The 72,089-nt window shown below is 44.7% G+C and overlaps 1 protein-coding gene and 2 non-coding genes across 4 annotated transcripts; 2 read left to right on the forward strand and 1 right to left on the reverse strand.

The window, feature by feature from the left end:
- The first annotated feature begins 24,174 nt into the window (after positions 1-24,174).
- Positions 24,175-24,293, forward strand: LOC123126761 (5S ribosomal RNA). Its single transcript, XR_006461986.1, has one exon. It is a non-coding gene; the product is annotated as a 5S ribosomal RNA (ribosomal RNA).
- A 3,359-nt stretch (positions 24,294-27,652) lies between these two features.
- LOC123126758 (5S ribosomal RNA) lies at positions 27,653-27,770 on the forward strand. The gene has a single exon (XR_006461983.1). It is a non-coding gene; the product is annotated as a 5S ribosomal RNA (ribosomal RNA).
- A 716-nt stretch (positions 27,771-28,486) lies between these two features.
- On the reverse strand, positions 28,487-37,311 carry LOC123119517 (TNF receptor-associated factor homolog 1a). 2 transcript variants are annotated; one of them, XM_044539350.1, is made up of 13 exons: positions 37,092-37,311; positions 36,019-36,234; positions 33,543-33,654; positions 33,234-33,322; positions 33,074-33,142; positions 32,859-32,988; positions 32,547-32,705; positions 32,063-32,426; positions 31,633-31,745; positions 31,139-31,286; positions 30,479-30,918; positions 30,286-30,409; positions 28,487-30,173 (listed from the first exon to the last, which is right to left on the reverse strand). In XM_044539350.1, the coding sequence occupies exons 2-13, from the start codon at positions 36,197-36,199 to the stop codon at positions 28,734-28,736; spliced, it is 3,369 nt and encodes a 1,122-aa protein (XP_044395285.1). In that variant the 5' UTR covers positions 36,200-36,234; positions 37,092-37,311; the 3' UTR covers positions 28,487-28,733. The 2 variants fall into 2 exon arrangements, with proteins under 2 accessions (XP_044395285.1, XP_044395284.1); XM_044539349.1 differs by having other exon boundaries at positions 36,016-36,234.
- Between the last annotated feature and the right edge of the window lie 34,778 nt (positions 37,312-72,089).

Below are 72,089 nucleotides of genomic sequence, written 5' to 3' on the forward strand. Positions count from 1 at the left end.
TGATCTCCAACATCTCATCATTTCCATATCGAAGATGAGCCTGCATAGCAACTCTCCACAAAGCAAAATTGGTAGTGTCATCAAGTTAAGGAGGTTTGCCTTGAGGGTTATACATAGGTTTCTCTATTTGAGGTCTTGCATAAAGCCAAGGAACACTGGAGTGTTCATTACTAGGAGGTTGTTGGCCAAGTGAAGAAGTAGGCACAGCTGGCCTCGAGGCCGCACCACCAGAAAGTGGTGCAAGCATCGTGGTTAGTGTGGCTATCCTCATTTGGACCAAGGCCTCAAGAGAGGCATCATGCTCCTCCTTTTGCTTAGCAAGAGCTTGTTCCAGATCCTCTGAAGTGAAGGACTTGGCTTCCATGGAAGCCGCACCCGTATTCTTCGGATCTACAACAAGGGGAGTCCCATCAGGGTTCATCTCGCTCTAGGGCGGTTAAGCCACAAGAATAGAGCACGAGGCTCTGATACCAATTGAAAGGATCGAGATGGACCTAGAGGGGGGGTGAATAGGTACAATTACAAATTTTAATTATTACTTAGGAATTTTAGGCAATAATGCGGAATATGAAAGTGAGCGTAAAAATTGCAAGTATGATGCTAAGAGCTAAGCAAGATAAACAAGTGGCACAAATATATGAGTAAGCAAGCACAATATGATATATGTAAGTGCTAAGAGACAAGTAACCACAAGTAGGGAGTTAGGGTTAGGAATAACCGCAACTCCGAGAGACGAGGATGTATGCCGATGTTCACTTCCTTGGAGGGAAGCTACGTCACTGTTTAGAGAGGTGGATGTTACCACGAAGGCACACCAACGCCACGAAGGCTCACCCTATTCTCTCTTTGAGACAACACCACGAAGGCGTTTCTCAACCACTAGTGGTAGACCTTGGGGTGGTCTCCAAACCCTCACAAACTTTTCCGGGGGTAATCATAATGGTCGATTCCTCTCCGAAAGACTCCTACCGCCTAGGAGTCTCCAACCTCCAAGAGTAACAAGAACAATGGGGAAAAGCTCAAGACTTGCTCAAATCACAAATTCCTTTGGTGCAAAGAAGGGGAAGGAGTGGATCCATCACTTGATCGGACAACTTCTCACAAATGCTCTCAAATCCCTTGGGGATCTAAGATTTGATGTGGAGGAGTGAGAGAGAGAGCGAAATGTGTTCTAGGGTTTGTTCAAAGTGAATGGTAAACCCTCTCCCGTGGGGGAGAAGGGCTATATATAGTGTGAGTACAAATGTGGCCATTGTAGTGTAAGTGAACGGGCAGGCCGGACATCCGGCCTGGCAAGGCATTCGAAGAATAAGGCAGAAGCAGAGCAGAAAACAGAGGGGCCGGACATCCGGGGGCCAAGCCCGGACATCCGGCATATCAGGAAACCCCGGACATCTGGCACATGGCCGGACATCCAGCAAGTTTACCAAATTAAAACGGCCTCTGGATAGCACAGGCCGGACATCCGGCAGGGAAGCCCGGAAATCCGGGTGCAAGGAGAGCCCAGACATCCGGCATAGAGGGCCGGACATCTGGCAAATAGCACCAGCACAAATGCTTTCTAGATAGCTAGGTCCGGATATCCGACCTGCTGGCCGGATATCCGGCGTGAGGCCCGGACATCCGAGGTGGAGCCTGGACATCCGACAGACAGAGACAGAAACATCCCAGAGAATATAAAGATGGAACAAAAGCATATTTGGAACGGAGGTTTGTGGCAAGATCAAGCCTTAAATTAACCCTATCGATCCCCTCTTAATAGTGCGGGACCCTATACTCAATAAAACAAATATGTAATCAATTTTGATACTTCATCCTTGAGTAAAATCACTTTGTATGCTCTTGATCCACACACTTTGATGAACCGGGGACTAATACCTAAGATTTACTTGACAAACATAGTTAGTCCCCCTCATGTAGATTCTCATCAACATCAAAACATGATGTAAGGGCATGATTGCACTTTTAGAAGGGATGATGCAGCATAGCAACGGTAGGTATTTCCCTAAGTGATGAGACCAAGGTTATCAAACTAGTAGGAGAACCAAGCAACACTATGTAAATAGGACCTGCACACACAAATAACAAATACTCGCAACCCAACGTGTTAAAGGGGTTGTCAATCCCTTTCGGGTAACAACGCCAGAAATTGGCAAAAGGACGGGGTAAAGTTGTAATAGATTGGATAAATAGATCGCAAATAAAATAAAGTGCAACAAGGTATTTTTGTATTTTTGGTTTAATAGATCTGAAAATAAAAGCAAATAAAAATAGATCGCAAAGGCAAATATAATAAAGAAGAGATCCGGGGGCCGTAGGTTTCACTAGTGGCTTCTCTCGAGAAAAATAGCAAACGGTGGGTGAACAAATTACTGTCGGGCAATTGATAGAACTTCAAATAATCATGACGATATCCAAGCAATGATCATTATATATGCATCACGTCCAAGATTAGTATACCGACTCCTGCCTGCATCTACTACTATTACTCCACACATCGACCGCTATCCAGCATGCATCTAGTGTATTAAGTTCATAGAGAAACGGAGTAATGCAATAAGAACGATGACATGATGTAGACAAGATCTATTTATGTAGAAATAGACCCCATCTTGTTATCCTTAATAGCAACGAACATACATGTCGGTTCCCCTTCTGTCATTGGGATCAAGCACCGTAAGATCGAACCCATTACAAAGCACATCTTCCCATTGCAAGATAAATAGATCAAGTTGGCCAAACAAAACCCAAATATCGGAGAAGAAATACGAGGCTATAAGCAATCATGCATATAAGAGATCAAAGAAGACTCAAATAACTTTCATGGATAAAAAGATAGATCTGATCATAAACTCAAAATTCATCGGATCCTAACAAACACACCGCAAAAAGAGTTACATCATATGGATCTCCAAGAGACCATTGTATTGAGAACCAAAAGAGAGAGAGAAAGCCAGCTAGCTACTAACTACGGAGCTGTAGGTCTACAAAGAACTACTCACGCATCATCGGAGAGGCACCAATGTACATGATCAACCCCTCCGTGATGGTGTCTAGATTGGATATGTGGTTTCTGGAACTTGCGGCGGCTGAAATTTATTTTCGTCAACTCCCCTAGGGTTTCTGGAATATTGGGGTATTTATAGAGCAAAGAGGCGGTGCGGGAGGCCACCGAGGTGGTCACAACCCACCTGGGCGCGCCCTGGTGGGTTGTGCCCCCCTCGGGGCACCCCCCAGGTGCTTCTCCGGCCCACTGGATGTCTTTCGGTCCAAAAAAATCCACAAAAAGTTTTGCTGCAATGTAAAAAACATGCAGAAAACAGCAACTGGCACTAGGCACTATCTCAATAGGTTAGTACCAAAAAATGATATAAATGATTGTAAAACATCCAAGAATGATAATATAACAGCATGGAACAATCGAAAAATATAGATACGTTGGAGACGTATCAGCAACCCACAGGTACCAATCTGAGGTTTTGAGACAAAGATCGGATACAAGAGATGAACTAGGGTTTGGAGAGGAGATGGTGCTGGTGAAGATGTTGATGGAGATTGACCCCCACTTGATGAGAGGATCGCTGGTGATTGGATTTGATTTCCCCCTCCGGGAGGGAAGTTCCCCCGGCAGAACAACTCCGCCAGAGCCCTAGATTGGTTCTGCCCAAGTTCCGCCTCGAGATGGCGGCGCTTCGTCCCGAAAGCTCTCTCTTGATTTTTTTTCTCCAGGTCAAAAGACACCATATAGCATAAGGGGGCACCGAAGACCTGCTAGGGGGGCCACAAGCCATAGGGTCGCGCCCAGGGGGTAGGGCGCGCCCCGCAGGCTTGTGGCCACCTGGTGGGTCCCTCTCTGGTATTTCTTGTTGGGGAATGTAGCATGCAATTTCAAAAAAAAATCCTACGCTCACGCAAGATCTATCTAGGAGATGCATGATGTCTACTACGCAACTTTATTCTTGTAGACTCGTGTTGGGCCTCCAAGCGCAGAGTTTTGTAGGACAGTAGAAATTTTCCCTCAAGTGGATGACCTAAGGTTTATCAATCCGTGGGAGGTGTAGGATGAAGATGGTCTCTCTCAAACAACTGTGCAACCAAATACAAGAAATCTCTTGTGTCCCCAAAACACCCAATACAATGGCAAATTGTATAGGTGCACTAGTTCGGCGAAGAGATGGTGATAAAAGTGTAATATTAATGGTAGAAATATATTTTTATAATCTGAATAAATAAAAACAGCAAGGTAGCAAATAGTAAACGGGCACAAAAACGGTATTGCAATGCTTAAAAATGAGGCCTAGGGTCCGTACTTTCACTAGTGCAACCTCTCAACGATGCTAACATAGTTGGATCATATGATTATCCCTCAAAGTGCAATAAAGAATCACTCCCGAGTTCCTATTAGCGGAGAACAAAAGATGGGAATTGTTTGTAGGGTATGAAACCACCTCAAAGCTATTCTTTCCGTTCGATCTATTCAAGAGTTCGTGCTAAAATAACACAAAGCTATTTTTTCCGTTCGATCTATCCTAGAGTTCGTACTAGAATGACACCAAAGCAAATTCATATTCATAATACTCAATCCACACAAAGAACTATAGACCCCAAAGTTTCCATCGGAGAAAAGATAATAAAAATGGGCGTCAACCCCTATGCATAGATTACCCCAATATCACCGCGGGAATCCGCGAGTTGAATGCCAAGACACATATCAAGTGAATCAATATGATACCTCATTGTCACCTCAAGTATTCATACCGCAACACATATATCATGTGTTCTATTCTCTGAATATTCAATCCGACAAGACAAAACTTCAAAGGGTAAAGACTCAATTCATCACAACAAGAGTATAGAGGGGAGAAACATCATATGATCCGACTATATTAACAAAGCCCATGATATAGATCATGAGAGAGAGAGATCAAACACATAGCTACTGGTACAAACCCTCAGCCCCGAGGGTGGACTACTCCCTCCTCATCGTGGTGGCCGCCGGGATGATGAAGATGGCCACCGAAGATGATCCCCCCTCCGGCAGGGTGCCGGAACAGGGTCTAGATTGGTTTTCACGGATAGAGAGACCTTGCGGCGGTGGAACTTCTAATCTAGGGTAACCACGAAGGGTTTCGGAATATTTGGGAATTTATAGTGCAAAGAGGGGGTGTGGGAGGCCATCGAGGTGGGCACACCCCACCTGGGCGCGCCAGGGGGCCTGGCGCGCCCTGGTGGGTTGTGCCCCCCTCGGGGCACCCCCCAGGTGCTGCTCTGGCCGAATGGGTGTCTTCTGGTCCATAAAAAATCTCCGTGGAGTTTTGCGGTGTTTGGACTCCGTTTGATATTGATTTCCTGCGATGTAAAAAACAAGCAAAAAACAGCAAGTGGCACTGGGCACTAGGTCAATAGATTAGTCACAAAAAATGATATAAAGTTGCTATAAAATGATTGTAAAACATCCAAGAATGATAAAATAATAGCATGAATACTTCATAAATTATAGATACATTGGAGATGTATCAATGCATAGCAACGAGAGGGGAGAGTGTGTCCACGTACCCTCGTAGACCGAAAGTGGAAGCATTAGTTTAACGCGGTTGATGTAGTCGAACGTCTTCATGATCCAACCGATCAAGTACCGAACGTACGGCACCTCCAAGTTCAGCACACGTTCAACTCGATGACGTCCCTCGAACTCTTGATCCAGCAAAGTGTCGAGGGAGAGTTTCGTCAGCACAACGGCGTGATGACGGTGATGGTGAAGTGATCCGCGCAGGGCTTCTCCTAAGCACTACGACAATATGACCGGAGGAGTAAACAGTGGATGGGGGCACCGCACACGGCTAAGAAACAATTGATGTCCTTTGGGGTGCCCCCCTGCCCCTTTATATAAAGGAGGAGAGCGGAGGAGGCCGGCCTAGGGGGTGCGCCAAGTGGGGGGAAACCCACTTGGACTCCTAGTCCTATTCGCCCCGCCCCCCCCCCCCAACCCCCCCTTCCTTCTTTCGGAGGGGGAAAGGGGGAAGGAGAGGGAGAGGGAGGAGGAAAGGGGGGCCACGCCCCCTCCCCTTGTCCAATTCGGACTCCCCATGGGGGGCGGCACCCCCTTGTGGGCTGCCTTGTCTCTCCCCTATGGCCCATGTGGCCCATTACTTCCCCCGAGGGGTTCCGGTAACCTCCCGGTACTCCGAAAAAATACACGAAACACTCCGGAACCATTCTGGTGTCCGAATACTATCGTCCAATATATCAATCTTTACCTCTCGACCATTTCAAGACTCCTCGTCATGTCAGTGATCTCATCTGGGGCTCCGAACAATCTTCGGTCACCAAAACACATAACTCATAATACAAATCGTCATCGAACGTTAAGCGTGCGGACCCTACGAGTTCGAGAACTATGTAGACATGACCGAGATACATCTCCGGTCAATAACCAACAGCGAAACCTGGATGCTCATATTGGTTCCTACATATTCTATGAAGATCTTTATCGGTCAAACCGCAATGACAACATATGTTATTCCCTTTGTCATCGGTATGTTACTTGCCCGAGATTCGATCGTCGGTATCTTCATACCTAGTTCAATCTCGTTACTGACAAGTCTCTTTACTCGTTCTATAATGCATCATCCCGCAACTAACTCACTAGTCACATTGCTTGCAAGGCTTATCATGATGTACATTACCGAGAGGGCCCAGAGATACCGCTCCGATACTCGGAGTGACAAATCCTAATGCCGATCTATGCCAACCAAACAATCACCTTCAGAGACACCTGTAGAGCATCTTTATAATCACCCAGTTATGTTCTGACGTTTGATAGCACACAAGGTGTTCCTCCGGTATTCGGGAGTTGCATAATCTCATAGTCAAAGGAATGTGTGTAAGTCATGAAGAAAGCAATAGCAATTAAACTTAAGGATTATTATGCTAAGCTAACGTATGGGTCTTGTATATCACATCATTCTCCTAATGATGTGATCCCGTTCATGAAATGACAACACATGTCTATGGTTAGGAAACTTAACCATCTTTGATTAACGAGCTAGTCTAGTAGAGGCTTACTAGGGACATGGTGTTTTGTCTATGTATCCACACATGTATCAAGTTTCTGGTTAATACAATTCTAGCATGAATAATAAACATTTATCATGATATAAGGAAATATAAAATAACAACTTTATTATTGCCTCTAGGGCATATTTCCTTCAGTCTCCCACTTGCACTAGAGTCAATAATCTAACTCCCATCGCCATGTGATTTAACTCCAATAGTTCACATCACCATGTCATTAACACCCATAGTTCACATCGCCATGTGACCAACAGTCAAACGGTTTACTAGAGTCAATAATCTAGTTCACATCGCCATGTGATTAACACCCAAAGAGTACTAAGGTGTGATCATGTTTTGCTTATGAGAGAGGTTTAGTCAAGGGTCTGCCACATCCAGATCCGTATGGCAAGGTACTCCTGGATCACTATTGTAGCCCCTTGCCAAACTCATCGCAAGGTACACAATAGGTCTGGTATATAGCATGGCATACTTTATAGAACCTATGGTTGAGGCATAGGGAATGACTTTCATTCTCTTTCTATCTTCTGTTGTGGTCGGGTTTTGAGTCTTACTCAACTTCATACCTTACAACTCAGGCAAGAACTCCTTCTTTGACTGATCCATTTTGAACTCCTTCAAAATCTTATGAAGGTATGTACTCATCGAAAGTTTTATCAAGCGTCTTGATCTATCTCTATAGATCTTGATGCCCAATATGTAAGAAACTTCACTGAGGTCTTTCTTTGAAAAACTCCTTTCAAACACTCCTTTATGCTTTCCAGAAAATTCTACATCATTTCCGATCAACAATATGTCATTCACATATACTTATCAGAAAGGTTGTAGTGCTCCCACTCACTTTCTTGTAAATACAGGCTTCACCGCAAGTCTGTATAAAACTATATGTTTTGATCAACTTATCAAATTGTATATTCCAACTCCGAGATGCTTGCACCAGTCCATAGATGAATCGCTGGAGTTTGCACACTTTGTTAGCACCATTAGGATCGACAAAATCTTTTGGTTGCATCATATACAACTCTTCTTTAAGAAATCCATTAAGGAATGCAGTTTTGACATCCATTTGCCAGATTTCATAAAATGCGGCAATTGCTAACATGATTCGGACAGACTTAAGCATCGCTACAAGTGAGAAAATCTCATCATAGTCAACACTTTGAACTTGTCGAAAACCTTTTGCGACAATTCGAGCTTTGTAGAGAGTAACACTACCATCAGCGTTCGTCTTCCTCTTGAAGATCCATTTATTCTCAATGGCTTGCCGATCATCAGGCAAGTCCACCAAAGTTCATACTTTGTTCTCATACATGGATCCCATCTCAGATTTCATGGCCTCAAGCCATTTTGCGGAATCTGGGCTCATCATCGCTTCCTCATATTTCATAGGTTCATCATGGTCTAGTAACATGACTTCCAGGACAGGATTACCATACCACTCTGGTGCGAAACGTGCTCTGGTTGACCTACGAGGTTCGGTAGTAAATTGAACTAAAGTTTCATGATCATTATCATTAGCTTCCTCTCCAATTGGTGTAGGCATCACGGGAACATATTTCTCTGATGAGCTACTTTCCAAATTGAGAGAAGGTACAATTACCTCATCAAGTTCTCCTTTCCTCCCACTCACTTCTTTCGAGAGAAACTCCTTCTCTAGAAAGGATCCATTCTTAGCAACAAAGATCTTGCCTTCGGATCTGTGATAGAAGGTGTACCCAATAGTTTCTTTTGGGTATCCTATGAAGACGCACTTCTCCGATTTGGGTTCGAGCTTATTAGGCTGAAGCTTTTCCACATCAGCATCGCAGCCCCAAATTTTAAGAAACCACAGCGTAGGTTTCTTGCCAAACCACAGTTCATACAGTGCCATCTCAACGGATTTAGATGGTGCCCTATTTAACGTGAATGCAGTTGTCTCTAATATATAACCCCAAAACGATAGTGGTGAATCGGTAAGAGACATCATAGATCGCACCATATCTAATAAAGTACGGTTACGATGTTCGGACACACAATTACGCTATGGTGTTCCAGGTGGCGTGAGTTGTGAAACTATTCCACGTTGTTTTAAATGAAGGCCAAACTCGAAACTCAAATATTCGCCTCCGCGATCAGATCGTAGAAACTTTATTTTCTTGTTACGATGATTCTCCACTTCACTCTGAAATTCTTTGAAATTTTCAAATGTTTCAAACTTGTGTTTCATTAATACCCATATCTGCTCAAATCATCTGTGAAGGTCAGAAAATAACGATACCTGCCACGAGCCTCAACACTCATCGGACCGCATACATCGGTATGTATTATTTCTAATAAGTCATTGGCTCGCTCCACTGTTCCGAGGAACGGAGTTTTAGTCATCTTTCCCATGAGGCATGGTTCGCAAGTATCAAATGATTCATAATCAAGTGATTCCAAAAATCCATCCATATGGAGTTTCTTCATGCGCTTTACACCAATATGACCTAAACGGCAGTGCCACAAATATGTTGCACTATCATTATCAACTTTGCATCTTTTGGCATCAATATTACGAATATGTGTATCACTATGATCGATATTCAATAAACCATTCACATTGGGTGTATGACCATTGAAGGTTTTATTCATGTAAACAGAATAACAATTATTCTCTGACTAACCGTATTGCAATAAACATGATCTAATCATATTCATGCTCAACGCAAACACCAAATAACATTTATTTTGGTTCAACACTAATCCCGAAGGTAGAGGGAGTGTGCGATGGTGATCATATCAACCTTGGAATCACTTCCAACACACATCGTCACTTCGCCCATAACTAGTCTCTGTTCATTCTGCAACTCCTGTTTTGAGTTACTAATCTTAGCAACTGAACCGGTATCAAATACCCAGGGGTTACTATTAACACTAGTAAAGTACACATCAATAACATGTATATAACATATACCTTTGTTCACTTTGCCATCCTTCTTATCCGCCAAGTATTTGGGGTAGTTTCGCTTCCGGTGTCCATTTCCTTTGCAATAGAAGCACTCAGTTTCAGGCTTGGGTTCAGCTTTGGGTTTCTTCACGGGAGTGGCAACTTGCTTGCCATTCTACTTGAAGTTCCCTTTCTTTCCCTTTGCCCTTTTTCTTGAAACTAGTGGTCTTGTTAACCATCAACATTTGATGCTCTTTCTTGATTTCTACCTTCGCCGATTTCAACATCGCGAAGAGCTTGGGAATCGTTTTCGTCATCCCTTGCATATTATAGTTCATCACGAAGTTCTAGTAACTTGGTGATAGTGACTAGAGAACTCTGTCAATCACTATCTTATCTAGAAGATTAACTCCCACTTGATTCAAGCGATTGTAGTACTCAGACATTCTAAGCACATGCTCACTGGTTGAGCTATTCTCCTCCATCTTGTAGGCAAAGTACTTATCAGAGGTCTCATACCTCTAGACACGGGCATGAGACTGAAATACCAATTTCATCTCTTGCAACATCTCATATGCTCTGTGGCGTTCAAAACGTTTTTGAAGTCCCGGTTCTAAGCCGTAAAGCATGGTGCACTAAACTATCAGGTAGTCATCATAGCAAGCTTTGTCAAACATTCATAACGTCTGCATCTGCTCCTGCAATAGGTCTGTCACCTAGTGGTGCATCGAGGACATAATTCTTCTGTGCAGCAATGAGGATAATCATCAGATCACGGACCAAGTCCGCATCATTGCTACTATCATCTTTCAACTTATTTTTCTCTAGGAACATACCAAAAATAAACGGGGAGCTACATCGCGAGCTATTGATCTACAACATAATTTGCAAATACTATCAAGACTAAGTTCATGATAAATTAAAGTTCAATTAATCATATTACTTAAGAACTCCCACTTAGATAGACATCCCCCGAGTCATCTAAATGATCACGTGATCCAAATCAACTAAACCATGTCCGATCATCACGTGAGATGGAGTAGTCATCAATGGTGAACATCTCTATGTTGATCATATCTACTATATGATTCACGTTCGACCTTTCGGTCTCCAGTGTTTCGAGGCCACGTCTGTACATGCTAGGCTCGTCAAGTTTAACCCGAGTATTCCGCATGTGCAAAACTGTCTTGCACCCGTTGTATGTGAACGTAGAGCTTATCACACCCAATCATCACATGGTGTCTCGATGATACGTCTCCGTCGTATCTATAATTTTTTTTATTGTTCCATGCCAATATTATACAACTTTCATATACTTTTGGCAACTTTTTATATTATTTTTGGGACTAACATATTGATCCAGTGCCCAGTGCCAGTTCCTGTTTGTTGCATGTTTTATGTTTCGCAGAAACCTCATATCAAACGGAATCCAAACGGGATAAAAACGGACGGAGAATATTTTTGGAATATTTGGAGAATATGGAAGGAAGAATCAACGCGAGACGGTGCCCGAGGGGGCACGAGGCAGGGGGGCGCTCCTGCCCCCCTGGGCGCGCCCCTGACCCTCGTGGGCCCCCGTAAGGCGGTTGATGCCCTTCTTCGGCCGCAAGAAAGCTAATTTTTAGGAAAAAAATCACGGCGAATATTTCATTCCAATTGGAGTTACGGATCTCCATATATATACGAAACAGTGAAAGGGCAGCAGACCAGAGCGCAGAAACAGAGAGAGACGGAGAGACAGATCCAATCTCGGAGGGGCTCTCGCCCCTCCCACGCCATGGAGACCAAGGACCAGAGGGGAAATCCTTCTCCCATCTAGGGAGGAGGTCAAGGAAGAAGAAGAAGGAGGGGGGCTCTCTCTCCCTCGCTTCCGGTGGCGTCGGAGTGCCACCGAGGTCCATCATCATCACCGCAATCTTCACCAACAACTTCACTGCCATCATCACCAACTCTTCCCCCCTCTATTCAGCGGTGTAACCCTTCTTTTACCCGTTGTAATCTCTACTTAAACATGGTGCTCAATGCTATATATTATTTCCCAATGATGTATGGCTATCCTATGATGTTTGAGTAGATCCGTTTTGTCCTATGGGTTATTTGATGATCAAGATTGGTTTGAGTTGCATGTTTTATTATTGGTGTTGTCCTATGGTGCTCTCCGTGTCGTGCAAGCATGAGGGATCCCCGCTGTAGGGTTTGCAATATGTTTATGATTTGCTTATGGTGGTGGCGTGAGTGACAGAAGCACAGACCCGAGTAAGTAGGTTGTTTGCGTATGGGATAAAGGGGACTTGATGCTTTAATGCTATGGTTGGGTTTTACCTTAATGATCTTTAGTAGTTGCGGATGATTGCTAGAGTTCCAATCATAAGTGCATATGATCCAAGTAGAGAAAGTATGTTAGCTTATGCCTCTCCCTCAAATAAAATTGCAATAATGATTACCGGTCTAGTTATCGATTGCCTAGGGACAAATAACTTTCTCGTGACAAAAAACTCTCTACTAAAACTAATTTAGTTGTGTCTTTATCTAAACAGCCCCTAGATTTTATTTATGCTCTCTTTATTTTCTTGCAAACCTATCCAAAAACACCTACAAAGTACATCTAGTTTCATACTTGTTCTAAGTAAAGCGAACGTCAAGCGTGCGTAGAGTTGTATTGGTGGTCGATAGAACTTGAGGGAATATTTGTTCTACCTTTAGCTCCTCGTTGGGTTCGACACTCTTACTTATCGAAAGAGGCTACAATTGATCCCCTATACTTGTGGGTTATCACTCGGCACGACGAACTGTCACAACGGTGCATACTCAGGGAGAACACTTATACCTTGAAATTTTAGTGAGGGATCACTTATAATGCTACCGTCGTACTAAGCAAAATAAGATGCATAAAAGATAAACATCACATGCAATCAAAATATGTGACATGATATGGCCATCATCATCTAGTTCCTTTGATATCCATCTCCAAAGCACCGTCATGATCTCCATCGTCACCGGCTTGACACCTTGATCTCCATCGTAGCGTCGTTGTCGTCTCGCCAACTATTGCTTCTACAACTATCACTAACGCATAGTGATAAAGTAAATCAATTACATGGCGATTGCATTTCATAAAATAAAGCAACAACTATAAGGCTCCTGCCAGTTGCCGATAAATTTTACAAAACATGATCATCTCATACAATAACATATATCACATCATGTTTTGACCATATCACATCACAACATGCCCTGCAAAAACAAGTAAGACGTCCTCTACTTTGTTGTTGCAAGTTTTATGTGGCTGCTACGAGCTTCTAGTAAGAACCGTTCTTACCTACGCATCAACACCACAACGATGTTTCGTCAAGTTTGTTGTTTTAACCTTCAACAAGGATCGGCCGTAGTCAAATTCGATTCAACTAAAGTTGGAGAAACAGACACCCGCCAGCCACCTTTATGCAAAGCAAGTTGCATGTCTGTCAGTGGAACCGGATCTCATGAACGTGGTCATGTAAGGTTGGTTCGGGCCGCTTCATCCAACAATACCGCCGAATCAAAATAAGATGATGGTGGTAAGCAGTATGACTATCATCACCCTCAACTCTTTGTGTTCTACTCGTGCATATCATCTACGCATAAACCTGGCTCTAATACCACTGTTCGGGAACGTAGCATGCAATTTCAGAAGAAAAAAATCCTACGCTCACGCAAGATCTATCTAGGAGATGCATAGCAATGAGAGGGGAGAGTGTGTCCACGTACCCTCGTAGACCGAAAGAGGAAGCGTTAGTTTAATGCGGTTGATGTAGTCGAACGTCTTCTCGATCCAACCGAACGTACGGCACCTCCGAGTTCAGCAAATGTTCAGCTCGATGATGTCCCTCGAACTCCTAATCCAGAAAAGTGTCGAGGGAGAGTTTCGTCAGCACGACGGCGTGATGACGGTGATGGTGAAGTGATCCGCGCAGGGCTTCGCCTAAGCACTACGACAATATGACCGGAGGAGTAAACGATGGAGGAGGGCACCGCACACGGCTAAGAAACAATTGATGTCCTTTGGGATGCCCCTCCCCCCCCCCCTCGTATATAAAGGAGGATAGGGGAGGAGGCCGGCCTAGGGGCGCGCCAAATGGGGGGGAACCCACTTGGACTCGTCCTATTCGCCCCCCCCCCTTCCTTCTTTCGGATGGGGGGAAGGGGGAAGGAGAGGGGGAGGGAGAAGGAAAGGGGGGCCGCGCCCCCTCCCCTTGTCCAATTCAGACTCCCCATGGGGGGGCGCCACCCCCTTGTGGGCTGCCCTGCCTCTCCCCTATGGCCCATGTGGCCCATTACTTCCCCCGGGGGGTTCCGGTAACCTCCCGGTACTCCAAAAATACCCGAAACACTCCGGAACCATTCCGGTGTCCGAATACTATCGTCCAATATATCAATCTTTACTTCTCGACCATTTCGAGACTCCTCATCATGTCCGTGATCTCATCCGGGACTCCGAACAATCTTCGGTCACCAAAACACATAACCCATAATACAAATCGTCATCGAACGTTAAGCGTGCGGACCCTACGAGTTCGAGAACTATGTAGACATGACCGAGACACATCTCCGGTCAATAACCAACAGCGGAACCTGGATGCTCATATTGTTTCCTACATATTCTACGAAGATCTTTATCGGTCAAACCGCAATGACAACATACATTATTCCCTTTGTCATCGGTATGTTACTTGCCTGAGATTCGATCATCGGTATCTTCATACCTAGTTCAATCTCGTTACCGGCAAGTCTCTTTACTCGTTCCATAATGCATCATCCTGCAACTAACTCATTAGTCACATTGCTTGCAAGGCTTATCATGATGTGCATTACCGAGAGGGCCCAGAAATACCTCTCCGATACTCGGACTGACAAATCCTAATATCGATCAATGCCAACCCAACAAACACCTTCGGAGACACCTGTAGAGCATCTTTATAATCACCCATTTACGTTGTGAGGTTTGATAGCACACAAGGTGTTCCTCCGGTATTCGAGAGTTGCATAATCTCATAGTCAAAGGAATGTGTATAAGTCATGAAGAAAGCAATAGCAATAAAACTTAAGGATCATTATGCTAAGGTAACGGATGGGTCTTGTCCATCACATCATTCTCCTAATGATGTGATCCCATTCATCAAATGACAACACATGTCTATGGTTAGGAAACTTAACCATCTTTGATTAACGAGCTAGTCTAGTAGAGGCTTACTAGGGACACGGTGTTTTGTCTATGTATCCACACATGTATCAAGTTTCTGGTTAATACAATTCTAGCATGAATAATAAACATTTATCATGATATAAGGAAATATAAAATAACAACTTTATTATTGCCTCCAGGGCATATTTCCTTCATTTTTTCGCCCAATATTTTTTATATATTCCAAAATAATTCTCCATAAATTTTCAGGACTTTTGGAGTTGTGCAGAATAGGTCTCTCAGATTTGCTCCTTTCTGGTCCAGAATTCCAGCTGCCGGCATTCTCCCTCTTTGTGTAAACCTTGTAAAATTAGAGAGAAAAGGCATAAGTATTGTGCCATAATATGTAATATGAAGAAAATATGCCCTAGAGGCAATAATAAAAATATTATTTATTTCCTTATATCATGATAAATGTTTGTTATTCATGCTAGAATTGTATTAACCGGAAACTTAGTACATGTGTGAATACATAGACAAAAACAGAGTGTCCCTAGTATGCCTCTACTTGACTAGCTCGTTTATCAAAGATAGTTATGTTTCCTAACCATAGACATGTGTTGTCATTTGATGAACGGGATCACATCATTAGGAGAATGATGTGATGGACAAGACCCATTCGTTAGCTTAGCATTATGATCGTTACAGTTTCATTGCTACTGCTTTCTTCACGACTTATACATGCTCCTCAGACTATGAGATTATGCAACTCCCGAATACCGGAGGAACACTTTGTGTGCTATCAAACGTCACAACGTAAATGGGTGATTATAAAGATGCTCTACACGTGTCTCCGAAGGTATTTGTCGGGTTGGCATAGATCGAGATTAGGATTTGTCAGTCCGTGTTTCGGAGAGGTGTCTCTGGGCCCTCTCGGTAACGCTCATCACTAGAAGCCTTGCAAGCAATGTGACTAATGAGTTAGTTGCAGGATGAAGTATTACGGAATGAGTAAAGAGACTTGCCGTTAACGAGATTGAACTAGGTATGATGATACCGACGATCGAATCTCGGGCAAGTAACATACCGATGACAAAGGGAACAACTTATGTTGTTATGCGGTTTGACCTATAAAGATCTTCGTCGAATATGTAGGAGCCAATATGAGCATCCAGGTTCCGCTATTGGTTATTGACCGGAGATGTGTCTCGGTCATGTCTACATAGTTCTCGAACCCATAGGGTCCACACGCTTAACGTTCGATGACGATTTGTATTATGAGTTATGTGATTTGATGACCGAAGGTTGTTCGGAGTCCCGGATGAGATCACGGACATGATGAGGAGTCTCTAAATGGTCGAGAGGTAAAGATTCATATATTGGAAGGTTGCATTCAGACATCGAAATGGTTTCGAGTGATTCGGGCATTTTTCTGGAGTACCAGGAGGTTACCGTAACCCCCCGGGGAAAGATATGGGCCTTATGGGCCATAGGAGGGAGGCTAACCAGCCCACAAGGGTCTAGTGCGCCCCCCACAAGGGAGGAGGACGAGTTGGACTTGGGAAGGGGCGTCACCCCCCTTTCCTTCTCCTACTCCCTCTCCTTCCCCTTTTCCCCCTCTAGAAGAAGGAAAAAAGGGTGGGGCCGAATCCTACTAGGACTGGAGTCCTAGTAGAACTCCCCTCTCCCTGGCGCGCCCCTTGTTGGCCAGACTCCTCCTCCCCTCCTTTATATACGGGGGCAGGGGGGCACCCCAAAGGCACAACAGAAAATCCCTTAGCCGTGTGCGGTGCCCCCCTCCACAGTTTTACACCTCGGTCATATCGTCGTAGTGCATAGGGGAACCAGTGCGTCGGTAACTTCATCATCACCGTCGCCACGCCATCGTGCTGACGAAACTCTCCTTCGGCCTCAACTGGATCAAGAGTACGAGGGACGTCATCGAGATGAACGTGTGCTGAACACGGAGGTGCCGTACGTTCGGTGCTAGGATCAGTCAGATCGTGAAGATGTACGACTACATCAACTGCGTTGATGAACACTTCCGCTTTCGGTCTACGAGGGTATGTGGACACACTCTCCCCGCTCGTTGCTATGCTTCTCCTAGATAGATCTTGCGTGATCGTAGGCAAAAAATTTGAACTACTACGTCCCCAAACAGTGGCATCTGAGCCAGGTCTATGCGTAGATGTTATATGCACGCGTAGAACACAAAGAGTTGTGGGCAATAATAATCATACTGCTTACCAGCATGTCATACTTTGATTCGGCAGTATTGTCGGATGAAGCCGCCCAGACCGACATTACATGACCGCGTTCATGAGACTGGTTCTACCGACGTGCTTCGCACACATGTGGCTAGTGGGTGTCTGTTTCTCCAACTTTAGTTGAATCGAGTGTGACTACGCCCGGTCCTTGTTGAAGGTTAAAACAGCACACTTGACGAAAAATCGTTGTGGTTTTGATGCGTAGGTAAGAACGGTTCTTGCTAAGCCCGTAGCAGCCACGTAAAACTTGCAACAACAAAGTAGAGGACGTCTAACTTGTTTTTGTAGGGCATGTTGTCATGTGATATGGTCAAGACATGATGATATATAAATTGTTGTATGAGATGATCATGTTTTGTAACAGAGTTATCGGCAACTGGCAGGAGCCATATGGTTGTCGCTTTATTGTATGCAATGAAATTGCCATGTAATTGTTTTTACTTTATCACTAAGCGGTAGCGATAGTCGTAGAAGCAATAGTTGGCGAGATGACAATGATGGTACGATGGAGATCAAGGTGTCGCGCCGGTGACGATGGTGATCATGACGGTGCTTTGGAGATGGAGATCAAAGGCACAAGATGATGATGGCCATATCATATCACTTATATTGATTGCATGGGATGTTTATCCTTTATGCATCTTATTTTTCTTAGTTCAGCGGTGGCATTATAAGATGATCTCTCACTAAATTTCAAGGTATAAGTGTTCTCCCTGAGTATGCACCCTTGCGACAGTTCGTCGTGCCGAGACACCACGTGATGATCGGGTGTGATAAGCTCTACGTTCACATACAACGGGTGCAAGCCAGTTTTGCACACGCAGAATACTCGGGTTAAACTTGACGAGCCTAGCATATGCAGATATGGCTTCGGAACACTGAGACCGAAAGGTCGAGCGTGAATCTTATAGTAGATATGATCAACATAGTGATGTTCACCATTGAAAGCTACTCCATCTCACGTGATGATCGGACATGGTTTAGTTGATATGGATCACGCGATCACTTATATGATTAGAGGGATATCTATCTAAGTGGGAGTTCTTAAGTAATATGATTAATTGAACTTTAATTTATCATGAACTTAGTCCCGGTAGTATTAGCATATCTATGTTGTAGATCAATAGCTCGCGATGTAGCTCCCCGTTTATTTTTTTATATGTTCCTAGAGAAATATAAGTTGAAAGATGATAGTAGCAATGATGCGGACTTGGTCCGTGATCTGAGTATTTTCCTCATTGCTTCATAGAAAAATTATGTCCTTGATGCACCACTAGGTGACAGAACTATTGCAGGAGCAGATGCAGACATTATGAACGTTTTGACAAACTCGTTATGATGACTACTTGATAGTTTAGTGCACCATGCTCTACGGCTTAGAACCGGGACTTCAAAAATGTTTTGAACGCCACGGAGCATATAAGATGTTCCAAGAGTTGAAATTGGTATTTCATACTCATGCCCGTGTCAAGAGGTATGAGACCTCTGACAGTACTTTGCCTACAGGAGAATAGCTCAACCAGTGAGCATGTGCTCAGATTGTCTGGGTACTACAATTGCTTGAATCAAGTGGGAGTTAATCTTCCAGATAAGATAGTAATTGACAAAGTTCTCTAGTCACTATCACCAAGTTACTAGAACTTCATGATGAACTATAATATGCAAGGGATGACAAAAACAATTCCCAAGCTCTTCGTGATGCTAAAATCGGCGAAGGTAGAAATCAAGAAAAACATCAAGGGTTGATGGTTGACAAGACCACTAATTTCAAGAAAAAGGGCAAAGGGAAGAAGGGGAACTTCAACAAGAATGGCAAGCAAGTTGCTGCTCAAGTGAAGAAGCCCAAGTCTGGACCTAAGTCTGAGACTAAGTGCTTCTACTGCAAAGGGACTGGTCACTGAAAGCGGAACTGCCCCAAGTATTTGGCGGATAAGAAGGATGGCAAAGTGAAGAAAGGTATATTTGATATACATGTTATTGATGTGTACTTTACTAGTGTTTATAGAAACCCCTCAGTATTTGATACTAGTTCAGTTGCTAAGAGTAGTAACTCGGAACAGGAGTTGCAAAATAAACAGAGACTAGTTAAGGGCGAGGTGATGATGTGTGTTGGAAGTGATTCCAAGGTTGATAAGATCACCATCGCACACTCCCTTTACCTTCGGGATTGGTGTTAAACCTAAAATAAATGTTATTTGGTGTTTGCGTTGAGCATGAATATGATTGGAGCATGTTTATTGCAAAACGGTTATTCATTTAAGTCAAAGAATAGTTGTTGTTCTATTTACATGAATAAAACCTTCTATGGTCATACACTCAATATAAATGGTTTATTGAATCTCGATCGTAGTGATACACATATTGAAGCCAAAAGATGCAAAGTTAATAATGATAGTGCAACTTATTTGTGGCACTACCGTTTAGGTCATATTGGTGTAAAGCGCATGAAGAAACGCCATGCTGATGGACTTTTGGAATCACTTGATTATGAATCACTTGATGCTTGTGAACCATGCCTCTTGGGCAAGATGACTAAGACTCTGTTCTCTGGAACAATGGAGCGAGCAACTGAATTATTGGAAATAATACATACTGATGTATGCGGTCTGATGAGTGTTGAGGCTCGCGGCGGGTATCGTTATTTTCTGACCTTCACAGATGATTTGAGAAGATATGGGTATATCTACTTGATGAAACATAAGTCTGAAACATTTGAAAAGTTCAAAGAAATTCAGAGTGAAGTAGAAAATCATCGTAACAAGAAAATAAAAGTTTCTACGATCTGATCGTGGAGGTGAATATTTGAGTTATGAGTTTGGTCTTCATTTGAAACAATGTGGAATAGTTTCGCAACTCACGCCACCTAGAACACCACAACGTAATGGTGTGTCCGAACATCGTAACCGTACTTTATTAGATATGGTGCGATCTATGGTGTCTCTTACCGATTTACCACTATCGTTTTGGGGTTATGCATTAGAGACAGTTGCATTCACATTAAATAGGGCACCACCTAAATCCGTTGAGATGACACCGTATGAACTGTGGTTTGGCAAGAACCTAAGCTGTCGTTTCTTAAAGTTTGGGGCTGCGATGCTTATGTGAAAAAAGCTTCAACCTAATAAGCTCGAACCCAAATCGGAGAAATGTATCTTCATAGGATACCCAAAGGAGACTGTTGGGTACACCTTCTATCACAGATCCAAAGGCAAGATATTTGTTGCTAAGAATGGATCCTTTCTAGAGAAGGAGTTTCTCTCGAAAGAAGTGAGTGGGAGGAAAGTAGAACTTGATGAGGTAATTGTACCTGCTCCCTTATTGGAAAGTAGTTCATCATAGAAATCATTTCTAGTGATTCCTACACCAATTAGTGAGGAAGCTAATGATAATGATCATGAAGCTTCAAATCAAGTTACTACTGAACCTCGTAGGTCAACCAGAGTAAGATCCGCACCAGAGTGGTATGGTAATCCTGTTCTGGAGGTCATGTTACTTGACCATGACGAACCTATGAACTATGAGGAAGCGATGATGAGCCCAGATTCCGCGAAATGGCTTGAGGCCATGAAATCTGAGATGGGATCCATATATGAGAACAAAGTATGGACTTTGGTTGACTTGCCCAATGATCGTCAAGCCATAGAGAATAAATGGATTTTCAAGAGGAAGACGGATGCTGATAGTAGTGTTACTATCTACAAAGCTCGAATTGTCAAAAAATGTTTTCGACAAGTTCAAGGTGTTGACTACAATGAGATTTTCTCACTTGTATCGATGCTTAAAAGTCTGTCCGAATCATGTTAGCAATTGCCGCATTTTATGAAATTTGGCAAATGGATGTCAAACCTTCATTCCTTAATGGATTTCTTAAAGAAGAGTTGTATATGATGCAACCAGAAGGTTTTGTCGATCCTAAAGGTGCTAACAAAGTGTGCAAAGCTCCAGCGATCCATCTATTGACTGGTGCAAGCATCTCGGAGTTGGAATATACGCTTTGATGAGTTGATCAAAGCATATAGTTTTATACAGACTTGTGGTGAAGCCTGTATTTACAAAAGGTGAGTAGGAGCACTACAACCTTTCTGATAAGTATATGTGGATGACATATTGTTGATCGGAAATAATGTAGAATTTTTTGGAAAGCATAAAGGAGTATTTGAAAGGAGTTTTTCAAAGAAAGACCTTGGTGAAGTTGCTTACATATTGAGCATCAAGATCTATAGAGATAGATCATGCTTGATAAGTTTTTTTAATGAGTACATACGTTGACAAGATTTTGAAGTAGTTCAAAATGAAACAGTCAAAGAAGGAGTTCTTGCCTATGTTGCTAGGTGTGAAGTTGAGTAAGACTCAAAGCCCGACCACGGTAGAAGATAGAGAGAGAATGAAAGTCATTCCCTATGCCTCAGCCATTTGTTCTATAAAGTATGCCATGCTATGTACCAGACTTATTGTATACCCTGCCCTGAGTTTGGCAAGGGAATACAATAGTGATCTAGGAGTAGATCACTGGAAATTGGTCAAAAATTATCCTTAGGGGACTAAGGAAATATTTCTCGGTTATGGAGGTGATAAAGAGTTCGTCGTAAAGAGTTACGTCGATGCAAGCTTTGACACCAATCTGGATGACTCTGAGTATCGATCTGGATACATATTGAAAGTGGGAGCATTTAGCTAGAGCAGCTTCGTGCAGAGCATTGTAGACATAGAAATTTGCAAAATACATACGGATCTGAATGTGGCAGACCCATTGACTAAACCTCTCTCACAAAAAAACATGATCACACCATAGTACTCTTTGGGTGTTAATCACATGACGATGTGAACTAGATTATTGACTCTAGTAAACCCTTTGGGTATTGGTCACATGGCGAAGTGAACTATAGAGTGTTAAATCACATGACGAAGTGAACTATTGGTGTTAAATCACATGGCGATGTGAACTAGATTATTGACTCTAGTGCAAGTGGGAGACTGAAGGAAATATGCCCTAGAGGCAATAATAAAGTTATTATTTATTTTCTTATATCATGATAAATGTTTGTTATTCATGCTAGAATTGTATTAACCGGAAACTTAGTACATGTGTGAATACATAAACAAAAACAGAGTGTCCCTAGTATGCCTCTACTTGACTAGCTCGTTTATCAAACATGGTTATGTTTCCTAACCATAGACATGTGTTTTCATTTGATGAACGGGGTCACATCATTAGGAGAATGATGTGATGGACAAGACCCATTCGTTAGCTTAGCATTATGATCATTACAGTTTCATTGCTACTGCTTTCTTCATGACTTATACATGTTCCTCAGACTATGAGATTATGCAACTCCCGAATACCGGAGGAACACTTTGTGTGCTATCAAACGTCACAACGTAAATGGGTGATTATAAAGATGCTCTACAGGTGTCTCCGAAGGTATTTGTTGGGTTGGAATAGATCGAGATTAGGATTTGTCACTCCGTGTTTTGGAGAGGTATCTCTGGGCCCTCTCGGTAATGCTCATCACTATAAGCCTTGCAAGCAATGTGACTAATGAGTTAGTTGCGGGATGAAGTATTACGGAACGAGTAAAGAGGCTTGCCGGTAACGAGATTGAACTAGGTATGATGATACCGACGATCGAATCTCGGGCAAGTAACATACTGATGACAAAGGGAACAACTTATGTTGTTATGCGGTTTGACCTATAAAGATATTCGTAGAATATGTAGGAGCATCCAGGTTCCGCTATTGGTTATTGACCGGAGATGTGTCTCGGTCATGTCTACATAGTTCTCGAACCCGTAGGGTCCGCACGCTTAACGTTCGATGACGATTTGTATTATGAGTTGTGTGATTTGATGACCGAAGGTTGTTCGGAGTCCCGGATGAGATCACGAACATGATGAGGAGTCTCTAAATGGTCGAGAGGTAAAGATTCATATATTGGAAGGTTGCATTCGGACATCGGAATGGTTCCGAGTGATTCGGGCATTTTTCTAGAGTACCGGGAGGTTACCGGAACCCTCCGGGGAAAGATATGGGCCTTATGGGCCATAGGAGGGAGGCTAACCAGCCCACAAGGGTCTAGTGCGCCCCCCACAAGGGAGGAGGACGAATTGGACTTGGGAAGGGGCGTCACCCCCCTTTCCTTCTCCTACTCCCTCTCCTTCCCCTTTTCCCCCTCTCCCTGGCGCGCCCCTTGTTGGCCAGACTCCTCCTTCCCTCCTTTATATACGGGGGCAGGGGGCACCCCAAAGGCACAACAGAAAATCTCTTAGCCGTGTGCGGTGCCCCCCTCCACAGTTTTACACCTCGGTCATATCGTCGTAGTGCATAGGGGAACCACTGCGTCGGTAACTTCATCGTCACCGTCGCCACGCCATCGTGCTGACGAAACTCTCCCTCGGCCTCAACTGGATCAAGAGTACGAGGGACGTCATCGAGCTGAACGTGTGCTGAACACGGAGGTGTCGTACGTTCGGTGCTAGGATTGGTCGGATCGTGAAGACGTACGACTACATCAACTGCGTTGATAAACGCTTCCGCTTTCGGTCTACGAGGGTACGTGGACACACTCTCCCTGCTTGTTGCTATGCTTCTCCTAGATATATCTTGCGTGATCGTAGGCAAAAAATTTGAAATACTACATTCCCCAACATAATAACAGCCCATAATGCAATAAATATCCATATAAAAGCAAGATGCAAAATGGACATATCGTCATTGCAGTGGACCTGGGAGTGGCCAGCGTAAGGAACTAAGGCGGGGGTAACATGTCGGATGCGATCATACAAGCACTAAAGCATCGGATCCCATCGGAACTTCGAAGCTAAGCGTGCTTGGGCGAGAGTAGTAATAGGATGGGTGACCTCTTGGGAAGTCCTCGTGTGGCATTTCCGTTTTAATTATTTTTTGCGCCTCGTGACAAACATAACACACGTGCACGATATATATTAACACCGTTATCTTATTTTTGACGTTTGTTATATGTTTTATCTCGCTGCTCATTGCTCACGCATCTAGGGCGACGTTGTGGCGCGAAGAGCGCATTGTGAAAGGGTTTTTTGCACCTCGTGACAAACATAACACACGTGCACGATATGTATTAACCCCGTTATCTTATTTTTGATGTTTGTGATATGTTTTATCACGCTGCTCATTGCTCACACATCTAGGGCGGCTTTGTGGCCCGAAGAGCGCGTTCTAAAAGGGTGGAAAAATACGTGTTGTTGCAGTATAGAGGGAGGGGTGGAAACCGTGGTAAACTCGTCTCCGTAGTTGAGCGCGAGAGTAGGTAGTATAGGACATTATCCATTATTAGACAACGGTTGTAAAGGTAGTAAGAATGTACCATCGTCTTCGAAGTGGACCTGGGAGTGACAAGCATAAGAGCATCTCCAGTCGCACCCCCAACAGGCCCCCCCAAGGCATTTTTTTAGCGTCGGTGGCCGAAAATCGGCCCAGTCGCACCCTCAGGATCTCATTTAGCGCCGGTTTGGGCCGAAATAATAGCCGGCGAACCCGAGCTGAACCCAAGCGCTCGGGGGTCGCCTAGGGGCGCCGGCAGAAGTGTAAAGGGGTGTGGGGCCGCTCTGTAGGCGAGAGGAGGCCCTTTTCCCGCTGTTTCCTCCCGCTTTCCCCCCTCGGCTTCCCTCTCATTCTCCATTCCTCCCGCCAATCTCCTCCTCCTCCCCTCCCAGCCGGCCTCCATGCCACCGAAGAAGTATGCGGCCCCCCGCGCCGCGAGGGATGCCGCCGCCGCCACCCAGCCGAAGCAGAGGGCGCCGCCATCCAAGCCCCCGGGCATGTCTAACGCCGATTGGAGGGCAGAAGTTCAGCACCGGGAGGCTGTCACTACCGACCGGCGGAACAGGGCGAATGCCAAGAAGGCCCGGGACAGGGCGGCGCTCGTGGCTGCGGTGGTGGCGGAGCAGGCGGAGCGCTCGGCCGAACAAACCGAGGCGGCTCGCGCGGGGATGATGAATCCGCCCGGCGGCCACAGCCCGTACGCGTCCTGGAGCCAGCAAAGCATCGGGTCTTCGGCCGGCTTCTCGTCATCGCCACAACCCTGGGGCTGCACGCCGTCGCCGGGCTACACCGACGGCGACGCGCACGGCGGGTTCAACCCCAACATCACCTTCCCCCATGGTCACCCGGCCCAGTGCACGGCCTCGCCCGCCTTCACGGCGTGCAATACCCTCCGTACACCTACTCGCCGCCGGCCTACGCAGCCTCCCCGATGCCACCTCTCCGCCGTGGCGCGCTGCTCTTCTCACAAGCCTCCTCGTCGCATCTCGGCGACACCGACGTGACGGAGGCCGACATGGATGACATCATCACGACCGGCTCAGCCGCCGCCGCCTCCCCCGGGTTCACGGCCCAAGACGACACAATGGACCTCAACGGCGACATGGACGGTGAGCTCGACTACGGCGAGGAGGAGCCAGAGGAGGAGGATGAGGAGCCGGCGCATGGACCGGCGAGCCGCGCATCAAGTGGGCGTCCAAGGAGGACGAGTGCCTCGCCGAAGCGTGGAAAGTCGTCTGCCTCGACCCGATCACCGGCACGAACCAAAGCGTCGACACGTATTGGGAGCGCATCAAGGCCGAGTTCGGCTAGCGCAAGCTTGTCTACCCCTACTTCAAAGGCGTCTACATGCAGCGTGGGTTGAAGGCAATGGCGAACCATTGGGGGCTCATCCAAACGGCGTGCAACAAATGGCATGGGATCGTCGAGGAGATCGCTGCTCGCCCGGAGAGCGGCGCCAGCATCGAGGATCAGGTATGGCATGCCGGTCTCTCCGTTTTCTATTCGCCGTGTGCGCGCCAGCCGACTGTTGTTTCTCGGCGCAGCTGCTGCGGATATTCGCCATGTTTCGCCAGGACAGCAGCGACCAAGATTTCAAGTACCTCCACGTCTTCAAGCGGATCGAGAAGTGCGAGAAGTGGGCGGATGTCCGGCGCACCCTCGCCAAGGCCAAGAAGACGTACAAGCCAGACACGCTGACACCGGGCGCGGCCGACGGGCGCCCGGACGGCAACAAAGGGGCCAAGAAGGGGAAACACGCCGAGTCGGCAACCGCACGTGTGCAAGAGTCCATCGAGCATTGCCTCGCTGACGCCCAGGCCCGGGCCGCCCTGCAGGAAGAGAAAATCGAGGCGCGGTGGTCGGCGTTGATGACGAACAGCATCATCAAGCTCGACCTGCTCCGGACCAACGTCGCCTCGAAGAAGAGGAACACCGACCTGGCATTCCTGATGGGGGCGGACATGTCGATGATGGACGAGCAGGTCAAGGCATGGTACCTGGCGGAGCGCGGCCTCATCCTGAACCAGATGTCGTCGACGGCGCCGCCAACTCCCACGCCGACACCAACGCCGCCGCCAAGCCCGAGCGATGATGCCTCCACGACGCCCAGCACAGAAGCCGCACCGACGCCGCCCAGCCCGCGCACGCCGACTCCTCCGACGCCGGAGGCCGACACCGCCATTTGATGCATTGCCTACGCGTCCTTTCTTTTTGCACGCCGAACTTTTCATTTGATCGCCGAACTGTGGCAAGGTGATCGCCGAACTGTGGCGCTGATCACCGGACTTGTGGCGTTTTTTGGGAGCGGGAATAGACCAAGTTTAAATTTGCGACGCCTTGGGGCGGCACCTGCGGGCGTGGTTGGGACCTAGATCGTCCCCAGGGCCTAAAAATCACCAGGGGAGCGCCCAAAGAGCGCCGGCTTCGAGGCTGGGGGGGGGCAACGAGTGGAGATGCTCTAAGGGACGAAGGCTGGGGTAACATGACGGATGCAATCATACGAGCACTAAAGCACTGGATCCCATCAAAGCTCCGAAGTTAAGCGGCTTGGGCGAAAGTAGTCCTAGGATGGGTGACATTTCCTTTTTAATTATTTTTTGTGCCTCGTGACAAACATAATGCACGTGCGCGATATATATTAACCCCGTTATCTTATTTTTGACGTTAGCGATACGTTTTAGCTCGCTGCTCATTGCTCATGCATCTAGGGCGATGTTGTGGCGCGAAGAGCGCGTTTTGAAAGGGGTGGAAAAATACGTGTTGCTGCGGTATAGAGGGAGGGGTGAAAACCGTGGTAAACTCGTCTCCGTAGTTAAGCGGCAGACTAAGTAGTATAGGACATTATTCGTTATTAGGCAACGGTTGTAATGGTAATAAGAATGTACAATCGTCTTTGCAGTGGACCTGGGAGTGGCAAGCATAAGGGACGAAGGCGGGGGTAACATACTGGATGCGATCATACCAGCACTAAAGCACTGGATCCCGTCAGAACCCTGAAGTTAAGCGTGCTTGTGCGAGAGTAGTACTAGGATGGGTGACTTATTGGGAGTCCTCGTGTTGCATTCTCTTTTTAATTATTTTTTACGTCTCGTGACAAACATAACGCACTTGCACGATATATATTAACTCCGTTATCTTATTTTTAACGTTTGCGATATGTTTTAGCTCGCTGCTCATTGCTCACACGTCTAAGGGCGGTGTTGTGACACGAAAAGCGCGTTCTGGAAGGGGTGGAAAAACATGTGTTGCTGCAGTATAGAGGGAGGTGTGGAAACTGTGAGAAACTCGTCTCCGTAGTTGAGCGGGAGAGTTAAGTAGTATAGAACATTAAGGCAACGGTTGTAATGATAGTAAAAATATACAATCATCTTTGCAGTGGACCTGGGAGTGGTAAGCATAAGAGAAGAAGACGAGGTAACATGTCGAATGCGATCATACCAGCACTAAAGCACCAGATCCCATCATAACTCCAAAGTTAAGTGTGCTTAGACGAGAGTAGTAGTAGCTATCCATATGCCAAAATCATGAGTTGATTGCAAGATCTTATGAAGCTCCCTCTAGGGTACCCCATCTTGTTTGGGCACTAAAAGGCTTAATTGTTGCTTTTGTTGGTCTTAAAATTGTTAGCTATTAGCATCTTGTTTGGGCACTAAAAGGCTTTATTGTTGTTTTTGTTGGTCTCAAAATACTCTATGGAAGCTGTCCAGACAAACAACAATGCTAAGCAAACACTAGCGTAAGAAACAAAAGAAAAACATTCTAAAGCTCAATAGCAAAAACAATGCAAGGCTCCAATATATGTAACTATGTATGCATGTAATTGATTTGATATTCTTTACCAGGCACAGGGCAAAACTGACTGAAATATATCAAGCAAAGAAACATAGCTATTAAGGAAATGAGAAGCATTTCTTTAAAAGACCACTACCTCTATGGAAGGATTACAATTACACTCGGCTCAGAAGCAAACAGCATGGACTACAACAACGCATTATTACGGTTGCAATCATTATTCATCTCTGAAAGGGCTTAATGCCCATTCCCAGGGTGATAGGATGGGTAGCGGCTTGCTGCGTTCGCTGAGGTCGTCTGGTAATCCCTCGACTGATAGGGGTAGGCATTGATGTCTGCCCCGAAGTTCGGCATGGAGTTGTCGGCGCGGCTGTATGGCCACTGGCCCATCACCATATCATCAAATTGACTGTTTGAGTATGAGGGGAGATCAAACTGTGAATAACTCCTGTCCCTAAGCCCTTGAGGGCCACCGTTCAGATCACTGTAGTACGGTGCAAGCTCCTCATCATAGTATTGCTCCGACTGATCAAACAGGTACTGATCATTAAACATGCCATAATCAGGTGTGCTGGCGTTATTGGGAACGTTATTCGGCATAGAGAACTGCCGAACAAACCCCGGCTGTAGAACCTTTCTTCTGTCGCCGAGCTCCTCGTCCAGCAAGTCGTTGATGATGTCTAGGTGCGGAAACTCGTCGCCGACCAGGCCTTGCGGTTGGTATGGAGTGAATCTGGTCGAAATTTCAGACAACAGCTGCTTGCTTCTTGGTCTTCCATTCAAATTGAGCTTATCAGACTCATTGCCCACACTTGAATTCAGTAGACCATGATCATTGCTGCTGCTCCTGCTGCAGCTTGCCTGCTGTGAGCTCTCTTCTCTCCACTGGTACTGATTGAGTGACTCAGGCTTCACCGTTCCAAACGTAAATCCAGGTTCCAATGATGACTTTTCTGTCCTAGCAGAGTTATCTGGTGACAGAATGGAAGCCGATGATGCAAACATTGATTGTGAGTGTGAAACTCCTTGCGCTGAGGAACTAGTCTGATGAGTGAGACTGCTTGCTCCAACAGAAGTTTTCTCCATCATGGCATTACGGTATGACCGGGGAATGTAGCTAGGAGCACTGGCAGAGGGCTCATTGCCCAACCGTCCAACTGCACTCCTCGAACGAGAAAGAACTGGTGCAGTCTGAACTGTTGAAACAGCAGGTGCCACTTGTTTTGCTGCAGGGACTTGCGGGGCACTCAAGGGCCTTGAAGCTGTAATGACCTTGGTTGCACTAGAGCTATTTACTAGAGAAGTTGGCTTCTGAGATTCAGATTTGGTGGGCACAGGTACCTGCAGAGGTCGACTTGCAACTGGAACTGACCTCTCATTATGAGTTGGAGGAACAGACGGAGGTCCTTTATTTGGAACTAGCTGAACAGTTGGGGCGGAAGCCACACCCGTTCTGGTAGTGGTAGTACTAGCTGCAGCAGCTGAAACTTCGGTTGCACGGGAACTCAGATTGTTGGTACTTTCTAGTGAAGATTTTGGCTGCTGGGAGAAGATAGGTTGCTTCTTAACAGGGCTCACAGAAGGAATGGAAGACTCCGTCATTCTTAACTTGGAGGGGCTCGTAACATCAACATGCCGCTGTGCATTTTGCTTCTTCTGTGACACAACTTTGTCATCCTGAAATGAGTTGATTTGGATTCTTATTCAGCCAAGCAGAACACTTGAGAAAATTGAGAAAAAAAAATAGCAAGAATGAACTAAATGAAAAGGCTGCTGGGCAGGTACATACCCCAGCTTCAAGTCTTATGTCCTTTGAGTTGCTAGATCCATAACTGCCATTGTGTGCTGGATTTGATCCACCATGTGCATGCCCTGTTCGCAAATCAGTATCCTTATTCCTCCGGTTGTTCCCCCTGAATCACAAAATAGAGCACGGTAAATACCAAATGATAAAAATGAGAAGTAATAAAATAGAATTATACCTATTGGATGAGGATTTGACATTTGTCCACGCACCACCTGCATTTGACCCATTCAAGATAACTGAAGGAACCGAGTCAGATGAACAAGTAGACGAGCTATCATCAACAAATGAAGCCCTCTTTCCTGATTGCTCATTTTGCACATCACCAACTTCAGGAACAATGCCTCGAGTTTCTGAAGCATCTGTTTCCCAATTAACAGGACTGGATTCACGGTCTTCAAGATCAACATTAAGCACCTCAGAATTATCATCTCTGTTATCAGAGATATCAGATGCTTCGTCGGGATTGTCAGGATTTGAGGTCACTTCTTCAGCTTGACTTGACAAATCATCAGGGTTTCTATCATCTGATGGACTGCCCTCTAGAGCTACTTCCTTCATGTCAACCCTTTCATTTTTTCCTTTATTATTTTTCCGGTTGTTTTTCTTTTGTTTGGCCTGAGCGAGAGAAATTAAACATTATCAAAGATTTCCTCAACTAATAAAAAAGGACAGGCACATCAGAATAGATTAGATGCCAACGCTGCAATCTCCTACTGCACCATCAAAATAGATTCCGGCAAGAACATGGCAAAAACTAGAAACCATTTGGCAAGGTGGATAAAATCTATAATGACAAAATAAGATGACATGGTTGCACTAGCTGAAGAAACCAAACCTGCTTTTTCCTGATACGTTTTTCCTTCTCAGCAGCACTACGCTTTGCCTTAAGTTCGATTTCTGCAAGCCCAGCAGCTTCTTCTTCACGGATGAGCTCTTCTTGGCGCTTCAAAGCAACGGCCTCTTGGTATGCCACTTCAATTCGACTGATTCAAGACTTATAAGTAACATGTGCATGCAGACCATAATTGACTCAAGACTTGTAAGATGTATGAATTTCATCATGGGACACCTTGTTTCCCAAGAAAAATAATATGGAAACAGGTTTATCTAATATCTAATAAGTAATAATGTCTGGTGTATGCTTGCCACAACTGGTAAAACTAGAACCAGGATAATCACCCACTAAAGTACCAAAGTAACAGAAAAAAAAAGTCAAGTCTAGCATCAAATGCTGGCAATTGATATTTCAAGTTGCTGACTCTTGTTCCACAATTGTGGAGCAAAATACGAATCCTAGAGGGCCATGTTAAACTGCAGAAAACTTCTCACCTGAATATATGAGCCAAGGCAAAAAATTCTAGTGTCTTCCAGCCAAGCTCTATAAGTCGTCTGTCATCGCGCTCAATAGAGTCTTTGTTGAAGTCATCACCCGAGCTGCTTTCCTATAATCACAGAATTGGCTAGGACTTCTTACATACAGTATAACAAGAACTCATCGAGACACAAGTCTTAATAAGAACCTTCTTTTGCTAGTTTAGCTCATCCTGGCACAAGTTAATGACTCTTGGATCCTACCTCAAAACAGTATTGTTTAGGAAAGCTTAGTTTGTTGAACACAACCTCAAAATTAGGCATCTAATGGTTATAAAATGGATGGTATGAAAAAGGTGCTCCAAATTAAGACGTTGAAGATGAAATGAAAATATCTGTAGTCAATACCCAATGACCTGTAAAGCTGGTAAAATAGAAGAATTCATACCTTTGTGCGGTTCTGTGAAGCTTTTTCATCCTTGGTAGGCAATTGTTGGTGTGGCAGTGTGTCTAATGTAGCTCTTTCAAGCAAAATTAACACATCATCTGCCAAGACAAACATATCCTGCTCAACAAGCACCATAGAAGTGCTTCGAGCATCTGTCTCTGTTAATTTGGACAACCCCACTTGGTTCTTGCTCTTATATTCCAGAGCCTTCAGTCCGGTATACAGCGAGTCCATTACTAAGGTTGATGTAACTTCCTTTTCTATGAAAAAATGTTTCACTAGAACTTTCAATATGGTGTCAGTCTTTTCCCTTGTCATGTTCCGCCGCATACTTGGATCCATGCCTAGCCAGAATGCATTGAAACTGCAACCCACCAATTAAACATTTTAATAATGGAATGGCACAACACAAACAAATCTTGTATTAATATTTATCTAACACAGCTTGGTTACACAGTAGCCAAAAAATATATCTTTATCTAACCTGGACCATCTCAGTCTATCCTCAATTAACCTGCAAAGCTTGCTTCTTCTTTCATCAATAAATCGCCGGCAAATTTGTTCCACATTTGATAAATACACCCTAACTAGTTCCCTTCGGTACTGGCCATCAAGGCAACGAAATGGGCGGTCTGCCTTCTCCCTCAAATATCACAATGCAGAAGCAGACATGGTTATGCAAAGTAAACATATACTCTCAATTCCAAAAATAACTGATGCCACACCAAAGTCCAGCCCTAGGCGGTGTAACCCACAGTGGGAAAATGGATGCCAAATAACTACAGAAAACAGATACCTAATAACTTGAACTTGAGCTTTGATGGTAAGAACATCCTCAATGACAAAGCCATCATGTAATTTTGATAGCTCCATAAATTTTTTCCAACCCCAGTCATGCTCTTTCTTCCAAAATCGGTGCAGCGTATCTGAAATGCCACTTTCTTTAAACTTCATGTGCAAAGGTCAACCAAAACTACTAGCCAAGCAAAAATAGTGGTATACCAAACTCACCAGAATACTTAGATTTCTTAGGATCTCTATTAATTACAGCTATTGTAAACTGCGCAAAGTGGCTCCATCCTAAAATAAAAGCAAACAATAATAATATTCAAGATAAGGTAGTGCCATCAAGAAGTGTGTTTGTTGGTAATACATGGAACATTTCGTTTACCTGGGAGTAGTTTATCATGGTTCGCAACACAAAGAAAGAGTGACAAGTGATTGCAAACATCACATCCTTGTGGATAAATCAAAATGTACCTGAAAGTCAACCAGTAGATATCAACGCGTGATGTGCAGAACAAAAACTTGAAAACACATATCTAACTCAAACATGATACTTATTGACATTTGAAAGTTAGCAGGCTACATATCAGATCACAAAGCAGATAAAAATAGAGAAAAGATTGGCAAAATATATATGGATACAATGTCCAAGTTATATGCGTAGCTCCCTCTTGGTACCCTATGAATATCATACCATTTATAACCGCCAACATCAAAGGAGTTACTCCGTAGCTCCCTCTTGTTGATTTGCGAAAAATTATCAATCCTCCATGTAAACTTTCCATAAAGTTCAGGAGGCCTTGGCCCTATTAGAAGAAAATAAAAGCAACAGGTTAAATAATTGTCGATGCTAAATACTTAAGAAATTATACAAGGATTGGAACTAAATCAACCTATCAGAACATCCAAGTTCAACTTCTATCATAGTATAGCCAGACTAGTCAGTGAACCACCTAGGTTACTAGTCAAACTGGGAGTTCTACAAAATTATCGTAACAATCATTTTGTTGATTTTCAACTCAATAAACAAGGAAAGATGAAACAAGGCAATATAAAACAAACTTATCAGTTCCGTGCCATTCCAGCCGTAACAGTTAGACCATTCCGTTTCGCGACCAGAATGGAATGTAGACGTTGCCATCCCATACCACTCCAAATTCACAGCATTGTGCCCAACCAGTTCTGGTGCTGCTAGTGTTTTGCCCTGTGATTCTAGGGCGTTGCTATCTCACGCGCGCTCGTTGAGACGCTCGGTTTCCGACAAAGTAAACTTTCCTGTTTAAGCAAATGAGCGTGAGGTGGAAATGGAAAGACAGGTTGGGCCCCACCCGTTAAATTCAGCGGGGGAGAGATTATGGAAAGGCAAGCTGGGGCCCACTGGTGGAATTCACGGAAGGGGGTAGAGGATACGCACACATGCATGCATGCCCGCGTCCGATATGGACAGCTTTTGTCCCTAGCCGCGTGTAGAGATTGCGCGCTGCAACACGCGGCCGTGAAAGTGTGTTTTCAGTGATTCTATTATAAAGGCACCAGCCCCATCACATCTCACTCTCCTTGTTGAGGTGGTAATAACACGAAGCATCGAGTGTGAAGTTTTGCTATTCTTGCAGGCATGGGCCATTGGGCCGGCCACTAGCTAGACGTTGTACACAATGCTAGGCCAGGCCACCACTAGGCACTAACCCCTATCGTACCCTTTTTTACTCTTTCTTTGATAATATGATTATATGAGCCTTATTTTTGTGTATATAAGATTAGATGCTTGTAAACTGCAGGACTATAAATCCTAGAAAAGAACACTGTAATGCTCCAATGCCGAATCATTCTGTTCCGAAAATCAAAACAGAATGGTTACCAGAAACGAATTAAAAGGATTAGTAAGTATGATAAATAAAACCCTTGGGTGGCATTTGACACTAAAAAAACACTATGGCATGTGATGGAGCATATTGAAACAAGATAATACATACCCAGGCCTGATTCTAGTTCTCTTTTTTGGTTCAAACAGTTATGAGCGGTCAGGTTTTAGAGGTAATGTAGAACTTAGCAATAGCTACTGGGAAACATGTATTTGATCCCAATTGCATTCACACATGATAGAAACCCTAAGAGATTGTGATATACATCATTAAAAAAGTAAATATTCTTGAACATGCCGAAACTATTTTGCTAGTACGACAAACCGTATATATTCAGTATTCCATTATTACTTTTGCCATTTCCAAAAATAAATTGATAAATATATGACTTAGTTTCAACCTCAAGGTTCGGCGAAGTACTATTGGGCTTCCTTCCAATAAATAACTCTAGAACCTCAAGAATTTGAAGCTAAGGAATGCTTCAGCTAATGTATCGTGGTACACATCTCAACAATCCCACTGTAATTTGAATGAAATTTCAACTGGCATTCTGATGTGAGTTATTTTATGAATGATATTGCATGTCTCATGGGCAAATAATGCATCACTAAAGTCTGTAGATTTCAGTCACCTTATAGCACAAAAACTGACACTATAACTAATACTCCCTCTGTCCGGAAATACTTGTCGGCGAAATGGATACAAATGGATGTATCTAGAACTAAAATACATCTAGATACATCCATTCCTTGGACAAGTACTTCCGAACGGAGGGAGTATAAGATATCTACAAGGTGATCAGCACTAGAATCATGTAACACTTGGCATAAACTGTGGACTCCTCAAGCTTGCATGTCATAAACTTGCCATAGCATAATTAGTTAACTACATGCAACGACTCATAAGCCTATGTTTTAAAATTAACATGAAACTATTTGTTACTGCTTCAAACTCATGAATCCTGATCCACAGAAGCACAAAACATAACTGGTTCAATCAGAACAGAAGAACGTACATGCCCAACTTTGCACAGGATAGTTGTCCTAAACCAACCAAAGATAAATAAAACTCTATCATCCATTATAGTGCATGGAGCCATGGGCAGTGATTCAGGAGTTCTACATGTATTATGTAGCACCACAACATAATCAAATGTTCTACTTTTATAGAGACAACGCTTTCATGAGGACTAAATAGGTCACGGGCAAGATGGTAAAACTGGAAAATGATATATTAAAATAACTATGTCTGAATGAAGCAGTAACAGGTAATATGAACAAATGCAAGGTAAAGTGAACAACACACCACAATCATCATCTTCAGTGTCCGAATAAGCTGGTGAAGTGGATGGTGTTCCATTCTCAACTTGCTCGCTTGACCTCCACTCAGCTAAAGATTCCCCAGAATGGCTTTGTTGATCACTTGGCAAGTCCTCGGTTGACGAGGATCTACCATCCCCTGTATAATCTTCGACCAAAGTGCCAGCCATTAACCTATCCAGTATGGGGCTCGCCTTTTTCCTTCCTACAACAATGAATTAAGACCATATAGTCATCAAACCTCAGCATCAATATCAAAAGGAAGATAAATAGGACAAACCTAAAACTCTAGCACCCGAAGACACCAAAAGCGGAAACAGCTAGGGTTTCACTAGTCCGTAAGCAAAACCTATATCTATCGGCGTCACATCTCGTAACAAGCAGTTGCAAATAAGTCATGTATACAAAGCTGGCATTGCACAGGACGCAATGTGATCGGAGATGAGGGTAACGCCAGAGCACAAGCCAATCCAACAAGAACTAGTTCCTGTCGCGAGGCATAAAATACTCCACCCATAGATTCCAGAGGACACCATGGTCAGTCTACGAACCATCAACGAACTGAATCTTGAGGCCGCAGAGACAAACTTAAGCAGCATTAAATCATCTACCCCGAGGCTAATTATATTATCGCTATCGCCCTACACGCCTGCCCCTGCAACAGCTAATAAGGAAAACAAAAAGTCACTGCGCACGCCCACAAGGAGCTGGCGCACGAGACCATCAGCTAAGCTAAACCCAGGCGCCCGTCGCCACCCAACCTAACCTAACCTAAGCAATCCAAGGACGCGCCCCCGCGCGGAACCCAACGCAATCTCCCCGGGGCACGAACTGGGAGAGAGACCACGAACGCACGCACGCACGCGCGCAGATTAGATCGGGGCCCGCGAGCGCGGCAATGCTCACCTCGCCTAGGAACCTAGAAAACAAAATCTATCTCCTCCGATTTCGACCCTTCCCCCCGCGTAGTCCGGATCTGACCTCCCCTCCGTCCCTCGCCTCAGACCGGTGCCGTTCGGCGTGCGTGCGTCGGAGGAGGCATGCCCGGGGATCGAGAGTTACCTGCACGTCGCTGTCGTCGACGTCGGGGGCGGCGGCGATGGCAGCTGCTTCGTCGAGGAGGAGATAGGGAGGGGCGGGGTGGGGTGGGGGGAGAGACGGAGGGGAAGGGAGCAGCGGGGTGTGCGTGCGCCCTAGTCGAGTCGAGTAACGAAATCGGATCGGGTTTAGCGAGGGAGGGAGGCTGCCTAAGCTAGGCTTAGGCTCAGGCTCCGGCTCAGGATTACCAATAAATGATTTGTTGGGTATTTCCGGATGGGGGTGGGTATATATAGCGTGGCCGCGCGTCAACATTAATTTTACTTTTTTATGAGCCAGCCAGTCGTATTTGGAAGCATTATATTGCTTACCGCATAATATTGCGTCTCACTCGGGAGCGTTTCGGTTAGGGCACATAGCTCCACGAGATGTCAATGGCGTTTTACCGATCGATAGTTGGTGCTCGGAGGGATCCACCTCTTGGTGCTGTATCGTCCGTCCGTCCCTGCCGTGCTCTAACTTCTACCGTCACCTTTCTCTACCCTATATTTATTGTCTTTTTTTCTCCGTGGTCGATGTATTTTGTATCGTTTGTTATTGTTGTCATTGCTTTTCCTATGACTTTAATGTTGTGTTTGCTTCGAAACAAAGTAAAAAAAATATATGCTCAAAAAATGGAATGAAAAGTTATGGTTTCATTCCATTAGAATGGGTCGTGGCTATGGTGGCCGTGGCTATGGCGCGACCATGGCGTCGACGGCGCTCGCGTGAGGTGAGTGGCCGAGACAGAGAGGGGGGAGAGCGGGGTGGACCTGGGAGGCGAGACAGGTGAGTGGAGGTAGGTGAGGAGGAGGTCGAGGCGTCGAGGGGAGGGGTCGACCTTATCCTCTCCGGGGAGTCGCCGTCGAGGCGGTCCGGCGGGGCTCGCCCCTGTTGCGACCCCGGTCGGGGGAACAGGGGGAGGAGGCGACCCGGGGAGGGGCTGGGCCGGACCAGCTGGAATGGGCCGAGGCTCGGGCCAGGCACTGTGCACTTGGCCCAATGCACAGTGGCCTGTGCTCTTTCTCTTTCTTTTTTTAACTTTTGCTTTCTTTTTTTTTAACAACTTTCTGTTATAGCTATTTTAGGCCATTTAGGTACTTTGCAAAAAAGTTGGTTCACCACCAATATTACCAGAAGAATATTTTCCACACGATGAACATTTTTGTTTTCATGTTTGAGAAATTTTGAATTTCACTTAGCATTTGAATTTGCATAAAAAGGGGAAGTTGAAAGAAACATAAGATACTAATGATCAGACACATGTTTAGCAAAAAGGTTAACTTAACCCCAGGGGTTACTGTAGCATCATTACACCGGGGTGTTACAATCCACCTCATGGTTCACTCATCCATTTGGCATCACTCAATTCTTTAACCTATATCGTCTTCTTTCTCTGTATTCGCCGTACCTTCACATCGTTTACAATTGTTGTCCTTACTTCTCATATGACCTTAGAGGCATCCACCTCATGGTTCTCTCTTACATACATCGCATGTCCTTCCCTAACCTCTATCATCTTTTATCTATGTATTCAACGTACCTTCGTGCCGCCACCACAATCGTCCTCGTTCTCTCATTGGCCTTGCCTCGACCGACTCAACATCCACTACCATCACCTCGTAGAATCGTCCATTATCGCTGTTGGGCTACAACCATCTTTATATGAACATACATCCAGGGGGACACATCGAAGCAATCAACCGCAAGCCATTGCACAACCTATTGTTGGAAATATGCCCTAGAGGCAATAATAAAATGGTTATTATTATATTTCCTTGTTCATGATAATTGTCTATTGTTCATGCTTTAATTGTGTTATCCGGAAATCGTAATACATATGTGAATACATAGACCGTAACATGTCCCTAGTGAGCCTCTAGTTGACTAGCTCGTTGATCAATAGACGGTTACGGTTTCCTGACCATGGACATTGGATGTCATTGATAACGGGATCACATCATTAGGAGAATGATGTGATGGACAAGACCTAATCCTAAGCATAGCACTAGATCGTGTAGTTCGTTTGCTAAAGCTTTTCTAATGTCAAGTATCATTTCCTTAGACCATGAGATCGTGCAACTCCCGGATACCGTAGGAATGCTTTGGGTGTACCAAACGTCACAACGTAACTGGGTGGCTATAAAGGTGCACTACAGGTATCTCCAAACGTGTCTGTTGGGTTGGCTCGGATCGAGACTGGGATTTGTCACTCCGTATCACGGAGAGGTATCTCTGGGCCCACTCGGTATTGCATCATCATAATGAGCTCAATGTGACTAAGTAGTTAGTCACGGGATCATGCATTACGGAACGAGTAAAGTGACTTGCCGGTAACGAGATTGAACGAGGTATTGGGATACCGACGATCGAATCTCGGGCAAGTAACGTACCGATTGACAAAGGGAATTGTATACGGGATTGATTGAATCCTCGACATCGTGGTTCATCCGATGAGATCATCGTGGAACATGTGGGAGCCAACATGGGTATCCAGATCCCGCTGTTGGTTATTGGATAGAGAGGTGTCTCGGTCATGTCTGCATGATTCCCGAACCCGTAGGGTCTACACACTTAAGGTTCGATGACGCTAGGGTTATAAGGAAGGTTTGTATGTGATTACCGAATGTTGTTCGGAGTCCCGGATGAGATCCCGGACGTCACGAGGAGTTCCGGAATGGTCCGGAGGTAAAGATTTATATATGGGAAGTCACCATACGGTCACCGGAAATATTCGGGGGTATACCGGTATTGTACCAGGACCACCGTAGGGGTTCCAGGGGTCCACCTGCCCCGGAGGGCCTTATGGGCTGTAGGTGGAAGGGAACCGGCCCTTAGTGGGCTGGGCGCCAACCCCCCTAGGGCCCATGCGCCTAGGGTTTGGGGGAAACCCTAAAGGGGGGCGCCCCCTTGCTTTGGGGGCAAGCCACCTCCCCCTGGCCGCCGCCCCTCCCACCAGATGGGATCTGAGGGGGCCGGCCCCCCTCTCTCTTGCCCCTATATATAGTGGAGGGGTGGGAGGGCAGCCATACCTTTCCCAAGGCGCAGCCCCTCCCCTCCCCAACACCTCTCCTCCTCCGCGTGTGCTTGGCGAAGCCCTGCCGGAGAACTGTCACTCCACCACCACCACGCCGTCGTGCTGCTGTTGGAGCCTTCTTCCTCAACCTCTCCCTCCTCCTTGCTGGATCAAGGCGTGGGAGACGTCACCGCTCCGTACGTGTGTTGAACGCGGAGGTGCCGTCCGTTCGGCGCTTGGATCATCGGTGATTTGGATCACGACGAGTACGACTCCATCAACTCCGTTCTCTTGAACGCTTCCGCTCGCGATCTACAAGGGTATGTAGATGCACTCCTCCCCTCTCGTTGCTAGTAAACTCCATAGATTGATCTTGGTGATGCGTATAAAATTTTAATTTCTGCTACGGTCCCCAACAGTGGCATCATGAGCTAGGTTTATGCGTAGTTTCTATGCACGAGTAGAACACAAGTTGTTGTGGGCGTCGATTTTGTCAATTTACTTGCCGTTACTAGTCTTATCTTGATTCGGCGGCATCATGGGATGAAGCGGCCCGGACCGACCTTACACGTACGCTTACGTGAGACAGGTTCCACCGACTGACATGCACTAGTTGCATAAGGTGGCTAGCGGGTGTCTGTCTCTCCCACTTTAGTCGGATCGGATTCGATGAAAAGGGTCCTTATGAAGGGTAAATAGAAATTGACATATCACGTTATGGTTTTGGCGTAGGTAAGAATCATTCTTGCTAGAAACCTATAGCAGCCACGTAAAAGTTTGCAACAACAATTAGAGGACGTCTAACTTGTTTTTGCAGCAAGTGTCATGTGATGTGATATGGCCAGAAGGATGTGATGAATGATATATGTGATGTATGAGATTGATCATGTTTTTGTAATAGGAATCATAACTTGCATGTCGATGAGTATGACAACCGGCAGGAGCCATAGGAGTTGTCTTAATTTATTTATGACCTGCGTGTCAACTGGAACGTCATGTAATTACTTTACTTTATTGCTAACCGTTAGCCATAGCAGTAGAAGTAATAGTTGGCGAGACAACTTCATGAAGACACGATGATGGAGATCATGGTGTCATGCCGGTGACGATGATGAACATGGCGCCCCGAAGATGGAGATCAAAAGGAGCAAAATGATATTGGCCATATCATGTCACTATTTGATTGCATGTGATGTTTATCATGTTTTACATCTTATTTGCTTAGAACGACGGTAGCATAAATAAGATGATCCCTCGCTAAAATTTCAAGAAAGTGTTCCCCCTAACTGTGCACCGTTGCGAAGGTTCGTTGTTCCGAAGCACCACGTGATGATCGGGTGTGATAGGTTCTAATGTTCGCATACAACGGGTGTAAGCCAGATTTACACACGCAATACACTTAGGTTGACTTGACGAGCCTAGCATGTACAGATATGGCCTCGGAACATAAGAGACCGAAAGGTCGAACATGAGTCGTATAGCAGATACGATCAACATGAAGATGTTCACCGGTGATGACTAGTCCGTCTCACGTGATGATCGGACACGGCCTAGTTGACTCGGATCATGTATCACTTAGATGACTAGAGGGATGTCTGTCTGAGTGGGAGTTCGTTGATAATTTGATTAGATGAACTTCACTATCATGAACTTAGTCTAAAAACCTTTACAATATGTCTTGTAGATCAAATGGCCCACGCTAATGTTGCCCTCAACTTCAACGCGTTCCTAGAGAAAACCAAGCTGAAAGACGATGGTAGCAACTACACGGACTGGGTCCGTAACCTGAGGATTATCCTCATAGCTGCCAAGAAAGCATATGTCCTTGAAGCACCGATAGGTGATGCACCTGTTTTCCCAGCAACTCAAGACGTTTTGAACGCCTGGCAGTCACGTAATGATGATTATTCCCTGGTTCAGTGCGGCATGCTTTACAGCTTAGAACCGGGGCTCCAAAAGCGTTTTGAGCAGCACGGAGCATACGAGATGTTCCAAGAGCTGAAAATGGTTTTCCAAGCTCATGCCCGGGTCGAGAGATATGAAGTCTCTGACAAGTTCTACAGTTGTAAGATGGAGGAGAATAGTTCTGTCAACGAACACATACTCAAAATGTCTGGGTTGCACAACCGCTTGTCTCAGCTGGGAGTTAATCTCCCGGATGACGCGGTCGTTGACAGAATCCTTCAGTCGCTCCCACCTAGCTACAAGAGCTTTGTGATGAACTTCAATATGCAGGGGATGGAAAAGACCATACCTGAGGTATATTCAATGCTGAAATCAGCGGAGGTGGAGAACAAAAAGGAACATCGAGTGTTGATGGTGAATAAAACCACTACGTTCAAGAAAGGCAAGGGTAAGAAGAACTTCAAGAAAGACGGCAAGGGAGTTGCCGCGCCCGGTAAGCAAGCTGCCGGGAAGAAGACAAAGAATGGACCCAAGCCTGAGACTTAGTGCTTTTATTGCAAGGGAAACGGTCACTGGAAGCGGAACTGCCCCAAGTACTTAGCGGATAAGAAGGTCGGCAATACCAAAGGTATATGTGATATACATGTTATAGATGTGTACCTAACCAGCGCTCGTAGTAGCTCCTGGGTATTTGATACCGGTGCGGTTGCTCATATTTGTAACTCAAAGCAGGAGCTGCGGAATAAGCGGAGACTGGCGAAGGACGAGGTGACGTTGCGCGTCGGGAATGGTTCCAAGGTCGATGTGATCGCCGTCGGCACGCTACCTCTACATTTACCTACGGGACTAGTTTTAAACCTCAATAATTGTTATTTAGTGCCAACTTTGAGCATGAACATTGTATCTGGATCTCGTTTAATGCGAGATGGCTACTCATTTAAATCCGAGAATAATGGTTGTTCTATTTATATGAGAGATATGTTTTATGGTCATGCCCCGCTGGTCAATGGTTTATTCTTAATGAATCTCGAACGTGATGTTACACATATTCATAGTGTGAATGCCAAGAAATGTAAGGTTGATAATGATAGTCCCACATACTTGTGGCACTGCCGCCTTGGTCACATTGGTGTCAAACGCATGAAGAAACTCCATGCAGATGGACTTTTGGAGTCTCTTGATTATGAATCATTTGACACGTGCGAACCATGCCTCATGGGCAAAATGACCAAGACTCCGTTCTCCGGAACAGTGGAGCGAGCAACCAACTTATTGGAAATCATACATACTGATGTGTGCGGTCCAATGAGCGTTGAGGCTCGCGGTGGCTATCGTTATGTTCTCACCCTCACTGATGAATTGAGTAGATATGGGTATGTCTACTTAATGAAACACAAGTCTGAGACCTTTGAAAAGTTCAAGGAATTTCAGAGTGAGGTTGAGAATCAACGTGACAGGAAAATAAAGTTCTTACGATCAGATCATGGAGGGGAATATTTGAGGCACGAATTTGGCACACACTTAAGGAAATGTGGAATTGTTTCACAACTCACGCCGCCTAGAACACCTCAGCGTAATGGTGTGTCCGAACGTCGTAATCGCACTCTATTGGATATGGTGCGATCTATGATGTCTCTTACCGATCTACCGCTATCATTCTGGGGTTATGCTTTAGAGACTGCCGCATTCACTTTAAATAGGGCTCCGTCGAAATCCGTTGAGACGACACCGTATGAATTATGGTTTGGAAAGAAACCTAAGCTGTTGTTTCTTAAAGTTTGGGGATGCGATGCTTATGTCAAGAAACTTCAACCTGAAAAGCTCGAACCCAAGTCGGAAAAATGCGTCTTCATAGGATACCCTAAGGAAACCATTGGGTATACCTTCTACCTCAGATCCGAAGACAAGATCTTCGTTGCCAAGAACGGGTCCTTTCTGGAGAAAGAGTTTCTCTCGAAAGAAGTAAGTGGGAGGAAAGTGGAACTTGATGAGATGACCCCTCTCGAACCAGAAAGTAGCGCAGCACAAGAAAATGTTTCTGTGGTGCCTGCACCAACTAGAGAGGAAGTTAATGATGACGATCATGATCAAGTTACCACTGAACTTCATAGGTCCACAAGGACACGTTCCACACCAGAGTGGTACGGCAACCCTGTCTTGGAGATCATGTTGTTGGACAACGGTGAACCTTCGAACTATGAAGAAGCAATAGCGGGTCCAGATTCCAACAAATGGCTTGAAGCCATGCAATCCGAGATAGGATCCATGTATGAAAACAAAGTATGGACTTTGACAGACTTGCCCGATGATCGGCAAGCGATAGAAAATAAATGGATCTTTAAGAAGAAGACGGACGCGGATGGAAATGTTACCATCTATAAAGCTCGACTTATCGCTAAGGGTTATCGACAAGTTCAAGGAGTTGACTACGATGAGACCTTCTCACCCGTAGCGAAGCTGAAGTCCGTCTGAATCATGTTAGCAATTGCCGCATTGTACGATTATGAAATATGGCAAATGGACGTCAAAACGGCATTCCTTAAGGAAGAATTGTATATGATGCAACCGGAAGGTTTTGTCGATCCTAAGAATGCTGACAAAGTATGCAAGCTCCAGCGCTCAATCTATGGGCTGGTGCAGGCATCTCGGAGTTGGAACATTCGCTTTGATGAGATGATCAAAGCGTTTGGGTTTACGCAGACTTATGGAGAAGCCTGTGTTTACAAGAAAGTGAGTGGGAGCTCTGTAGCATTTCTCTTATTATATGTGGATGACATACTATTGATGGGAAATGGTATAGAATTCTTGGAAAGTATAAAGGCCTACTTGAATAAGTGTTTTCAATGAAGGACCTTGGAGAAGCTACTTACATATTAGGCATCAAGATCTATAGAGATAGATCGAGACGCCTCATAGGTCTTTCACAAAGCACATACCTTGACAAGATATTGAAGAAGTTCAATATGGATCAATCCAAGAAGGGGTTCTTGCTTGTATTTAAGGTGTGAGATTGAGCATGGCTCAATGCCCGACCACGACAGAAGATAGAGAAAAGATGAGTGTCGTCCCCTATGCCTCGGCCATAGGGTCTATTATGTATGCCATGCTGTGTACCAGACCTGATGTAAACCTTGCCGTAAGTTTGGTAGGAAGGTACCAAAGTAATCCCGGCATGGAACACTGGACAACGGTCAAGAACATCCTGAAGTACCTGAAAAGGACTAAGGATATGTTTCTCGTTTATGGAGGTGACGAAGAGCTCGTCGTAAAGGGTTACGTTGATGCTAGCTTCGACATAGATCTGGATGACTCTAAGTCACAAACCGGATACGTGTATATTTTGAATGGTGGGGCAGTCAGCTGGTGCAGTTGCAAGCAAAGCGTCGTGGCGGGATCTACATGTGAAGCGGAGTACATGGCAGCCTCGGAGGCAGCACATGAAGCAATCTGGATGAAGGAGTTCATTGCCGACCTAGGAGTTATTCCCAATGCATCGGGGCCGATGACTCTCTTCTGTGACAACACTGGAGCTATTGCCCTTGCCAAGGAGCCCAGGTTTCACAAGAAGACCAGGCACATCAAGCGTTGCTTCAACTCCATTCGTGAAAATGTTCAAAATAGAGACATAGATATTTGTAAAGTGCATACGGATTTGAATGTCGCAGATCCGTTGACTAAACCTCTTCCACGAGCGAAACATGATCAACACCAGAACTCTATGGGTGTACGATTCATCACAATGTAACTAGATTATTGACTCTAGTGCAAGTGGGAGACTGTTGGAAATATGCCCTAGAGGCAATAATAAAATGGTTATTATTATATTTCCTTGTTCATGATAATTGTCTATTGTTCATGCTTTAATTGTGTTATCCGGAAATCGTAATACATATGTGAATACATAGACCATAACATGTCCCTAGTGAGCCTCTAGTTGACTAGCTCGTTGATCAATAGATGGTTACAGTTTCCTGACCATGGACATTGGATGTCATTGATAACGGGATCACATCATTAGGAGAATGATGTGATGGACAAGACCTAATCCTAAGCATAGCACTAGATCGTGTAGTTCGTTTGCTAAAGCTTTTCTAATGTCAAGTATCATTTCCTTAGACCATGAGATCGTGCAACTCCCGGATACCGTAGGAATGCTTTGGGTGTACCAAACGTCACAACGTAACTGGGTGGCTATAAAGGTGCACTACAGGTATCTTCGAAAGTGTCTGTTGGGTTGGCTCGGATCGAGACTGGGATTTGTCACTCCGTATCACGGAGAGGTATCTCCGGGCCCACTCGGTATCGCATCATCATAATGAGCTCAATGTGACTAAGTAGTTAGTCACGGGATCATGCATTACGGAACGAGTAAAGTGACTTGCCGGTAACGAGATTGAACGAGGTATTGGGATACCGACGATCGAATCTCGGGCAAGTAACGTACCGATTGACAAAGGGAATTGTATACGGGATTGCTTGAATCCTCGACATCGTGGTTCATCCGATGAGATCATCATGGAACATGTGGGAGCCAACATGGGTATCCAGATCCCGCTGTTGGTTATTGGCTAGAGAGGTGTCTCGGTCATGTCTGCATGATTCCCGAACCCGTAGGGTCTACACACTTAAGGTTCGATGACGCTAGGGTTATAAGGAAGGTTTGTATGTGATTACCGAATGTTGTTCGGAGTCCCGGATGAGATTTCGGATGTCACGAGGAGTTCCGGAATGGTCCGGAGGTAAAGATTTATATATGGGAAGTCACCATACGGTCACCGGAAATATTCGGGGGTATACCGGTATTGTACCGGGACCACCGGAGGGGTTCCGGGGGTCCACCGGGAGGGTCCACCTGCCCCGGAGGGCCTTATGGGCTGTAGGTGGAAGGGAACCGGCCCTTAGTGGGCTGGGCACCAACCCCCCCTAGGGCCCATGCGCCTAGGGTTTGGGGGAAACCCTAAAGGGGGGCGCCCCCCTTGCTTTGGGGGCAAGCCACCTCCCCCTGGCCGCCGCCCCTCCCACCAGATGGGATCTGAGGGGGCCGGCCCCCCTCTCCCTTGCCCCTATATATAGTGGAGGGGTGGGAGGGCAGCCATACCTTTCCCAAGGCGCAGCCCCTCCCCTCCCCAACACCTCTCCTCCTCCGCATGTGCTTGGCGAAGCCCTGCCGGAGAACTGTCACTCCACCACCACCACGCTGTCGTGCTGCTGTTGGAGCCTTCTTCCTCAACCTCTCCCTCCTCCTTGCTGGATCAAGGCGTGGGAGACGTCACCGCTCCGTACGTGTGTTGAACGCGGAGGTGCCGTCCGTTCAGCGCTTGGATCATCGGTGATTTGGATCACGACGAGTACGACTCCATCAACCCCGTTCTCTTGAACGCTTCCGCTCGCGATCTACAAGGGTATGTAGATGCACTCCTCCCCTCTTGTTGCTAGTGAACTCCATAGATTGATCTTGGTGATGCGTAGAAAATTTTAATTTCTGCTACGATCCCCAACACCTATGCCTTCGCTCGAGTCAAGTACGACAAGAGAGAGAGCGGGATAGGAGAAGAGGGCAACGTTCACTTGATAATGGCATGGAGGATAAAAAAATTAGTCGGTTACTTACCTTTTGGTTATTACACAAATGTTGCCTCACATTGGGCTAATGTCATTCTAGTATACCTCTACATTTGTCGGCGCGCATCAGACCAGGAAACCGCATGTTGTGGCACCACCTACGTCTTCGGTTAGGTCAAAACCAACAAGAGAAAAAGAGAAGAGAGAATAAAGGGGCAAAAAAGGGTTGTCGGTAGTTCAAAGGATGGAGTTTGTTTATTGTCGTTCACTTACCTTGTCAGTTATTATATGCATGTCGCCTCCATTGAATTACTGACATCCTAGTTTGCCTATACATTTCCTAGGGCACATTAAACCAATCAACTGTTAGTTGTGGCACCACCCACGTCCTCCGTTAGGTCAAGACCAGGGATAGAAAGGGTAGGGAGGATAAAAGGGCAACAAATGTTTGACAACAATGCCAATGGTGAAGATTGTTTCTTGTCGCTCTCTTACCTTTTCAATTATTGTATGGATGTCACCTCTTTGGACTACTGCCATCTTAATCTGCCACTACATTTTTCAAGGAATGACGAACCAATCAACCGCGAGTTGTGGCACCACCTATGTTTTGGTTAGGTCAAGACCAATGAGAGAAAGAGCGAGAAAGGTTAAAGGGGTAACAAACGGTTGATGACAATGCAAAAGTTGAGTTCATTTCTTGTCATTTACTTACCTTGTCTTTTATTATATGCATGTTTCCTTTGTTAGACTAGTATCATTTTAATCTGCCTCTACAGTCCTCAAGGGGCGTTGAACAAATCAACCGCGAGTTTTGGCACCACCTATCTTTTTGGTTGGGTCGAGACCAACGAGAGAAAAGATGAGAGAGTATAAAAGGGCAATGAACGGCTGACGACGCCACAAAGGGTGGAGTTTGTTTCTTATTATTTACTTACATTGTCGATTATTATATACATGTCACCTCCATTGGACTCATGCGAGCTTAGTGTGCCTCTACATTCCTTAGGGCACATGAACTGATCAATCACAAACTATGGCACCACCCACATCTTCGATTAGGTCAATACCAATGAGGCAAAAGGTGAGAGAGGAGAAAGTGGCAACAACAGACGGTGACAAATACAAATAGTGGATATTGTTTATTGTCCTTTACTTACCTTGTCGGTTAGGTCAAGACTAGCTAGCGAGAGAAAAGTTAAGCAGAAAAAAAGTTCAACAAACGGTTGAGGACAATGCAATGGGTGGAGATTGTTTCTTGTCGGTTACAATATGCATATCACGTTTGTTAGACTACCATCTTAGTTTGCCTCTACATTCCTCGAGGCACAGCAAGGCAATAAACCGTGAGTTGTGGCACCACAGACGTCTTTGGTTAGGTCGAGATCAGTGAGAGAAAATGATATAGAGGGAAAAGGGCAAGAAACGGCTGAGATAATGCAAAAGGTGGAGTTTGTTTCTTGCTATTTACTTACCTTGTCGGTTATTATGTACATGTCACCTACGTTGGTCCACTGCCATCTTAGGTTGCCTCTACAATCCTCAAAGCACATCAAATCAATCAACCGCAAGTTGTGGCATCATCTGCGTCTTTGGATAGGTCAGGACCAATGAGAGAAGGCGCAGAGACAAAGAGAGATGGAGAGACATAGAAAGAGAAGGGGAGGGCAAAAATGGTTTATGACACTATAGAGGGTGGAATTTGTTTATTATCAATGACTTATCATGTCTGTTATTATATGCATGTCACCTACAATGGTCTCCCGCCATCTTAGGTTGCCTCTACAATCCTCAAAGCACATCAGATCAATCAATTGCAAGTTGTGGTGACACCTACGTCTTTGGTTAGGTCAATACCAATGAGAGAAAAAGGTGTGTGTGCGCGCGTGCGCGTGCGCGCGCACACACACATAGAGAGAGAGAAGGGCAGCAAATGGTTTATGACACTACAAAGGGCGGAATTTTTTCATATCAAAGACTTATCATGTTGGTCATTTTATACATGTCCTCTGTTAGACTATTGTAACCGCAATCCGCCTCTACATTCCTTCGACACATCAAACCAATCAATTGCGAGATGTGGCACTACCTATGTATTTATTTAGGTCAAGACCAATGAGATAAATAGCAAGAGAGGAGAAAATTAAAGGGTAATAAATGGGTGAAGATGGTGCAAAGGATGGAGATTGTTTATTGTCGTTAATTTACCCTATTGGTTAGGTCAAGACCAGAGAGAGAAAAGAAAGGGGGGTAAGAGGGCAACAAACGGTGGATGCCAATCCAAAGTGATATGATAGGTTCTACTAGCATCACCATGTCGAGCAAGTGGTCCAACGACTCGATGTTGGGCCAAGGTAATAGGTGATGAGGTGACTAATAACCCAAAAGTGCAGGGGATCAATATAGATCTTTTTGATAAGTAGACTGCCGAACCCAACGAGGAGCAGAATGATTAAGCTGATGGAAAATAGGAAGGGAATTGCTCCTATAAAGGATACTGAAGTACTCGCCTCCTGGTGGCCTTCGTGAGCGAGAGTGCCCTCCGCGTCGTCTGTTTCGTGGTGGCTTGTGTCGCGTGCGCCACCCTGGGGCTCTCTGTGTCGTCCAATCTTCCTAGACGGCGCACAATCGGACGACCCGCCTCGGGTGTCCATGATGGGTGGACCGCGGGCGCGTGATGAGTCAATTTTACGTGATGTTTTTCCCTTATATTTTGTGCCTACAAGGTGGGCTTTGTGGAATTTTACCGCGTTCGCGCACTTCTTTTTGTTGATGATCCTTCAGGTGACGTCTTTTGGAGCAATATTCATTTAATGGAGAAAACACTCAAAAATGGCAGTGGAATCATGTATTAAAGGTGGTAAACACATTCCATAGAAAATCCAAGCAATAATGCCAAAGAAATAGTCGCAGTTGCGCTTCCAGAGCGAACAACGGTGTTCCATGCGACCGCGCACGCTCGCATGAGCAGTTGTTTGGCGTGCTGCCGCCTCCTGGGGATCAGCTATTTTCACCCCATGGAAACGGATCGTGGAGAGGATGAACAGAGACTCTAGAAACTCATCCAGAAGGCAGAACCCTAGCCCCTGGAGCCCATCCGGAGGGAGGATCGACCAGGAGAAGAGGGGGGTTCCTCTCACCGCACGAGGAACGACATCGTCATCAACATCTACGTCATCATCACCTCCATCGCCATCATCATCCACATCCTTATCATCTGCAACATCAACAACCCCGGTGGATCCTTTGGTGTATCGGTTGAATCATTTCCCCATTGATGTCTACTACACAACCTTCTTCTTGTAGACGTTGTTGGGCCTCCAAGTGCAGAGGTTTGTAGGACAGTAGCAAATTTCCCTCAAGTGGATGACCTAAGGTTTATCAATCCGTGGGAGGCATAGGATGAAGATGGTCTCTCTCAAGCAACCCTGCAACCAAATAACAAAGAGTCTCTTGTGTCCCCAACACACCCAATACAATGGTAAATTGTATAGGTGGACTAGTTCAGCGAAGAGATGGTGATACAAGTGCAATATGGATGGTAGATATAGGTTTTTGTAATCTAAAAATATAAAAACAACAAGGTAACTAATGATAAAACTGAGCACAAACGGTATTGCAATGCTAGGAAAAAAGGCCTAAGGTTCATACTTTCACTAGTGCAAGTTATCTCAACAATAATAACATAATTGGATCATATAACTATCCCTCAACATGCAACAAAGAGTCACTCCAAAGTCACTAATAGCGGAGAACAAATGAAGAGATTATTGTAGGGTACGAAACCACCTCAAAGTTATTCTTTCTGATCGATCTATTCAAGAGTCCGTAGTAAAATAACACGAAGCTATTCTTTCCGTTCAATCTATCCTAGAGTGCGTACTAGAATAACACCTTAAGACACAAATCAACCAAAACCCTAATGTCACCTAGATACTCCAATGTCACCTCAAGTATCCGTGGGTATGATTATACGATATGCATCACACAATCTCAGATTCATCTATTCAACCAACACAAAGAACTTCAAAGAGTGCCCCAAAATTTCTACCGGAGAGTCAAGACGAAAATGTGTGCCAACCCCTATGCATAAGTTCACAAGGTCACTGAACCCGCAAGTTGATCACCAAAACATACATCAAGTAGATCACGTGAATATCCCATTGTCACCACAGATAAGCACATGCAAGACATACATCTAGTGTTCTCAAATCCTTAAAGACTCGATCCGATAAGATAACTTCAAGGGAAAACTCAATCCATTACAAGAGAGTAGAGGGGGAGAAACATCATAAGATCCAACTATAATAGCAAAGCTCGCGATACATCAAGATCGTGCCAAATCAAGAACACGAGAGAGAGAGAGATCAAACACATAGCTACTGGGACATACCCTCAGCCCCGAGGGTGAACTACTCCCTCCTCGTCATGGAGAGCGCCGGGATGATGAAGATGGCCACCGGAGAGGGATTCCCCCCTCCGCCAGGGTGTCGGAACAGGGTCCCGATTGGTTTTTGGTGGTTACAGAGGCTTGCGGCGGCGGAACTCCCGATCTAGGTTATGTTCTGGAAGTTTGGGTATATATAAGAGGTTTTGGCGTCGGGAACAAGTCAGGGGGGGTCTCCGAGGCGGCCACGAGGTAGGGGGCCACGCCCAGGGGGTAGGGCGTGCCCCCCACCCTCGTGGGTGCCTCGGGACTCTTCTGGTCCATCTCCGATACTCCGTGGGATTCTTATGGTCCAAAAATAATCTCCGTGAAATTTCAGGTCAATTGGACTCCGTTTGGTTTTCCTTTTCTGCGATACTCAAAAACAAGGAAAAAACAGAACTGGCACTGGGCTCTAGGTTAATAGGTTAGTCCCAAAAATCATATAAAACAGCATATAAAACATCCTAGATGGATAATATAATAGCATGGAACAATAAAAAATTATAGATACGTTGGAGACATATCAAGCATCCCCAAGCTTAATTCCTGCTCGTCCTCGAGAAGGTAAATGATAAAAACATAATTTTTGATGTGGAATGCTACCTAACATAATTTTCAATGTAATTTCTTTATTGTGGCATGAATGTTCAGATCCGAAAGATTCAAAACAAAAGTTTAATATTGACATAAAATAATAATACTTCAAGCATACTAACAAAGCAATCATGTCTTCTCAAAATAACATGGCCAAAGAAAGTTATCCCTACAAAATCATATAGTCTGGCTATGCTCTATCTTCATCACACAAAGTATTTAAATCGCACAACCCCGGTTTTAGCCAAGCAATCGTTTCATACTTTAGTATTCTCAAACTTTTTCAACTTTCACGCAATACATGAGCGTGAGCCATGGACATAGCACTATAGGTGGAATAGAATATGGTCGTTGTGGAGAAGACAAAAAGGAGGAAGATAGTCTCACATCAACTAGGCGTATCAACGGGCTATGGAGATGCCCATCAATAGATATCAATGTGAGTGAGTAGGGATTGCCATGCAACGGATGCACTAGAGCTATAAGTGTATGAAATCTCAAAAGGAAACTAAGTGGGTGTGCATCCAACTTGCTTGCTCATGAAGACCTAGGGCACTTTGAGGAAGCCCATCATTGGAATATACAAGCCAAGTTCTATAACGAAAATTCCCACTAGTATATGAAAGTGACAAAATAAGAGACTCTCTATCATGAAGATCATGGTGCTACTTTGAAGCACAAGTGTGGAAAAAGGATAGTAACATTGTCCCTTCTCTCTTTTTCTCTCATTTTTTTATTTTTTTATTTGGGCCTTTTCTCCTTTTTTTATGGCCTCTTTTTTCTTCTTTTTTTATTTTTCCATCTGGAACCTCATCCTGACTTGTGGGGGAATCATAGTCTCCATCATCCTTTCCTCACTGGGACAATGCTCTAATAATGATGATCATCACACTTTTATTTACTTACAACTCAAGAATTACAACTCGATACTTAGAACAAAATATGACTCTATGTGAATGCCTCCGGCGGTGTACCGGGATGTGCAATGAATCAAGAGTGACATGTATGAAAGAATTATGAATGGTGGCTTTTCCACAAATACGATGTCAACTACATGATCATACAAAGCAATATGACAATGATGGAGCATGTCATAATAAGCAGAACGGTGGAAAGTTGCATGGCAATATATCTCGGAATGGCTATGGAAATGCCATAATAGGTAGGTATGGTGGCTGTTTTGAGGAAGGTATATGGTGGGTGTATGATACCGGCAAAAGGTGCGCGGTATTAGAGAGGCTAGCAATGGTGGAAGGGTGGGAGCGCGTATAATCCATGGACTCAACATTAGTCATAAAGAACTCACATACTTATTGCAAAAATCTACAAGTCATCAAAAAAAAGTACTACACGCATGCTCCTAGGGGAAGGGTTGGTAGGAGTTAACCATCGCGCGATCCCGACCTCCACACATAAGGATGACAATCAGTAAATAAATCATGCTCCAACTTCATCACATAACGATTCACCATACGTGCATGCTACGGGAATCACAATCTTTAACACAAGTATCTCTCAAATTCACAACTACTCAACTAGCATGACTCTAATATCACCATCTTCATATCTCAAAACAATCATAAGGAATCAAACTTCTCATAGTATTCAATGCACTTTATATGAAAGTTTTTATTATATCCCTCTTGGATGCCCATCATATTAGGACTAAATTCATAGCCTAAGCAAATTACCATGTTGTTCTAAAAGACTCTCAAAATAATATAAGTGAAGCACTGAGAGTTCATCAATTTCTTCAAAAATAAAACTACCATCGTGCTCTAAAAAGATATAAGTGAAGCACTAGAGCAAATGACAAACTACTCCGAAAGATATAAGTGAAGATCAATGAGTAGTCGAATAATTATGCAACTATGTGAAGACTCTCTAACATTTAAGAATTTCAGATCTTGAGTACTTTATTCAAATAGCAAGCAAAATAAAATAAAATGGCATTGCAAGGATAGCACACATCATGTGAAGAAGCAAAAACTTAGGTTCAACCGATACTAACCGATAGTTGTTGAAGAAGAAAGGTGGGATGCCTACCGGGGCATCCCCAAGCTTAGATGCTTGAGACTTCTTGAAATATTATCTTGGGATGCCTTGGTCATCCCCAAGCTTGAGCTTTTATGTCTCCTTAATTCCTTTTATATCTTGGTTTCCCTAAATCTCAAATACTTCATCCACACAAAACTCAACAAGAACTCGTGAGATAAGTTAGTATTAACCAATGCAAAAACCTTATCATTCTCTACTGTAGCAAATCACAAAAATTATTATTCAACATTACATACTAAATGTCTCTACATATTTAATACTCCAATTCTCAAATAGAATCATCAAACAAGCAAACATATGCAAACAATGCAAACATAACAGCAATCTGCCAAAACAGTACAGTCTATAAAGAATGCAAGAGTATCAATACTTTCCTAACTCCAAACATTATGAAATTCTACCACACTGTAGAAAATTTATCAGAGCTTATTATGCAAAAAGTTTCAACATTTTATCATATTCTGGCTTTTCTAGGGAATTTTTGCAACAACGATAAACTTTCTGTTTTGAAACAGCAACATGTATACTTGCAAAATAAGCATGGTAAAGGCTATCCTTAGAGATGCAAAACATTATTCTAAATAACATCAAGCAAATACTAACAAAAGAAAATTACGCTCCAAGCAAAACACATATCATGTGGTGAATAAAAATATAGCTCCAAGTAAAGTTACCAATGAACGAAGACGAAAGAGGGGATGCCATCCGGGGCATCCCCAAGCTTAGGCTCTTGGTTGTCCTTTAATATTACCTTGGGGTGCCTTGGGAATCCCCAAGCTTAGGCTCTTACCACTCCTTATTCCATAGTCCATCGAATCTTTACCCAAAACTTGAAAACTTCACAACACAACACTCAACAGAAAACTCATAAGCTCCGTTAGTATAAGAAAATAAATCACCACTTTAAGGTACTATAATGAACTCATTCTAAATTCATATTGGTGTAATATCTACTGTATTCCAACTTCTCTATGGTTCATACCCTCCGATACTACTCATAGATTCATCAAAATAAGCAAACAACACATAGAAAACAGAATCTGTCAAAAACAGAACAACCTGTAGTAATCTGTATCAAACGTATACTTCTGGAACTCCAAAAACTCTACCAAATTAGGAAGTCCTAAGAAATTTGTTATTTAATCTTATGCAAAAAGAATCAACTGAAAATCACGTTCCTGTGATTTATGAAAACTAATCTCGTGTGCGCAAAAGTTTCTATTTTTCAGCAAGATCAAATTAACTATCACCGTAGGTTATCCTAAAGGTCTTACTTGGCACTTTATTGAAACAAAAGCTATAAAACATGATTACTACAGTAGCATAATCATGTGTACACACAAAAACAGTAAGGGTAAATATTGGGTTGTCTCCCAACAAGCGCTTTTCTTTAATGCCTTACTAGCTAGGCATGATGATGACAATGATGCTCACATAAAAGATAAGAACTAAAACATAACGGGAGCATCATGAAGCATATTACTAGCACATTTAAGCCTAAACCACTTCCTATGCATAGGGATTTTGTGAGCAAACAACTTATGGGAACAAGAATCAACTTGCATAGGAAGGCAGAACAAGTGCAACTTCAAAAAATTTAACACATAGAGAGGAAACTTGATATTATTGCAATATGTAAAAGCACATGTTCCTCTCTCATAATAATTTTCAGTAGCATCATGAATGAATTCAACAATATAACTATCACATAAAGCATTCTTTTCATGATCTACAAGCATAGAAATTTTATTACTCTCCACAAAAGCAAATTTGTTCTCATGAATAGTTGAAAGCACAAGTGCTCCCTGGGTGATTTTGGTAATTAATGTCAACATATCTCTTGTTGGACTAATGCTTTCATCTAGTATGCTTCAGATAAGTTCAACAATGGAGTGGCATGGACTAGAGGATGTGGAACCCCTTCGAGATGATAAGGACAAAGGATTGGCTCAAGCTCAAAGCTCAGGACTCTACATTTTTCATTTTAGTGATCCAAGATCACATTGAGTCCATAGGAAAGCCAATACTATTAAGAGGGGATGAGGTGTTGCTTAATGGCTTGCTTGCTCAAAGTGCTTAGTGATATGCTCCAAAGCCCTCAACCACTTTCTCACATCCACATATGTCCCAAACCAAAAGTCAAACTCGGCCCCACCAAAACTTTCTATCCGGCGCCACCGAGTTCACTTAACATAGCCACTGCCAGAAACCCTAGTCACTTCGGTCTCACCGATAGGGATCTAGGTCTCACCGAGATGGGATTGCAACCTCTCTATTTCCCTTCGTAACGTTTTGGTCCAATAGAGATGAGCGATCGGTCCCACCGAGATTGCAATGCAAACTCTCTGTTTCCCCTTCGTAATGTTTTGGTCTAACCGAAATGAGCGAATCGGTCCCATCGAGTTTGCCTGACCAACTCTTTGTTTGTCTATTACCAAAATCGGTCCCACCGAGTTTGTGTAATCGGTCTCACCGAGATTACGTTATGCCCTAACCCTAACGACATCGGTCCCATCGAGTTGATCATGTCGGTCCCACCGAAAATCCTAACGGTCACATTATGAACCAAATCGGTCCGACCGAGTTGTCTGATTCGGTCCCACCGAGTTTGGTGATTTGTGTGTAACGGTTAGATTTTGTGTGGAGGCTATATATACCCCTCCACCCACTCTTCATTCGTGGAGAGAGCCATCAGAACATGCCTACACTTCCAACATACATTTTCTGAGAGAGAACCACCTACACTTGTGTTGAGGTCAAGATATTCCATTCCAACCACATAAATCTTGATCTCTAGCCTCCCCCAAGTTGCTTTCCACTCAAATCATCTTTCTGCCAAATCCAATCCTATGACAGAGAGTTGAGTGTTGGGGAGACTATCATTTGAAGCACAAGAGCAAGGAGTTGATCATCAACACACCATTTATTACCTCTTGGAGAGTGGTGTCTCCTAGATTGGTTAGGTGTCACTTGGGAGCCTCCGTCAAGATTGTGGAGTTGAACCAAGGAGTTTGTACGGGCAAGGAGATCGCCTACTTCGTGAAGATCTACCCTAGTGAGGCAAGTCCTTCGTGGGCGATGGCCATGGTAGGATAGACAAGGTTGCTTTTTCGTGGACCCTTCGTGGGTGGAGCCCTCCGTGGACTCGCGCAACCATTACCTTTCGTGGGTTGAAGTCTCCATCAACGTGGATGTACGATAGCACCACCTATCGGAACCACGGATAAAAAATCTCCGTGTCTCCAATTGCGTTTGCACACTCCAATCCCATCCCTTTACATTCTTGCAACTTGCATGATTTACTTTCCGCTGCTCATATACTCTTATCATGCTTGCTTGATATGTATTGTGAATGTGTGAACTTGTGCTAAAACTCCATTTCAACTTAAAGAAATTAAAAACTGTAACTTTTCTTACTAAGAGTCTATTCACCCCCTCTAGACACCTCTTGTCGATCCTTTCAATAGTAGTGGGAGCAAACTCAACAAAATAACTATCATGTGAAGCATAATCCAATTGAAAATTAAAATCATGATGACAAGTTTCATGGTTATCTTTATTCTTTATAGCATACGTGTCATCACAATAATCATCATAAATAGGAGGCATGCTTTCATCATAATAAATTTGCTCATCAAAACTTGGGGGACTAAACATATCATCTTCATCAAACATAGCATCCCCAAGCTTGTGGCTTTGCATATCATTAGCATCATGGGTATTCAAAGAATTCATACTAACAACATTGCAATCATGCTCATCATTCAAAGATTTAGTGCCAAACATTTTAATGCATTCTTCCTCTAGCAATTGAGCACAATTATCGGAATCCTTATTTTCACGGAAGACATTAAAAAGATGAAGCATATGAGGCACCCTCAATTCCATTTTTTTGTAGTTTTCTTTTATAGACTAAACTAGTGATAAAACAAGAAACTAAAAGATTCGATTGCAAGATCTAAAGATATACCTTCAAGCACTCACCTCCCCGGCAACGGCGCGAGAAAAGAGCTTGATGTCTACTACACAACCTTCTTCTTGTAGACGTTGTTGGGCCTCCAAGTGCAGAGGTTTGTAGGACAGTAGCAAATTTCCCTCAAGTGGATGACCTAAGGTTTATCAATCCGTGGGAGGCGTAGGATGAAGATGGTCTCTCTCAAGCAACCCTGCAACCAAATAACAAAGAGTCTCTTGTGTCCCCAACACACCCAATACAATGGTAAATTGTATAGGTGCACTAGTTCAGCGAAGAGATGGTGATACAAGTGCAATATGGATGGTAGATATAGGTTTTTGTAATCTGAAAATATAAAAACAGCAAGGTAACTAATGATAAAAGTGAGCACAAACGGTATTGCAATGCTAGGAAAAAAGGCCTAAGGTTCATACTTTCACTAGTGCAAGTTATCTCAACAATAATAACATAATTGGATCATATAACTATCCCTCAACATGCAACAAAGAGTCACTCCAAAGTCACTAATAGCGGAGAACAAGCGAAGAGATTATTGTAGGGTATGAAACCACCTCAAAGTTATTCTTTCCGATCGATCTATTCAAGAGTCAACACGAAGCTATTCTTTCCGTTCAATCTATCCTAGAGTGTGTACTAGAATAACACCTTAAGACACAAATCAACCAAAACCCTAATGTCACCTAGATACTCCAATGTCACCTCAAGTATCCGTGGGTATGATTATACGATATGCATCACACAATCTCAGATTCATCTATTCAACCAACACAAAGAACTTCAAAGAGTGCCCCAAAGTTTCTACCGGAGAGTCAAGATGAAAACGTGTGCCAACCCCTATGCACAAGTTCACAAGGTTACTGAACCCGCAAGTTGATCACCAAAACATACATCAAGTAGATCACGTGAATATCCCATTGTCACCATAGATAAGCACATGCAAGACATACATCTAGTGTTCTCAAATCCTTAAAGACTCAATCCGATAAGATAACTTCAAGGGAAAACTCAATCCATTACAAGAGAGTAGAGGGGGAGAAACATCATAAGATCCAACTATAATAGCAAAGCTCGCGATACATCAAGATCGTGCCAAATCAAGAACACGAGAGAGAGAGAGATCAAACACATAGCTACTGGGACATACCCTCAGCCCCGAGGGTGAACTACTCCCTCCTCGTCATGGAGAGCGCCGGGATGATGAAGATGGCCACCGGAGAGGGATTCCCCCCTCCGCCAGGGTGTCGGAACAGGGTCCCGATTGGTTTTTGGTGGTTACAGAGGCTTGCGGCGGCGGAACTCCCGATCTAGGTTATGTTCTGGAAGTTTGGGTATATATAAGAGGTGTTGGCGTCGGGAACAAGTGAGGGGGGTCTCCGAGGCGGCCACGAGGTAGGGGGCGCGCCCAGGGGGGTAGGGCGCGCCCCCCACCCTCGTGGGTGCCTCGGGACTCTTCTGGTCCATCTCCGATACTCCATGGGCTTCTTATGGTCCAAAAATAATCTCCGTGAAATTTCAGGTCAATTGGACTCCGTTTGGTTTTCCTTTTCTGCGATACTCAAAAACAAGGAAAAAACTGAAACTGGCACTGGGGTCTAGGTTATTAGGTTAGTCCCAAAATCATATAAAACAACATATAAATGCATATAAAACATCCTAGATGGATAATATAATAGCATGGAACAATCAAAAATTATAGATACGTTGGAGACGTATCACCCATGTATTCCATTACCATCTCCATGATGATTGTTGTTCTCATGTGTGAGTAGACCCCTAGTTCTCTGGGATATGGATGAACCTTGGTATGTGTAGGATCTGAAACATTTATTGCGGATATGAGATCACCTATTGAATGCTTAGTTTAATAACTTCGTGAATGTTGTGAAGGGGCCCCAATCAACATTTGTGCCTTTATTGGCCACGAAGTATATCACTGTCTTTGCATAGGTTTAGGATGTGGAGGCAATTCAAGATGATAGTAAAAGCCTACTGCTCATAGCCTTTACAAGTGACAGGGGAGCACGGAGAACCCTTAGTGAGGTTGTGTCCACAGGGAAACCCTTAATTATCATGACTTGTAACCCTCAGGGGGAGACTATGATGGTGGCTTGTGTGGCACGAAGTCTACCACGAGTAGAACATGTTCCGTACCCGGCTCCGCCCAACATAATCGTCAACAGTGGCTCAAGTATCCGACCCATGCTATGTGTATACATAGTAGTACTAGAGACATACCAATCACTACAAAAAAGACACATCCATGACATTTTGGGCTGAACGAATTTTTTTCCTGTCATGCTTATGACACTTATGACGATAATTGTGACAAAACCTGGTATCATCATAGATGTGGTGGGCTCCTACTTCTATGACAAAAAAATCATGACAGAAAATGGGATTTTCGTCCTGGGCGGGCCGGAGACGCAGCTGCATGACATTCTTTGGGCCGTCCATGACGAAAAAACCGTGGTAGAAGCGAGGGCGAGGAAAATATCGGGGAGTTCCCGGTTACGGTGGGTGGTCGGGGCCGAGCGATGCGCGTTTTTCTCATACACGTACTCACGTGGGTGCGAGGTGTTGGGCTCTAACTGAACCCGAGCGAGGCGTTCGCCTACTGAACCTGAGCGATTGCACTGCAGGCTACGCGTTACTAAACCCGAGCGATCGATCGATCTGGCTGTTAACTGAACCCGATCGAACCTGTTGCCTCTTGATGAACAGTGAGCATTGTTGGGGGTTGGATGAACAGTTCCCGGTGGGGGTTGGATGAACAGGACCCCGTGGTAGTAGAGGTCATTGCCGCTGGATGAACATGACCCTGACCGAGCCGGTTGGGGTGGATGAACAGGACCCCGTGGAGGGCTGGATGAACAGCAGCCGGTGGAGGGCTGGTTGAACAGTAGCCGATGGAGGGCTGGATGAACAGTAGCCCGTGGAGGGGTGATTGAACATGACCCCATGGAGAGGGCTGGTTGAACAGTAGCCGGTGGAGGAGCGGTGGAGGCTGGATGAATAGGAGCCCGTGTATGAACAGTAGCTACTGGAGGCAGGAGGGAGACGCCGTGGATGAACAGTCACAGGTGGAGGCTGGAGGAGGTCGATGGTGGATGAACAGTAGCCCGTGGAGGCTGGAACGAGGCAGTAGATGGTGGATGAACAGTAGCCCGTGGAGTCCCGTTTTGCGGTACGCCACACCCCTCCCGATGAACAGGACCCCCGTTTCGACTGTAGGGGGTCGAAGAGAAGTCTGTTTCCTCCGTTTTGCGGTACGCCACACCCCTCCCGATCAACAGGACCCTGTTTTGACCGTAGGCACTCGAACACAAGTCCGTTTCCTCTGTTTTACAGTACCATACCCCTCCCGGTGGACAGGATCCCGTTTCGACCGTAGGTGGTCGAACACAAGGCCGTTTCCTCTGTTCCGTGGTACGCCAGGCCTCGTTTCGGCTATTTCGTCCAAGCCGGTTGGCTCCCGATGAACACGACGCATTCCGTTGCCTCCCGATGAACACGACAATGCAGTTTCTCCGTTTCGAGCTAGCCGGTTGGTTTCCGATGAACAGGACGCTGTCGCCGCCTCTCCATGTACACGAGCCCTGGCCGTACATATGCGCGAGTAGGCGTTTGAGACCCCGCCCGTATGTACGTACTGAAGGAAATATGGCCTAGAGGCAATAATAAAGTATTATATATTTCCTTATATCATGATAAATGTTTATTATTCATGCTAGAATTGTATTAACCGGAAACATAATACATGTGTGAATACATAGACAAACAGAGTGTCACTAGTATGCCTCTACTTGACTAGCTCGTTAATCAAAGATGGTTATGTTTCCTAGCCATAGACATGAGTTGTCATTTGATTAACGAGATCACCTCATTAGGAGAATGACGTGATTGACTTGACCCATTCCGTTAGCTTAGCACTCGATCGTTTAGTATGTTGCTATTGCTTTCTTCATGACTTATACATGTTCCTATGACTATGAGATTATGCAACTCCCGTTTACCGGAGGAACACTTTGTGTGCTACCAAACGTCACAACGTAAATGGGTGATTATAAAGGTGCTCTACAGGTGTCTCCAAAGGTACTTGTTGGGTTGGCGTATTTCGAGATTAGGATTTGTCACTCCGATTGTCGGAGAGGTATCTTTGGGCCCACTCGGTAATGCACATCACTATAAGCCTTGCAAGCATTGTGACTAATGAGTTAGTTGCAGGATGATGTATTACGGAACGAGTAAAGAGACTTGCCGGTAACGAGATTGAACTAGGTATCGAGATACCGACGATCGAATCTCGGGCAAGTAACATACCGATGACAAAGGGAACAACGTATGTTGTTATGCGGTCTGACCGATAAAGATCTTCGTAGAATATGTGGGAGCCAATATGGGCATCCAGGTCCCGCTATTGGTTATTAACCGGAGAGGTGTCTCGGTCATGTCTACATAGTTCTCGAACCCGTAGGGTCCGCACGCTTAACGTTACGATGACAGTTTTATTGAGTTTTGATGTACCGAAGGAGTTCGGAGTCTCGGATGAGATAGGGGATATGACGAGGAGTCTCGAAATGCTCGAGACGTAAAGATCGATATATTGAACGACTATATTCGGACATCGGAAAGGTTCCGAGTGATTCGGGTATTTTTCGGAGTACCGGAGAGTTACGGGAATTCGTATTGGGCCTTAATGGGCCATACGGGAAAGGAGAGAAAGGCCTCAAAAGGTGGCCGCGCCCCTCCCCATGGTCTGGTCCAAATTGGACTAGGGAAGGGGGGCGCCCCCTTCCTTCTTTCTCCTTCTCCCTTCCCTTCTCCTATTCCAACAAGGAAAGGAGGAGTCATACTCCCGGTGGGAGTAGGACTCCCCCCTTTGGCGCGCCTCTCCCCTTGGCCGGCTGCCTCCCCCTTGCTCCTTTATATACGGGGGCAGGGGGGCACCCCACAGACACGACACTTGATATATGATATTTTAGCCGTGTGCGGTGCCCCCTCCACCATATTACACCTCGATAATACCGTCGCGGAGCTTAGGCGAAGCCCTGCGTCGGTGGAACATCATCATCGTCACCACGCCGTCGTGCTGACGAAACTCTCCCTCAACACTCGGCTGGATCAGAGTTCGAGGGTGTCATCGAGCTGAACGTGTGCTGAACTCGGAGGTGCCGTGCGTTCGGTACTTGATCGGTCGGATCGTGAAGACGTACGACTACATCAACCGCGTTGTGATAACGCTTCCGCTGTCGGTCTACGAGGGTACGTGGAAAACACTCTCCCCTCTCGTTGCTATGCATCACCATGATCTTGTGTGTGCGTAGGAAAATTTTGAAATTACTACGTTTCCCAACAGTGGTATCAGAGCCTGGTTTTATGCGTTGATGCTATGCACGAGTAGAACACAAGTGAGTTGTGGGTGATATAAGTCATACTGCTTACCAGCATGTCATACTTTGGTTCAACGGTATTGTGAGATGAAGCGGCCCGGACCGACATTACGCGTACGCTTACGCGAGACTGGTTTCACCGTTCGGAGCACTCGTTGCTTAAAGGTGACTCGCGGGTGTCTGTCTCTCTCACTTTAGTTGAACCGAGTGTGGCTACGCCCGGTGCTTGCGAAGGTTAAAACAGCACCAACTTGACAAACTATCATTCTGGTTTTGATGCGTAGGTAAGAACGGTTCTTGCTAAGCCCGTAGCAGCCACGTAAAACTTGCAACAACAAAATAGAGGACGTCTAACTTGTTTTTGCAGGGCATGTTGTGATGTGATATGGTCAAGACATGATGTGATATAATTTGTTGTATGAGATGATCATGTTTTGTAACCGAGTTATCGGCAACTGGCAGGAGCCATATGGTTGTCGCTTTATTGTATGAAATGCAATCGCCATGTAATAGTTTTACTTTATCACTAAGCGGTAGCGATAGTCGTAAAAGCAATAAGTTGGCGAGACGACAACGATACTACGATGGAGATCAAGGTGTCACGCCGGTGACGATGGTGATCATGACGGTGCTTCGGAGATGGAGATCACAAGCACGGCGCTTCGGAGATGGAGATCACAAGCACAAGATAATGATGGCCATATCATATCACTTATATTGATTGCATGTGATGTTAATCCTTTATGCATCTTATCTTGCTTTGATTGACGGTAGCATTATAAGATGATCTCTCACTAAAATTTGAAGATAAAGTGTTCTCCCTGAGTATGCACCGTTGCAAAAGTTCTTCGTGCTGAGACACCACGTGTTAATCGGGTGTGATAGGCTCTACGTTCAAATACAACGGGTGCAAAACAGTTGCACACGCGGAATACTCAGGTTAAACTTGACAAGCCTAGCATATACAGATATGGCCTCGGAACACAGAGACCGAAAGGTCGAGCGTGAATCATATAGTAGATATGATCAACATAGTGATGTTCACCATTGAAACTACTCCATCTCACATGTTAATCGGACATGGTTTAGTTGATTTGGGTCACGTAATCACTTAGATGATTAGAGGGATGTCTATCTAAGTGGGAGTTCTTAAGTAATATGATTAATTGAACTTGAATTTATCATGAACTTAGTCCTGATAGTATTTTGCAAATTATGTTGTAGATCAATGGCTCGCGTTGTTGCTTCCCTGTGTTTATTTTTGATATGTTCCTAGAGAAAAATTATGTTGAAAGATGTTAGTAGCAAAGATGCGGATTGGATCCGTGATCTGAGGATTATCCTCATTGCTGCACAGAAGAATTATGTCCTTGATGCACCGCTAGGTGACAGACCTATTGCAGGAGCAGATGCAGACGTTATGAACGTTTGGCTATCTCAATATGATGACTACTTGATAGTTTAGTGCACCATGCTTAACGGCTTAGAATCGGGACTTCAAAGACGTTTTGAACGTCATGGACCATATGAGATGTTCCAGGAGCTGAAGTTATTATTTCAAGCAAATACCCGAGTTGAGAGATATGAAGTCTCCAACAAGTTCTATAGCTAAAAGATGGAGGAGAATCGCTCAACTAGTGAGCATGTGCTCAGATTGTCTGGGTACTACAATCGCTTGAATCAAGTGGGAGTTTATCTTCCAGATGAAATAGTGATTGACAGAATTCTCTAGTCACCATCACCAAGTTAGTAGAACTTCGTGATGAACTATAGTATGCAAGGGATGACGAAAGTAATTCCCGAGCTCTTCGTGATGCTGAAATCAACGAAGGTAGAAATCAAGAAAAACATAAAGTGTTGATGGTTGACGAGACCACTAGTTTCAAGAAAAGGGCAAAGGGAAGAAGGGGAACTTCAAAAAGAACGGCAAGCAAGTTGCTACTCAAGTGAAGAAGCCCAAGTCTGTACCTAAGCCTGAGACTAAGTGCTTCTACTGCAAAGGGACTGGTCACTGGAGGCGGAACTTCCCCAAGTATTTGGTGGATAAGAAGGATGGCAAAGTGAACAAAGGTATATTGGATATACATGTTATTGATGTGTACTTACTAGTGTTTATAGCAAACCCTCAGTATTTGATACTGGTTCAGTTGCTAAAGAGTAGTAACTCGAAAACGGGAGTTGCAGAATAAACATAGACTAGTAAAAGCCGAGGTGACGATGTGTGTTGGAAGTAGTTCCAAGATTGATATGATCATCATCGCACACTCCCTATACTTTCGGGATTAGTGTTGAAACTAAATAAGTGTTATGTGGTGTTTGCATTGAGCATGAATATGATTTGATCATGTTTATTGCAATACGGTTATTCATTTAAGTTAGAGAACAATTGTTGTTCTGTTTACATGAATAAAAACCTTCTATGGTCATACACACCAACGAAAATGGTTTGTTGGATCTCGATCGTAGTGATACACATATTCATAATAATGAAGCCAAAAGATGCAAAGTTAATAATGATAGTGCAACTTAGTTGTGGCACTGCCGTTTAGGTCATATTGGTGTAAAGCGCATGAAGAAACTCCATACTGATGGGATTTTGGAATCACTTGATGCTTGCGAACCGTGCCTCATGGGCAAGATGACTAAAACGCCGTTCTCCAGAACTATGGAGAGAGCAACAGATTTGTTGGAAATCATACATACAGATGTATGTGGTCCGATGAATATTGAGGCTCGTAGCAGGTATCATTATTTTTTGACCTTCACAGATGATTTGAGCATATATGGGTATATCTGCTTAATGAAACAGAAGTCTGAAACATTTGAAAAGTTCATATAATTTCAGAGTGAAGCCGAAAATCATCGTAACAAGAAAATAAAGTTTCTACGATCTGATCGTGGAGAAGAGTATTTAAGTTACGAGTTTGGCCTTCAGTTAAAACAATGTGAAATAGTTTCACTACTCACGCCACCTGGAACACCACGGTGTAATGGTGTGTCCGAACATCGTAACCGTACTTTATTAGATATGGTGCGATATATGATGTCTCTTACCGATCTACCACTATCGTTTTGGGGTTATGCATTAGAGACAGCTGCATTCACGTTAAATAGGGCACCATCAAAATCCGTTAAGACGACGCCTTATGAACTGTGGTTTAGCAAGAAACCAAAGTTGTCGTTTCTTAAAAGTTTGGGGTTGCGATGCTTATGTGAAAAGGTTTCATCCTGATAAGCTCAAACCCAAATCGGATAAATGTGTCTTCATAGGATACCCAAAGGAGACAGTTGGGTACACCTTCTATCACAGATCCGAAGGCAAGACATTCGTTGCTAAGAATGGATCCTTTCTAGAGAAGGAGTTTCTCTCGAAAGAAGTGAGTGGGAGGAAAGTAGAACTTGATGAGGTAACTGTACCTGCTCCCTTATTGGAAAGTAGTTCATCACAGAAATCTGTTCCTGTGACTCCTACACCAATTAGTGAGGAAGTTAATGATGATGATCATGTAACTTCAGATCAAGTTACTACCAAACCTCGTAGGTAAACCAGAGTAAGATCCGCACCAGAGTGGTACGGTAATCCTGTTCTGGAGGTTATGTTACTAGACCATGACGAACCTACGAACTATGAAGAAGCGATGGTGAGCCCTGATTCGGCAAAATGGCTTGAGGCCATGAAATCTGAGATGAGATCCATGTATGAGAACAGAGTGTGGACTTTGGTTGACTTGCCCGATGATCGGCAAGCAATTGAGAATAAATGGATCTTCAAGAGGAAGACGTACGCTGATAGTAGTGTTACTATCTACAAAGCTAGAATTGTCGCAAAAAGGTTTTCGACAAGTTCAAAGTGTTGACTACGATGAGAGTTTCTCACTCGTATCTATGCTTAAGTCTGTCCGAATCATGTTGGCAATTGCCGCATTTTATGAAATATGGCAAATGGATAAACAAAATTGCATTCCTTAATGGATTTATTAAAGAAGAGTTGTATATGATGCAACCAGGAAGTTTTGTCAATCCTAAAAGTGCTAACAAAATATGCAAGCTCCAGGGATCCATCTATGGACAGGTGCAAGCATCTCGGAGTTGGAATATACGCTTTGATAAGTTGATCAAAGGATATAGTTTTATACAGACTTGCGGTGAAGCCTGTATTTACAAGAAAGTGAGTGGGAGCACTACAACATTTCTGATAAGTATATGTGAATGACATATTGTTGATCGGAAATAATGTAGAATTATTCTGCAAAGCATAAAGGAGTGTTTGAAAGGAGTTTTTCAAAGAAAGACCTCGGTGAAGCTGCTTACATATTGAGCATCAAGATCTATAGAGATAGATCAAGACGCTTGATAAGTTTTTCCAATGAGTACATACCTTAACAAGATTTTGAAGTAGTTCAAAATGGAACAGTCAAAGAAAGAGTTCTTGCCTGTGTTACAAGGTATGAAATTGAGTAAGACTCAAAGCCCGACCACAGCAGAAGATAGAAAGAGAATGAAAGTCATTCCCTATGCCTCGGCCATAGGTTCTATAAAGTATGCCATGCTGTGTACCAGATCTATTGTATACCCTACACTGATTTTGGCAAGGGAGTACAATAGTGATCTAGGAGTAGATCACTGGACAGCGGTCAAAATTATCCTTAGTGGAATAAGGATATGTTTCTCGATTATGGAAGTGACAAAAGGTTCGTCGTAAAGGGTTACGTCGATGCAAGTTTTGACACTAAATCTAGATGACTCTAAGTCTCGGGCTAGATATATATTGAAAGTGGGAGCAATTAGCTAGAGTAGCTGCGTGCAGAGCATTGTAGACATAGAAATTTGCAAAATACTTACGGATCTGAAAGTGACAGACCCGTTGACTAAAATTATCTCACAATCAAAACATGATCACACCTTAGTACTCTTTGGGTGTTAATCACATAGCGATGTGAACTAGATTATTGACTCTAGTAAACCCTTTGAGTGTTGGTCACATAGAGATGTGAACTATGGGTGTTAATCACATGGTGATGTGAATTATTGATGTTAAATCACATGGCGATGTGAACTAGATTATTGACTCTAGTGCAAGTGGGAGACTGAAGGAAATATGGCCTAGAGGCAATAATAAAGTATTATATATTTCCTTATATCATGATAAATGTTTATTATTCATGCTAGAATTGTATTAACCGGAAACATAATACATGTGTGAATACATAGACAAACAGAGTGTCACTAGTATGCCTCTACTTGACTAGCTCGTTAATCAAAGATGGTTATGTTTCCTAGCCATAGACATGAGTTGTCATTTGATTAATGGGATCACCTCATTAGGAGAATGACGTGATTGACTTGACCCATTCCGTTAGCTTAGCACTCCATCGTTTAGTATGTTGCTATTGCTTTCTTCATGACTTATACATGTTCATATGACTATGAGATTATGCAACTCCCGTTTACCGGAGGAACACTTTGTGTGCTACCAAACGTCACAACGTAAATGGGTGATTATAAAGGTGCTCTACAGGTGTCTCCAAAGGTACTTGTTGGGTTGGCGTATTTCGAGATTAGGATTTGTCACTCCGATTGTCGGAGAGGTATCTTTGGGCCCACTCGGTAATGCACATCACTATAAGCCTTGCAAGCATTGTGACTAATGAGTTAGTTGCGGGATGATGTATTATGGAACGAGTAAAGAGACTTGCCGGTAACGAGATTGAACTAGGTATCGAGATACCGACGATCGAATCTCGGGCAAGTAACATACTGATGACAAAGGGAACAATGTATGTTGTTATGCGGTCTGACCGATAAAGATCTTCGTAGAATATGTGGGAGCCAATATGGGCATCCAGGTCCCGCTATTGGTTATTGACCGGAAAGGTGTCTCGGTCATGTCTACATAGTTCTCGAACCCGTAGGGTTCGCACGCTTAACGTTACGATGACAGTTTTATTGAGTTTTGATATACCAAAGGAGTTCGGAGTCCCGGATGAGATCGGGGATATGACGAGGAGTCTCGAAATGGTCGAGACGTAAAGATTGATATATTGGACGACTATATTCGGACATCGGAAAGGTTCCGAGTGATTCGGGTATTTTTCGGAGTACCGGAGAGTTACGGGAATTCGTATTGGGCCTTAATGGGCCATACGGGAAAGGAGAGAAAGGCCTCAAAAGGTGGCCGTGCCCCTCCCCATGGTCTGGTCCGAATTGGACTAGGGAAGGGGGGCGCCCCCTTCCTTCTTTCTCCTTCTCCCTTCCCTTCTCCTATTCCAACAAGGAAAGGAGGAGTCATACTCCCGGTGGGAGTAGGACTCCCCCCTTTGGCGCGCCTCTCCCCTTGGCCGGCTGCCTCCCCCTTGCTCCTTTATATACGGGGGCAGGGGGGCACCCCACAGACACGACACTTGATATATGATATTTTAGCCGTGTGCGGTGCCCCCCTCCACCATATTACACCTCGATAATACCGTCTCGGAGCTTAGGTGAAGCCCTGCGTCGGTGGAACATCATCATCGTCACCACGCCGTCGTGCTGACGAAACTCTCCCTCAACACTCGGCTGGATCGGAGTTCGAGGGACGTCATCGAGCTGAACGTGTGCTGAACTCGGAGGTGTCGTGCGTTCGATACTTGATCGGTCGGATCGTGAAGACGTACGACTACATCAACCGCGTTGTGATAACGCTTCCGCTGTCGGTCTATGAGGGTACGTGGAAAACACTCTCCCCTCTCGTTGCTATGCATCACCATGATCTTGTGTGTGCGTAGGAAAATTTTGAAATTACTACGTTTCCCAACACGTACATGGCCATATTTACTTTCTTGCACCCTGGTTGTACGTACGTGTATGAAATGGACTGCGTGACATGCTATGTCCGCGCCTCTACTACGGCACATGCCCTTCCTTACTCGGCCACGGTTCATCGCTGCAGCCTGCAGACAGATCGATTGACCAGTATGTACGTACACGTTCGCGACCAGAATGACAATGCTACGTACGCTTCGACTAGGTGGGTCCCGACTGTCAGGGAGGATAAGGAGGCACTTCCTTGCGTGCGAAGTTATTGCTGGTGGGCCAGCTGTCAGGGGGAGAATCATTTTTTGCCCGTAATATGGATGCACTTCCTTGCGTGCGAAGATGTAGCTGGTGGGTCCCAGCAGTCAGGGGGGAAACATTTTTTTCGCGAAATATGGTGGCCCGTCTGGTGGGTCCCTGCTGTCAGGTGGAGGAATCATTATTTTACGCGTAATAAGTTTGCACTTCCTTGCTACGGCCGTGGACCTAGCTGTCAGCCTCTCCACATACATTACTCTTCCGATGGAAGTCGTTCCTTGACCACATTGACCACGCCGCACCGAGAGCACCAAGGCGGTGGCCGACGGCGAGGTCTAGGAAGGGACGACGCGGAGCCGGGGAAGACGCGACAGTGGATGCCCATGCGGAGAGGAGTACGAGGGTTGACTGGTTCGGCTGTGGTGTGAGGCTGCCGTCTCCGCAGAATAACAGGGGGTGTGGGTGAGTAGAGGGATGGCCTGGCCAGCGGTGGGAGTAGTAGGGGGTGGTGAGGCCTCCGTGGCAGCACAGCCGGCCACGGGAGGCAGGAGCAGGAGGCACGACCAGCGCTGGTTTGGGCGGCTGGAGCAAGAAGACCAGAGGTTGAAGAAGCACTACGGCCGTTGGATGGACATCGTATGGTCACTGGAGCTAGAATCGTTCATATTGACTAAGTTGACAAAGCCCTCCGTCCGTGTCAACTTAGTAGGCCCACAAGTCAGCCTCCCACTATGGTGGGTCCTAGCTAGTAGGGGGAGTATTCATTTTTTGTGCATAATAAGGATGCACTTCCTTGCGTGCGAAGATATAGCTGGTGGGTCCGAGATGTCAGCGGGAGGAACACTTTTTTTGCGAAATACAGAGGCCCTTCTGGTGGGTCCCAGCTGTCAGGTGGAGGAATCATTATTTTGCGTGTAATAAGGAGGCACTTGCACTACTGTAGGATGCTGCTAACGCGACACTACGATCAGAGACCCTTCGAGAAACTGTGTGCGATGCCATA

Source organism: Triticum aestivum, chromosome 5D, assembly GCF_018294505.1.
Source record: "Triticum aestivum cultivar Chinese Spring chromosome 5D, IWGSC CS RefSeq v2.1, whole genome shotgun sequence".
Taxonomy (NCBI): domain Eukaryota; kingdom Viridiplantae; phylum Streptophyta; class Magnoliopsida; order Poales; family Poaceae; genus Triticum; species Triticum aestivum.

Excerpts from the sequence above, each read along its gene's own strand:
- LOC123119517 (XM_044539349.1), bottom strand. The coding sequence starts at position 36,199 with ATGGCTGGCACTTTGGTCGAAGATTATACAGGGGATGGTAGATCCTCG. Across the intron at positions 33,143-33,233 it reads CCATGATAAACTACTCCCAG|GATGGAGCCACTTTGCGCAG; the intron begins GTAAACGAAATG and ends CTTTTATTTTAG. Across the intron at positions 32,427-32,546 it reads GATAGACTGAGATGGTCCAG|TTTCAATGCATTCTGGCTAG; the intron begins GTTAGATAAAGA and ends GGTGGGTTGCAG.